This window comes from Rhinopithecus roxellana, chromosome 12 (genome assembly GCF_007565055.1).
Source record: "Rhinopithecus roxellana isolate Shanxi Qingling chromosome 12, ASM756505v1, whole genome shotgun sequence".
Taxonomy (NCBI): domain Eukaryota; kingdom Metazoa; phylum Chordata; class Mammalia; order Primates; family Cercopithecidae; genus Rhinopithecus; species Rhinopithecus roxellana.
Genome location: NC_044560.1, coordinates 121,141,845 through 121,195,431, shown reverse-complemented (window position 1 = coordinate 121,195,431; position 53,587 = coordinate 121,141,845). Strand labels below are relative to the sequence as shown.

The 53,587-nt window shown below is 49.3% G+C and overlaps 1 protein-coding gene across 4 annotated transcripts; it reads left to right on the top strand.

The window, feature by feature from the left end:
* The first annotated feature begins 32,732 nt into the window (after positions 1-32,732).
* ZSCAN18 (zinc finger and SCAN domain containing 18) lies at positions 32,733-48,322 on the top strand. 4 transcript variants are annotated; one of them, XM_030912670.1, is made up of 7 exons: positions 32,733-32,915; positions 41,983-42,506; positions 43,207-43,356; positions 44,645-44,733; positions 45,044-45,146; positions 45,786-45,878; positions 46,674-48,322. In XM_030912670.1, exons 2-7 carry the CDS (start codon positions 42,104-42,106, stop codon positions 47,483-47,485), a joined length of 1,650 nt encoding a protein of 549 aa, XP_030768530.1. In that variant the 5' UTR covers positions 32,733-32,915; positions 41,983-42,103; the 3' UTR covers positions 47,486-48,322. The 4 variants fall into 4 exon arrangements, with proteins under 4 accessions (XP_030768530.1, XP_010385270.1, XP_010385271.1 ...); XM_010386968.2 differs by having other exon boundaries at positions 46,671-48,322; XM_010386969.2 differs by having other exon boundaries at positions 32,804-32,974; positions 46,671-48,322.
* The last annotated feature ends 5,265 nt before the right edge of the window (positions 48,323-53,587 follow it).

Sequence of the window (53,587 nt, the reverse complement as noted above, 5' to 3'; positions counted from 1 at the left end):
TGTGTCTGCATTATACTTCTGCAATAATGCTGAGGACTTGTTGCAGGAGGGTAAACTAGGTGAATAAATTACCTGTGAATGAACAATGAAGTCATTCCTCTTAAGACTGAAACAAGCAGGCCGGGTGTGGTGGCTCCTGCCTGTAATCCCAGCACTTTGGGAGGCTGAGGTGGCTGGATCACGAGGTTAGGAGTTGAAGACCAGCCTGGCCAGCGTAGTGAAACCCCATCTCTACCAAAAATACAGAAAATTAGCTGGGCATAGTGATGTGTGCCTGTAATCCCAGCTACTTGGGAAGCTGAGGCAGGAGAATTGCTTGAACCTGGGAGGCGGAGGTTGCAGTGAGTTAAGCACACCACTACACTCCAGCCTGGGTGACAGAGCGAGACTCCATCTCAAGAAAAAAAAAAAAAAAAAGACTGAAACAAGCTTTTGCTAAGATGGAAAGCACTGCTTCCAACAGATGTGGTTTGTTGCTTTAGTTGTTGAAGCAAAAATACTGAGTTGTTATGTTTATGTTATCACCCCACCACTACCTCCATGGTTGTTCATTTAGGATGCTTCTAATTCAGCCACTGTAAACCATTATAAAGGTTTTATTGCCATGTTGAAAATGTTTGTAATATGGCAAAAAGGGGCATCACATAAAAGATTTACTATTATTACCGCCATGTAAAGATATCTGCACATATGGATGTGGGTTGAAAGTGGATGATGGAGAAATAAAATGTGGTTTTCTTTGGGGACTGGAATTTTGTATCATGTTTTTTATCTGTTACAGATACTTGTTGGCATAATAATTTGGTAATAAGTTAAAAAGTGAAGCCAAAAGGAGGTTAATTTGGGGTTTCTCTGGACCTTTAGTAGTAAGGACTGGATCAGGGCAGCAGGGAAGCTGTAAGTGTGGATGGAGGGGCATTGGGCAGTAGCGTCTCTGGAATCAGCATCCCAAAGCCCAGGGCATGAGAGTAACTTCCTTCTTTGGGACTTGGGTTATAAGGGGGTATCAGTGTAGAAGAGAGAGTGAGTCCCAGAGAATGGAGAACAGGAAGCCTGTAGGAAAATTTGGGATGACTTTGGAGTGGCCCTTCCGAGGCAGTGCAGTGCTGGCTGAGTGAAAGCCAGTCAATGTGGATGACACAGCCTTGAAGCCCCATGAGGGGCTCCCCTTGGGATTTTGCCTCTAGACAATTTCCTGTCCTGGGGGAAGGGACAGGTGTGATGATAGTGAAGATTAGTGAGGAGTCAGTCCAGGACTGGTGTCTGCCAGGCCCATTGTATTAGCTAGATCAAGGTTCATGTGTGTGTGACGTGGTGTCTCCACGGTGCTGGTATTCTGAGGTCTGGACCCTCAGGCCAACCACTGTGGGGCTTCAAGCACCCATGCCTCCTTCCATGTGTGTCTTCTCTTTTGTCCGGCATCAGCTGTGGCCTCCGTGCCACTTGCTCTCTCCTATGAGGCAGCCAACCTTGGTAGGCCTCTGTTAGCTGTGTCATGGGGAGGGTGGGCAGCCAGTCCTGAGAGAGGAATGAGTAGGTAGGTAATGGAGGCATAGAGTAGAGAAGGGAAGAGTGGCCCTGAAAGAGCATTTAGAGCAATAAAGGACCCCACACACATTCGGATGTGGTGATCTCATGGTGAGACGTGCATGAGCATGGAGGACCAGCAGGGACACTTGTTGAACCCTCTGGAGTCAGGATGGGGTGGTGCTGTGTCCCAGGGTGTGCTGATGGATGAAAGGGGACCAGGCTGACTTGTGTTCTCCAGAGAGTTGCATTTGAGTATAGCCCACATACAGAAAAGTGCACTGCAGACTCCTTGACCCAACTTAAATCAGGATCCCCTGAGCCTTCTGACCTTGGGCTTCTCCCTTTCCTTGTAGGATCCAGGAATATGTTTGAATGGGCACAGTGGCTCACACCTGTAATTTCACCACTTTGGGAGGCTAAAGCAGGAGGATTGCTTGAGCCTAGGAGTTCAAGACCAGCCTGGGCAACATAGCAAGATCCCCATCTCTGCAAATAATAATGTAAAAATTAGCCAGGTGTGATGGCATGTGCCTTAAGTTACAGCTTCTCAGGAGGGAGAGTAAGGAAGAAGGCAGAAGAATCTCTTAAGCCTGGGAGTTGGAGCTACAGTGAGCTGTGATCACACCACTGTACTGTGGACGGGATAATGGAGTAAGACCCTGTCTCAAAACAGAATCTGATATGGTTTGGCTCTGTGTCCCCACCCAAATCTCATGTCGAATTGTAATTCCCACTGTTAGGGGAGGGACCTGGTAGGAGATGAATGGATCATGGGGGCAGATTTCCTCCTTGCTGTTTTCATGATAGTGAGTTCCCATGAGACCTGCTTGTTTAAAAGTGTGTAGCACTTCCTTCTTCATTCACCCTCTTTCCTGCTTTGCCATGGTAAGACATGCTTCTTCACCTTCTGCCTTCTTCACCTTCTGCCAAGTTTCCTGAGGCCTCCCAGCCATGCTTCATGTACAGCCTGTGGAATTGTGAGTCAATGAAACCTATTTTCTTCATAAATTACCCAGTCTTAGGTAGTTCCTTACAGCAGTGTGAGAATGGACTAATACAGAAAGTTGGTAACAGGAGTGGGGCACTGCTATAAAGATACCTGAAGCTACTTTGGAGTTGGGTAATGGGCAGAGGTTGGAACAGTTTGAAGGAATCAGAAGACAGGAAGTTGAGGGAAAGTGTGGAACTTCCTAGAGACTTAAATGGTTGTGACCAAAATGCTAATAATATGGACAGGGAAGTCTGGGCTGCAGTAGTCTCAGATGGAGATGACGAACTTATTGGTAACTGGAGTAAAGGTCACTCTCACTGTGCTTTAGCAAAAAGACTGGCAGCATTGTCCTCCTGCTCTAGAGATCTGTGAGAGACAAAACTTGAGCTTGAGAGATTATTTACAGTGTCTGGCAGAATAAATTTCTAAGCAGCACAGTGTTGGAGAGGTCACCTGGCTGCTTCTAAAAGTCTGCACTCAATTGCATAATCAAATAAATGATCTAAAACTATAATTTATATTAACTGGAAGCAGAGCATGAACGTTTTAAAAATTTGCTGCCCATTTTCTGGCAGGAATCAAAGGCTGCAGAAATGTACATAAGTAAAGAAGAGCTAAATGTTAATAGCCAAGACAATGAGGAAAATGCCTGCAGGGCATTTCAGAGACTTTCACAGCAGCCCCTCCCATCACAACCCTAGAGACCTAGGAGAGAAAAATGGTTTTGTGGACCAGGGTCCAGGGCCCCACTGCTCTGTGCATCCTCAAGACTTGGCACCCTGCATCTCAGCTGCTTCAGTTCTAACTGTGGCTAAAAGGGGCCAATGTACAGCTTGGTTCATTGCTTCAGAGGGTGCAAGTCCCAAGCCTTGGCAGCTTCCACGTGGTGTTGGATCTGTGGGTGCACAGAAGGCAAGAGTTGAAGTTTGGGAGCCTCTGCCTAGATTTCAGAGAATGTATGGAAACACCCGGACGTCCAGGCAGAAGTCTGCTGCATGGGTGGAGCCCTCGTGGAAAACCTCTACTAAGGCAGTGTGATGGGGAAATGTGGGGTTGGAACCCCCACACAGAGTGCCCCCATTGGGGCACTACCTAGTGGAGCTGTGAGAAGAGGGTCATCATCCTCCAGACTCCGGAATGGTAGGTCCACCGTTAGTTTGCACCATGTGCCTGGAAAAGCCACAGGCACTCAATGCCAGCCTGTGAAAGCAGCCATGGGCTGTACCCTGCATTGCCACAGGAGTGGAGTGCCCAAGGCCTTGGGAGCCCACCCCTTGCATCAGTGTAACCTGGATGTGAGACATGGAGTCAAAGAAAATTATTTTGGAGCTTTAAGATTTAATGACTGCCCTGCTGGTATTCAGACTTGCATAGGACCTGAAGCCCCTTTGTTTTGACCAATTTCTCCCTTTTGGAATAGGGGAATTTACCCAATGCATGTACTCTCCATTGTACCTCAGAAGTAACTCAGTTGCTTTTGATTTTACAGACTCATAGGTGAAAGGGACTTGCCTTGTCTCAGATGAGTCTTTGGACTTGCACTTTTGAGTTAATGCTGGACTGAGTTAAAACTTTGGGGGACTCTTGGGAAGGCATGATTGCATTTTGCAATATGAGAAGAATATGAGATTTGGGGGTGGGACAGGGATAGAATGATATGGGTTAGCTCTGTGTTTCTGCCAAAATCTCATGTCGAATTGTAATTTCCAGTGTTGGGGGACAGACCTGGTGAGAGGTGATTGGATCATGGGGGTGGATTTCCCCTTTTGCTGTTCTCATGATACTGAGTGAGTTTTCATGAAACCTGGTTGTTTAAAAGTGTGTAGCACTCCCCACTCCACTCGCTCTGCCGCAGTAAGGCGTGCTTCCTTCCCCACCCTCTGTCATGATTGTAAGTTTCTTGAGGCTTTCCTGCCATGCTTCCTGTACAGCCTGTGGAACTGAGTCAATGAAACCTCTTTTCTTCATGAATTACCCAGTCTCAGGTAGTCCTTTATAGCAATGTGAGAATGGACTAATACATAATCCTACTAAGTCATGTTAGCAAAAAATCTTCCCCTTCCTCTTGATATCTGATCAAATTCCTTGTCCCCCACCTTCAATGTCTTCTTCCCTTGGCCTGCCTTCAGGAAAACTTCTCTTGAGTTGGTCTGGCAAGAATTCACCCCTTATCTATGAGGTTTGCACTTGATAATTTTTCATCCTCCAGACACCCTGCTGTTTCTCGGCTTTAAGCCTTCACTTGTTCTTGTCCAAGCTGGAGTTGAGTCTGGCCTCCCAAGCCCCTCTGTAGTAGCTTACGGAATAAAGCCTGCCTCACCATGTGTTTGTATGAATGGAATTAGATGCCTGCCTGTTGCACAACATTGTGTAGGTTAGACTCATCCATGTTGCTGCAGGCAGCTGTGGTTCCTTCTCAGTGCTGTGTAATATTCCATGGTGTGGGTAGACTTGAACATGTAGATCTATTCACTGTGAGCAGTGGTTCTCATCCAGGGGCAATTTTGCCCCCAGGGGACATACGGAGACATCTGGGCGGTCATAAGGGTGGTGTCTGGCAGGTGGAGGCTGGGGCTGCTGCTAAACATCCTACAAGGCTCACAATGGCCCCCACAGCAGAGTTATCCAGCCCAGGTGTGAGCTGTGCCAAGGCTAAAGTGTATATGTTTCTTGTTCATACTTTCAAAAGAATGAACCCCATTATTGGGGGGGGGGGTCTCACATTCCCAGGATATGTACAGTTATAAGTTACAGATTTGTGTCTCTGTAGAAATGTGTGTATCATAAGACACAAGTCCCTAATGGACTGTCAGGAACACCCGGGCTGGGCACTCCACTTTGGTGTCTGCAGCTCTCAAGTAAAATATGCAGGGATGGCAGTGTTAGTGTCAGCAGCATCTCCACCTCTTGGTTCCACCTTTCAGATTCTGGGATGGACTCATCCCCTGACCAGTTGTGGTCAGAGAGTAAGCATCCTGAAGAAGTGGTGTCAACTATGATATTGGTATGAGCCTCATGGTTTTGTGTGAATTGTATTCCTCTTGATCTTTATTGAAAAAAATTTCCTAGGCTGGGCACTGTGGCTCACACTGTGGCCCAGCACTTCAGGAGGCTGAGGTGGGAGGATCACTTGAGTCCAGGAGTTCAGGACCAGCCTGGGCAACAGACAGAGACCCTGTCTCTACAAAATGAAATGAAATAATAAAAAATAAAATTTTCTTAAATTAGCAGGAATCACTGCTATAATGAACATATAGTAGTCCTCCCCACCAAATCCAAGGGGGATACATTCCAGTACCATGGTGGATGCCTAAAACCTCATATGACACCAAACCGTATATACAGTTGTCCCTCCATATTTGTGGGGGATTGATTCCAAAACTGCCCTCAGACACCAAATCAGATGATGCTCAAGTCCCTGATATAAGATGGTGTATACTTGCATATAACCTACATACATCTTCCAGTGTACTTTAAGTAATGTCTAGGCCAGGCACAGTGGCTCATGCCTGTAATCCCAGCACTCTGGAAGGCCAAGGCAGGCAGATCACCTGAGGTCAGGAGTTCGAGACTAGCCTGGCCAACATGGCAAAACCCCATCTCTACTGAAAATACAAAAATTAGCTGGGTGTGGTAGTGTGCGCCTGTAATCCCAGCTACTAGAGAGGCTGAGGGAGGAGAATCACTTGAACATGGGAGATGGAGGTTGCAGTAAGCCAAGATCACGCCACTGCACTCCATTCTGGGAAACAGAGTGAGACTCTGTCTCAAAAAAAAAAAAAAAAAAAAAAAATAGTAATGTCTAGATTACTTGTGTTCCCTAATACAATGTAAATACTTTGTAATTTTTATACTGTATTGTTTAGGAGGTGATGATGAGGAAAAAAGTCTGCACATGCTCAGTGCAGATGCAGTGTTTTTTCAAATACTTTCAATCCAAAGTTGGTTGAATATACAAATGTGAAACCCATGCATATGGAGGGCTAACTGTATACTGTTTTTTCTTATACTTACCTGTGATGAGGTTTAATTTATAAAATAATTTTTAAAGTAAGGGTTACTTAACACAAGTACTGTGATACCATGATGGTTGATCTAATAACCAAGGTGGCTCCTAAAAGTGACTGATGGCGGGTAAACAGTGTGGACACACTAGACAAATGCCTGGTTCCCATCCTGGGCGGGATGGTGTGGTACAGCCTGGAATCTCATCATGCTAACTCAGAACAGTGTGCAATGTGAAACTTACAAATTATTTATTTCTGGATTTTCCATTTAATATTTTCAGTCCACAGTTGACCTCGGGTAACAAAGGTGGAGAACCGAAACTGCCAATCAGGAGAGGCTACTGTAATTCAATTATAGAGGATAGAAACTCCTGACCAAAGAGGATATGAGATGTGGACTAGGTGAGTTCCAGATGGATTCTGGGGTAGCCTGGGCCATTACAAGTGTGGCTGAAATGAGTGGGACACAGGATAGAGAAGAAGGTATCCTGGATTTATCTGGATGGTCCCAATCTAGCGCACATGCCCTTAAAAGCAGAGATTGCAGGCTGGAGTCAGATGCTGAGGAAGGAGCAAGTAGAGACCTGAAGTGTGAGGACTCTACTCCCTGTTCCTGGCTTTAAAACTGGAAAGGGGCTGCGCACAGTGGCTCACAACTGTAATCCCAGCACTTTGGGAGGCCGAGGTGGATGGATCATGTGAGGTCAGGAGTTTGAGACCAGCCTGGCCAACATGGCAAAACCCATTTCTACTAAAAATATAAAAATTAACTGGGCATGATGTCATGCACCTATAATCCCAATTGCTTGGGAGGCTGAGGCAGGTGAATTGCTTGAACCTGGGAGGCAGAGGTTGCAGTGAGCCAAGATCATACCACTGCACTCCAGCCTGGGCAAACAGAGCAAGACTCTGTCTCAAAAAACAAACAAACAAACAAAAACAACTTGTGTTCATCAGAAAGCAATATTATGCAAATGAAATAAGGGCAAGTAACAGAGTGGGAGAAGACCGTTGTAGAGCCAACAAAGGACTGGCCTCCAAATATATAAAGAACTCAGCATCTCAATAAGAATGAAACTTAATAGAAAAGTTGGCAAATGACTTGAACCAGCCCCCTCATAAACAAGGAAAAGTCCAAATGGCCAATAAGTGCATGAAAATGTGCCCAACTTTACCACTCATCAGAGAAACCAAAATGAGATGCTACTTCACACCACTCTAATGGCTAAAATGAAAATAACAGTACCAAGTGTTGACAAGAATGTGCAGCAACTGGGAATCTTATACACCACTGCAGGGGGCACTGTAAACTAGTGTTATCTCCTAACCAGAACATGTGTACCCATGAAGAGACAGCTGCAGTCCTAGGCATTCACCCAACAGAAATACAAACCTGCTTACCAAAGATACATACACAATGTTCATAGCAGATTCCTTTGTAGTAACTCCCAACTGGAAACAGCCCAAATATCCATTGACAGGAAGGAAAATGAGCAAATGGTGTATTCACAGTGGAACATTTTATACGATCACATAAAATGATTATTGTGCCCTGGAGGATTACACAACCAAGTGAAGTGGTTATTGCACCATGGAAGATTACACAACCACATGAAAGGGTTATTGTGCCACGGAGTATGACACAGCCTTGTAAAGTGGATATTGTGCCATAGAGTGTTATGCAATGGCGTAAAGTGGTTGTTCTGGCACGGAACATTATGCATGGCAATGGGTTATTGTGCCATGGAGAGTTACACAACCGCATGAAGAGGTTATTGTGCCATGGAGTCTTACATAACCGCGTAGAGGGGCTATTGTGTCGTGGAGTCTTATACAACGTGTAAATGGGTTATTTTCGATGCAGCATCACACAACCGAGTAAAATGGTTATTGTGCACGGAGCGTTAAACGACCGCATGAAGGTGTCAATGTCCATTGGGTCGTTCCACACCCCAGTAGAGAAGTGACTCCAGGCCCCAGTCCCCTACGCCGTGAGAGGAAGAAGACACAGCAGCCTACGAATGGGACCCGTGTGAACGACATTCTGCCGCGACCACCCGCGTCCAGGGTGGTGCAGGCTCGCAAGGGGATGCAGGGATGGTCAATCTGAGAGACAAGGTGCTCGTCCGCGGCGGCTGAAGGGCAGCCCACGTGCGCTCCCGGCGTTTTTTCGTCTGTTAAACCTCACCTGCCAGCAGAGGCGAAGGGCAAAGGAACCTGAAAGGTAACACTGCGCGCGCTCCCAGGTTCTGGCTGCCAGGAAGCTACGGACACGGCCCTGCCCCCGACACACTAGGCTTCGCCCCCAGCGTCCGGTGTCGCCGGAAATATCGCATCCGGGAACTCTGCGCGCCCATGCGCAGAGCCGGAGATCGCGCGTAGGTGGACGCTGCAGCCGCGGGACGTGAGTTCTGTCCTCTCGCGGCGTGTCGGGTCTCAGTTTCCTCCCTTCCTGCCCACCGGTCGCGGAGCCGAGACCTAGTGAGGGTGGCGTCAAGGACTCCAGAGCGGCTGGGACTGAGCGGTGGCTGCGTGGCTGCTCTTTCTGTCTGGGAGGGTACGCGGCAGCCCTGCTCTGGGCAGGGACTTGTGAGGGGCGCTGGCTTGTGGTTCCGGGCGGGGCGGGCGTGAGGAACTGTCTCCGTCAGGCGCGGACCCTCCCGCGTGTCTTCTCCCCTTGGGGCGCGGGCGTTCTACGCGCATCTCCTCGCCGGGCGCGAACCCCTTAACGCCTCTCCCCGCGGGGCGCGAGCCCCCTACTCTCCTCTCCTGGTGGGGCGTGGACCCCTACTCCCTCCTCTTCATGGAGCGTGGGCCCCCTATCCCCTTCTCCCCAGTGGGATGCCAACCCCGAATCTCCTCCCCTCTCCGCGTGGAGCGTGGACCCTCTAATTCCCTCTCCTGGTGGGCGCAGACCGCCTATTCTCTCCCTTTGGGGCGGAGACTCATTTCTCTTCCTCTCCCCTCCCACTGGGGCGGATCCCTTTTTTTTTCTCCCTTCCCTTTACCCCAGACTCCCCAGTATTCTTCCCCCGCCCCGCCCCCGGAAGGCACAGATGGCCTTTTCTAACCTTCCCAGGGTGTGGACCCCTCCTCTCTTCCTGCACAGGTGCGGACGCCCCTCCCTTCTCCCTCTCCTCTCCTCACAAGATTTGGACTTGAACAACCTGTTCTGCTTCCCGTGTCTTACTCCCTAGGACGCTTTCCCCATTTTTCATCCTACTGTCCCTGACAACCCTGTTCTTCCTCCTTTTCCTTCCCCCAAGAGATGGTTTCCTCCTCTGCCCCTTTAGGGTTGGTGCGGATGCTTCCTTCCCCTTTCTACCCACTGTGAACGTTCCGTGCCAGGCTTCCTCCCATTCCTGCTGGGTTCTGACTCCACTGACTTGCCCTTCCTCGCTTCCCTGCGGTTGTATATTGAGCTGCCGTCTCCACAAACCTCTGATGCCCGAATGCTGACCCCCAGGGACAGGCCTCTCAGACTTTAGTATCCTCAGCTGAGCATCTGCTCTCCCTCAAACTCAGTCTTTCTAGTCTCTGTAAGGAGTGACTCCTTCCACCCACAATCCTCTTCGTCTACCTGGATGTTTCTCTTTTCCCCAATCCCCACATCGTCTCTGTCCAAAATCCCATGCCTTAACCTTTAAGATATTTCCAGAATTCAGTTAGCTGGGCGTTTTACAATGACATAAATAAAAATTCAAAAGTAGTATCAGAGGATCTCACATTTAGTAAGCATGGTTTCATCAAACTTTTGTTCCAGTTAGATATGTATGCAAGTCATCATGTACATGTGTTTCTCTCAACGCTTGTGTGAAAATTTTGAAAACCTCCAGGCTGGAGAAACCCGTACAAGAAGACACATTCAACATGTCTCCTAAAGCACGCACTTATAATCCCAGCTGCTCGGGAGGCTGAGGCAGGAGGATCGCTTGAACCTGGGAGGTGGAGGTTGCAGTGAGCCAAGATCGTGCCATTGCACTCCAGCACTGACAGAGCGAGACTCTGTCTCTAAATAAATAAATAAATAAGATAAATAAATAAATGAAAAACATAATTCCAGAATTTAGCCACATCACCACACCTCTTCTCCCTGGTACAGGTATCTCCTTGCTCCCGTGCCTCTGGCCTCCTCACTATTCAGTGGAAGCCTGTCAGGTCATATCTGTCCTCTAAACACTCTCCTTACTCAGTAACAGAATCCTCACATGCCCTAGGACTGGGGCTGCCGGGCTAAGGACTGTTTGCGGCTGGATTGTAGGTGATGATAGAGCTTGCATCAGAGTGAAATTCCGTGCCCTAGCTTCTTCCTTGGGCAGTTCCTTCTCTGAGGTTGCTTGGCTTTTGAGTTGTGGGCAGTGGATAGAGATTGGGACGGTCTGGGAAAGGAGCTGTAACTCAGAAACTGGATTGCCAGTCTGTGTGCTTCCCCAGTTTGCAGAGAGTGAGCATTTGATAGTGACAAGATTCTGCGGTTCTTTGCCTATTCCCATACTAGAGAATGCCTACTCTGTGAGGTTGAGGTCTTCATCTGTCTGATCCACTGCTGAATTATCGGTGCCTAGAACAGGGCCTGGCATACAGTACGTGTTCAGTAAATATTTGCAGAATGAAAGAAAAAGGGCCATCCCTGTGACTACAGGAAGCTGGCCCTTTTCCCACATACTTAAGATCACAGAGGGGGTGTGTGATGCATCCACTGCACATCCATCTAGTGTGCACAGGCCGTTTTTTTGTTTTTTTAGAGCATTTTCCTTTGTAATACCAGTGCCTCAGGCAATATGGAGTATGGGGTGTTTGTGTGTGCTTGCGTGCATGTGTTTGAAGTTGGCATGCTTTATGTGCTATGAAACTGCAACCTGCTTCTCTCCCCGACCTTGTACTAGGTGAAGCTTTCAGCACACCGGCTTTCACTGCTCTATAGTATCCTACCTTGTGAAAATGCCACAGTGTTTTTTGTTTTGCCTTTCCTGTTAATGAACATCTTGGAAATTTCCAGGTTTTCAGCGTTTCCACCAGTGCTTTAGGGGACATGTTGAATGTGTATCCTTGTACGGGTTTCTCTAGCCTGGAGGTTTTCAAAATTTTCACACAAGTGTTGAGAGAAACACATGTACATGATGACTTGCATACATATCTAACTGGAACAAAAGTTTAATGAAACCATGCTTACTAAATGTGAGATCCTCTGATACTACTTTTGAATTTTTATTTATGTCATTGTAAAAAGGATGCCAGTGTTGATCCACCACATCTCTTAGCATTTAGAATTTTTTATTTCAACCTAGTTCTTCTGAATTGTTCATAGAGGCTGTGGTATGTCTTATACTAATAAAGACATGTTAACGTTGTGGAAACTACCCATAATATAATGTTAACTAGGAAAAACAAAAAAGGACCCAAGTTATATATACAGGTTGACTCCACCTGTTTGAAAATGATTCTCTGGGAAGAAAACAGGAAGTAAAGCACCCAAGGCTCAACAGTGAGATTATAGATTATTATCGTTGTACTTATTTATTTATGTTTTCCAGATTTTCTGCAATGAACATGCATTAATTTTGCAGTGATATCTTTAATATAAAATATGTAAATGGAATTTGAAGTTTTATTTAAATAGTAAGCTCCCTGCTGGATCCAGAATAGAATTATATTTGCCGTATTTTCACTTAACTTGTCTTCTCAGAAACATACTTAGCTCGCAAAGAGATTAAACAGGATTGAACTTGTATCAGCTGCCAACCACTGGGAGCAGCTAGAGGGCCAGTTGATTCCAGGGTTTGCCACAGGAACCTGTGAGTGCTCTGGACAGCTCTGGCTTGCCCTGACTCCAGTTCTTAGAGGCTGACACTTCTGGCCTTCCTTTACTGTCCTGCAACAAAACCTATTGACTGGAAAGGGCCTTACAAGCTAGCATTTTCCCAGGTGGTAACTCTATAGTTGTTTTTTAACAGCTTCTAGCTAGCATCATATTTTCCCCCCTTGAACACTTAACAACCATCTCTTGAATGCCTTTTGAGAAACCTGTTACAAGTTCACCTCACCAAGGTGTTAATGAATGATGATCCTGGAATATCTCTCCAGGAAACATTTGTATTTCCCTTGCCTACTTTATGTTTTGACAAGTTTCTAAAATATTCTAACAGAAAAGTTGAAAAAAAAGAGTATCGTGAATGCCTATCACCCACTCCAAGATTCACCAATTAATATTTTGCCATATTTGTTTTACATGCCTGTAATATATAACACAATTATATATTATGTATTAATAATGTGTATTTGTGCATATGTGTATACATATTTGTGTATGTATATATTTGTGTGGGGGCATATATGTGTATATATGTATTTTTATATGCATATATATGTGTATATTGTGTGTATATGAGTATGTACATTTGTATCTATATCTGTGCATATATGTATTTTTGTGTGCACATGTTTATGTATGTGTATGTCTACATGTATATATATTTATTACAAGTATGACACTTTACTCATAAATATGTTGGGTCATATATTCTAATAATAAAGACACTGTTTTGCATAACCATACTACCATATCACACCTAAGAAAATGAGCAATAATTTCCTGTTATCATGTGATAACCCATCCTTTTCAAAATTTCCCAATTCCTAATTATATTATGGCATTATTATTATCATCTTTTTTTTGAGACAGAGTCTCAGCCTGTTGCCCAGGCTGGAGTGCAATGGCACGATCTTGGCTCACTGCAAACTCTGCCTCCTGGGTTCAAGTGATTCTCCTGCCTCAGCCTCCCGAGTAGCTGGGATTACAAGCGCATGCCACCATGCCTGGCTAATTTTGTATTTTTAGTAGAGACAGGGTTTCACCGTGTTCCCTAGGCTGGTCTCGAACTCCTGACCTCAAGTGATCCACCCACCTCAGTCTCCCAAAGTCCTGGGATTATAGTCATGAGCCACTGCACCCAGCCATTATGGTATTACTTTTGAGCCAAGTCTTACCACGGTTGTGAAAAGAAATTAAATGTTGGGACTCCAAACTCATTTAGCCAAAGAGAAAAGCCAAGTTGGGAACTGGGTCAAACAAACCTGCCTCCCCTGTTCCTAAGTAAGATGGCTACAAGACGAAATGCTACACGCCTCCCCCATATTTTGCCCACAAGGAAATTCCAGGTGAGCTGTTGTTAAAACTTAACCATGGTAATGCGCATTGATAGCTTATCTTTACAAGTGCAGTCACCCCGGCCTGCCAGACACAAACACAAATGCGTATCTGATTGTTCCCCTACCCCATTTTGTCTATATGTTACCGTAATGCACATTCCCCACATTTTTCCTCTGCCCGTTTTTTTTTTTTGAGGCAGAGTGTCACCCAGGTTGGAGTGCAGTGGCATGATTTCCGCTCATGCAAGCTCCACTTCCTGGGTTTACACCATTCTCCTGCCTCAGCCTCCCGAATAGCTGGGACCCGCCACCACGCCCGGCTAATTCTTTGTGTTTTTAGTAGAGATGGGGTTTCACCGTGTTAGCAAGGGTGATCTCGATCCGAACTCGTGATCCACCTGCCTTGGCCTCCCAAAGTGCTGGGATTACACGTGTGAGCCACCGTGCCCGGCCCCTGACCCTTTTGTTTACGTGAAAATTGTGTTTCTCAATATCCTGTCCTCTCCCCTTTAAATTCTTTTTTTTTTTTTGAGATGGAGCCTCGCATCATCACCCAGGCTGGAGTGCAGTGGTACGATCTTGGCTCACTGCAACACCTCTGCCTCCTGGGTTCAAGTGATTCCCCTGCCTCAGCCTCCCAAGTAGCTGGAATTACAGGTGCCCGCCACCATGTCTGGCTAATTTTTGTGTTTTAGTAGAGATGGGATTTCACCATGTTGGCCAGGCTGGTCTCGAACTCCAGACCTCAGGTGATCTGCCCCTGTCGGCCTCCTCAAGTGCTGGGATTACAGGTGTGAGCTACCGCATCTGGTCTAAACTTTTTTTTTTTTTTTGAGAAGGAGTCTCACTCTGTCACCCAGGCTGGAGTGCAGTGGCACAGTCTCTGCTCACTGCAATCTCCCTCTCCTGAGTTCGAGCATTTCTGCCTCAGCCTCCCCAGTAACTGGGATTACAGGCATGTGCCATCATGCCCGGCTAATTTTTTTGTATTCTTAGTGGAGACGGAGTTTCACCATGTTGGCCAGGCTGATCTCAAATTCCTGACGTCAAGTTATCCACCTGCCTTGGATAACCCAGCCCCCTTTAAATTGGGAGCCCTTGGCCGGGCACAGTGCCTCATGCCTATAACCCCAGCACTTCAGGAGGCCAAGGCGGGCAGATCACGAGGTCAGGAGATCGAGACCATCCTGGTCAACATGGTGAAACCCTGTCTACTAAAAATACAAAAATTAACCGGGCGTGGTGGTGGGTGCCTGTAATCCCAGCTACTCCGGAGGCTGAGGCAGGAGAATTGCTTGAACCCGGGAGACGAAGATTGCAGTGAGCCGAGATTGCGCCACTGCCCTCCAGCCTGGCAACAGAGTGAGACTCCATGTCAAAAAATAAATAGATGAATTAATTAAATAATTTGAAGCCCTGAAAATCACTTTTGGAGAAAGCCATAGACCTGTCTACTGGGCGTGTAGACAGGTCCTTAACTTTAGCAAATAAATTTCCTGAGATGATTGAGACTTGTCTCATTATTTTCCTCTATTGACAAAGTTTTTGCACTGTTGTGGTTTTTTGCTTTTTATTTTGAAATAATTAGGATTCACAGGAGGGTACAAAGAAACAGAGAGAGGTACTGTACACCTTTCAACTAGCCTCTCCCAGTGTTAAGATTTTGCATATGGGATGCAGTGATTTGTTGTATCAAAACCAGGAAATTGACATTGGAACAACCTACAGAGCTTATCAGGTTTCACTAATTATATATGCACTCATTTGTGTATGTTGTCATTGTGTGAAATTTTATGCTGTGAAGCTTTGTGTAACCACCATGATCAAGATTCTTGACAGTAGCTCACTGCAGCACCCCCTTGTGCTCCTCTTGGGTAGCCATCCTCATACTCCCATCCCCAACCCCTAACCTCTGTCAGCTGCTTTTTTTTTGTTTTTGTTTTTTTGTTTTTGTTTTTGTTTTTGTGACAGAATCTTGCTCTGTTGCCCAGGCTGGAGTACAGTGGTGTGATCTTGGCTCACTGCAACCTCCACTTCCTGGCCTCAAGCGATTCTCCTGCCTCAGCCTCCCGAATAGCTGGGATTACAGGCATTTGCCGCCACACCCAGCTAATTTTTTTGTATTTTTACTAGAGACGGGGTTTCACCCTGTTGGCCAGGCTGGTCTCGAACTCCTAACCTCAAATGATCTACCCACCTTGGCCTCTGAAAGTGCTGGGATTACAGGCATAAGCGCCTGGCCCTGTCGACTATTAGTCTATGCTCCGTCTCTGTAATTACGTTATTTGGTAAATGCTAGGAAAGTGGAATCATGAAGTATATATATTTTTGAGATTGGCTTCTTAGTTTTACTCAGTAGAATTTCCTTGAGGTCCATCCAAGTTACTGTAGCAGTAGTTCCTTTTTACTGACAAGTATTCTATGGTATCTTAGTTTATTTTTTACTGCTATAACAATACCTGAAACTGAGTAATTTACAAAGAACAGAAATTTGTTTTTTGTAGTTCTGGAGGCTGAAAGTGCAAGATCAAGGCATAGGTATTTGGTCTGGTGAAGGTCTGCTTGCTGTGTCCTCACATGGCAGAAGGAAGAAAGACAGCAAACTCCTTCTGCAAGCCCTTTTTATAATTGCATTAATCCATTCATGAGAGCAGACATCTGAGACCCCTCATGACCTAAACACTTCCCAGAAGGCCACACCTCCCAACACTGTTGCATTGGGAATTTAATTTTCCAACACATGGAGCCAGGTGTGGTGGCTCATGCCCACAATCCCAGCACTTTGGGAGGTCGAGGTAGGAACATCACTTGAGCGCAGGAGTTGAAACCAGACTGGGCAACATAGGGAGACGCAGTCTCTAACAGTAACAACAAAACATCTACCTATCTATCTATATTTATATATACATACACACACACATATGTGTATATTTTTCCCAACTTTGGAGGGCATGCATTCAAATCATCGCACATGGTATGAGTGTACCAAGGTTTGTTTAACCATTCATTCATTGGAAAACATCAGGATAGTTTCTAGTTACTGGCCATTGTGAATAAAGTGACTGTAACTTTAGTGGACAGGTGTTTGCATGAGCCTTTGTAAGTCTTCTATGAACGTGTGATGTCTTTTCATTTATTTGTATCATTTTAACTTCATTGAGCAGTGTTTTGTAGTTTCCAGTGTATCAGTTTTTTGTCTCTTTAGTTAAGATACTATTCTAAATGCAATTTTTTCTTAATTTTCTTTTTGGATTGTTCATTGTTAGTATATAGAAATGCAACAGAGTTTTCTGTGTTGGTTTTCTTTTTTTTTTTTTTGAGACAGAGTCTTGCTCTGTCGCCCAGGCTGGAGTGCAGTGGCCAGATCTCAGCTCACTGCAAGCTCCCCTACCGGGTTCACGCCATTCTCCTGCCTCAGCCTCCCGAGTAGCTGGGACTACAGGCGCCCGCCACCACGCCAGGCTAGTTTTTTGTATTTTTTAGTAGAGACGGGGTTTCACCGTGTTAACCAGGATGGTCTCGATCTCCTGACCTCGTGATCCACCCGTCTCGGCCTCCCAAAGTGCTGGGATTACAGGCTTGAGCCACCGCGCCTGTCCTCTGTGTTGGTTTTCTATTCTGCAACATTGCTGAATTTGTTAGTTTCAACAGGTTTCTGCGTGTTGTAATCATCAGTGTTTCCCTGTGTAAAACCACGTTATCTGTGAATTGAGAGAATTTTACTTCCTCTGTTCCTTTTGTAGATGTCTTTTATTTGTTTTTCTTGCCTAATTGTTCTGGCCAGAACTTCCAATAAATACTACGTTGAATAGAAGTGGTGAAGGCGGCCATAATTCTCTTGTTTCCGATCTTAGAAGAAAGTTTTATTTATTTTGTGTTTTAGACAGGGTGTCACTGTGTCCAGACTGGAGTGCACAGGTGCCATCATGGCTCACGATAGCCTCGAACTCAGGCTCAAGTGATCCTCCTACCTTGGCCTCCTGAACAGCTGCCACTACAGATGCATGCCACCATGTCCAGCTAATTTTTTTACTTTTTGTAGAGACAGGGTCTCACTCTGTTGCCCACATTAGTCTCAGACTCCTGGGCTCAAGCATTCCTCTCACCTCAGCCTCTCAAAGCACTGGGGTTACAGGCATGAGTCACTGCACCCAGCCAAATTTTATTAATGTCTTTCACCGTTGAACATGATGTAAGATGTGAATTTTTCATATGTGTCTTTTATTATTTTGAGGTAGTTTCCTTCCACACCTAGTTTATTGAGTGTTTTTTTTTAAATCATGCCAGGGTGTTGGGGCTGGGCGCAATGGCTCACACCTGTAATCTGGGCATTTTGGGAGGCCGAGATGGGCATATCGCTTAAGCGCAGGAATTTGAGACCAGACTAAGCAAGGTGGCAAAACCCCATCTGTGCAAAAAATAAAAAATTAACCGGGAGTCATGACTTGTGCATGTAGTCCCAGCTGTGGGGAGACTGAGGTGGGAGGATCACCTTACCCCAGGGCAGTCGAGGCTTCAGGGAGCCATGATTGCACCACTGCACTCCAGCCTGGGTCACAGAGTAAGACTGGTCTCAAAAAAATGAAATAAAAAGTAAAGAAAGGCAGGGGTCGGGTGCTGAATTTTGTCCAGTGCTTTTAATGCATCCTTTGAGATGGTTGTGTTGTTTTCTTTCTCCTGTTACTGTGATGTATTACATTAATTAATTTTCGTATGTTGAAATATCCTTGCATTCCATGAATAAGTCCTACTTGGTCATGGTGTGTAATCCTCGTAATACACTGATGAATTCGGTTTCCTAGTATTTTGATGAAGATTTTCCATGAACATTTAAGGGATATGGTTTCTAGGTTTCTTGTAGTGTGCTTGCCTGGCTTTGGTATCAAGGTAATGCTAGGCCTCATAGGATGAGTTAGGAAGTGTTCCCTCCTCATGTTTTGGAAGAGTCTGAGAGGAATTGATATTCTTCTTTAATTGTTTGGTACATGCTGGTCATGGTGGCTCATGCCAGTAATCCCAGGACTTCGGGAGGCCAAGGTGGGAGGATTGCTTGAGGCCAGGAGTTCAGGACCAGCCTGGACAACATAGTGAGACCATGTCTCTATTTAAAAAAAAAAAAATTGGCCTGGCACGGTGGCTCAAGCCTGTAATCCCAGCACTTTGGGAGGCTGAGGCGGGCGGATCACGAGGTCAGGAGATCGAGACCATCCTGGCTAACATGGTGAAACCCCGTCTCTACTAAAAAAATACAAAAAACTAGCTGGGCGAGGTGGCGGGCGCCTGTAGTCCCAGCTACTCGGGAGGCTGAGGCAGGAGAATGGTGTAAACCCGGGAGGCGGAGCTTGCAGTGAGCTGACATCCGGCCACTGCACTCCAGCCTGGGCGACAGAGCGAGACTCCGTCTCAAAAAAAAAAAAAAAACTTTATAAGTAGCTGCACATGGTGGCACATACCTGTAGTCCCAGCTACTCTGGAGACTGAGGCAGGAGGATTGATTGAGCCCAGGAGTTGGAGGCCATTGTGAGCTGTGATCACACCACTGCACCCCTGCTGGGGTAGCAGAATGAGACCCTGTCTTAAAAAATTTTTTTTTCGGGGGGTTCAGTTTTAACCATGCAAACAACCCTGAGAGCTACTGTTGAATGCCACAAGTCCAAGACAAGAGCATGTGGATGGTGCAGTCTTGCTCACGTGGAGTTCAGGGCCAATCAAAGCAGTCTGTAGTAATGGAGGTTAGAGCAGTGATTACCTCCAGAAAATGGGTTTTTTTTTTTTTTTTTTTTTTTTGAGACAGAGTCTCGCTCTGTCCCCCAGGCTGGAGTGCACTGGCGCGATCTTGGCTCACCGCAAGCTCCACCTTACGGGTTCACCCCATTCTCCTGCCTCAGCCACCCGAGTAGCCGGGACTACAGGTATGTGCCACCATGTGGTAGCCCGCCACCACGCCTGGCTAATATTTTGTATTTTTAGTAGAGACAGGGTTTCACCGTGTTGGCCAGGATGGTCTCAATCTCCTGACCTCGTGATCCACCCGCCTTGGCGTCCCAAAGTGCTGGGATTGCAGGTGTGAGCCACCGCGCCCGGCCTAAAAATGGGAATGTTTTATGTCATGGATTGTCCTGGTTGACCAGCTGCGTACACATATGAAAACTCATGAAAATACATCTAAAGACTCAGTGAGTCGTCCACTTTGAATTTATTCTGTTTAAATTATGCTTCAGTTTGTAATAAAAAGGTGGTTACAGCTTGGACCACAGTGGTGGAGGAAGTGTAAATTGGTAGGATACTGGGTGTATTTGAAAGTCAGAGCTGACAGCATAGGTGTGACTTTTGAGAAGAGGGAGAGTGGAGAATGGAGGATGTCCATCCCAGTGGAGTAGGTTTCTGGTCCCTTCCACTGAGAAAATGGGGTGGCTGTGTACTGGGATTGGGAAGACTCAGGGAGAAGCAGCCTGGGCCATGCCACAGCCTTTGGTGTCTTCAGGGTGTAATGACGGGCAGAGTTCTAAGGGTTGGGAGGCCTAGACAGTCCAGTATGCATATCTGGATTCAGAGGAGGCAAGTAGATGGGACAGGTGAAGTGAGAATGGTAATGGGAGTGGAGAGGAGAGTGGAAGATGATTTGTGTTTGGATAGACAGAAAAGCAAAGCATCAGGAGACACTGAAGAAACATCTTGGGGACAGTTGGAGATCAAGTTCTCTTCAGTGAAGGGACTTCAGAAATACAGCTAGAGGATGGGCATGGTGGCTCACGCCTATACTCGCAGAACTCTGGAAGGCTGAAGCCAGAGGTTCACTTGAGACCAGGAGTTTGAGACCAACCTGGGCAAAATAGTGAGACCTATCTCTACAAAAAATAATTTTTAAAAAAATTAGCTGGGAGTGGCCGGGCGCGGTGGCTCCTGCCTGTAGTCCCAGCACTTTGAGAGGCCAAGGCGGGCGGATCACGAGGTCAGGAGATTGAGACCATCCTGACTAACACGGTGAAACCCCGTCTCTACTAAAAATACAAAAATATTAGCCGGGCTTGGTGGCAGGTGCCTGTAGTCCCAGCTACTCGGGAGGCTGAGGCAGGAGAATGGCATGAACCCAGGAGGTGGAGCTTGCAGTGAGCCGAGACTGCGCCACTGCACTCCAGCCTGGGTGACAGAGTGAGACTCTGTCTCAAAAAAAAAAAAAATTAGCTGGGAGTGCTAACATGCACCTGTGGTCTCAGTTACTTAGGAGGCTGAGGTGGGAGGAGCCTAGGAGATTGAGTTCAGGCTGGGCAACATAGCTAGACCCTGTCCCTTTTTAAAAATCATAATATCTAAAGTGATATTTATTCGGTATCCTTCATCCATCTTCATATTCTTTTCCTACCATGCAAGTGTATAACTGAAAATCTGTATATACCTGGTTAATTTATTTTGGTAGGATGTGTGTGTGTGCACATATGATTTTATAAAAGCTTTTTGTGGAAATACGATATACATGCTAAAAAAAATACATAAACGTAAAACTAAAAGTTTTCAGAAAGTAAATATACTGTGCACTTTCAGTAAATATACTTCCTCTTTCATATGCCTAAGAAATGTACCCATATTTTTGTGTACTCTTAGTTTATTCACTTTTGTAAATGTGTGGTATTTTACCATTCCCCAGTTGGTGACATTTGGATAGTGTCTAGTCTCAGGCTATTATGAAGAGAGTTTCTATGAACATACACGTTTCTCTTGGTTGTACACTTGCAAGTGGAATTGCTGTGTCACAGAATGGGCACAACATCAGATATAGTAGATACTGGCTTGGCTGATGTTAATATTTACACACTACCATTCTAACTCTAGCAGCTTCTTCTCTAAGGATTCACAAATTTTCCCCTTTTCCTCTTCAGCCTGGGAAACAAAAGTCAAATGGAAGCATCAACTCGGGATATTGTTGGGAAAGAACCATCCAATTTTGTGAACATGAAAAGGTTATTCGGGGATGATTTGTGTTTATCTGCATTAGGAGAAGTCTGGGAACGTGAGGACCAGGTGGAAATGCTCCGTAGAAATCCAGAGGTGCATTTGAGGCAAACGGCATCCACACACAAGGGCCCAGAACATCTGCGAGGGGCTGTGGTCACCGTGAGCATTGTGGTCGTCTGCTCAGTCCTAGCTGCATGTCAGAGAGGTCCTCAAACAACAGGTTTCTGTGAACGTGATTCAAAGGTTAAACATATTAGTTACATACATAATTGTCAGAAAGGCTCTAAAGGTCAACTTCTTGAGGAAAATGATGACTGTAGAGCAGCCATCAGCCAGGGTGGACAACCTAGGCACCTGGATGAAGATCTAACAAGGAGATGAGCCTTCAAAATGTAACGAAAGTGGTAACTCCTTCAGCCTTTCTGCACACCTTAGTGAACAACATGTAGTTGCCAGGGAACGACACAAAGGAGGACATGAGGTGGTGTTTGATAAGGACACATGTCCTTATGAACACAGTGGAAGTATCTCTGAAAATGAATACAGTGACTGCAGTGAATGTGGACTATCCATTAGAAATCTCATTTCATCAGTCACCAGAGGACTCATACTGAAGAGAGCCCTTATACCTGTAATGACTGCAGAAAATCCCTCTCTAAGAATTACAGCTTGATTGTACATCAAAAAATCCACACAGGAGAGAAATCCCATAAATGCAATCAGTGGGAAGGCCTTCAGTGCTGGTCCACCTTTACCAAGCATGAGAAGACCCACATAGGAGAGAAGCCCTGTGAAAGGAATCCCAGCTGTGGGAAGGCCTTCAGCTGCCACTCTTCCCTGGTTTTGCATCTCAGAAGTCATACTGGGGAAAAACTATTCAAATATAATGAATGTGAAAAATCCTTTTCTTATGTCTCCCACCTTATTGTCCATCTGAGAATTCACACGTGAGGAGATCCCTGTGTATGCACTGGGTGGAGAAAGGCCTTCACTGATCACACATAGCTTATTAAACATGGGAGAATTCACACTGGAAAGAAACCATCTGTGTGTATGGAGTGTGGAAAATTCTCCAACCACAACAGTCACCTCTTTTGCATCAAAAAAATCATTCTGGAAAGAAATCTCGTGAGTTAAACAACGTGAAAAAACTTTCATCGGGATTATGTACCTCATAAGGCACAAGAGGATTCATACTGGTGAGACGGTCTGTGGCTGTAACCGGTGTCAAACTTTTCAGGAACATCGTGGGCCTCATCTGGCACCGGAGGACTCATACTGGTGAGAAGCCCTACAAGTGTAATCAGTGTGGCAAAGCCTTCAGGGACAGCTTCTGTCTGACCAAGTACAGGAAGGCACGTGCTCAGGCAACCTTGTACCAGTGTGTCTAGTGTGGGAAAGTTCCCAAGTATCTGTGCTCTTGCTGGACACCAGAGTTGACACATTGGACTGACACCTATGGGGATTCAGTGAGCATGTGTGACAGTGACTGATCTAATTCTCTTTACTTAGGCATTGTCAAAGACTTCATGTTGAAGAGTTTATGTTGTTTGAAAATAACGAATCTGTTTTTCCATGTATAAATGGAAGAACAAAGCCTGGGTGTCAGCACGTGTTTACAGCATGGTGCACTCAATGTTTTATTTTATTTATTTTTGAGATGGAGTTTCACCCTTGTCACCCAGGCTGCAGTGCAATGGTGCGATCTCAGCTCCCTGCAGCCTCTGCCTCTTGGGTTCAAGCGATTCTCCTGCCTCAGACTCCTGAGCAAGTAGCTGGGATTACAGGTACCCACCATCACACTAATTTTTTTGTATTTTTTTAAGTAGAGACAGAGTTTCACCATGTTGGTCAGGCTGGTCTTGAACTCCTGACCTGAAGTGATCTGCCCACCTTGACCTCCGAAAGTGATGGGATTACAGGTGTGAGCCACTGTGCCCGGCCTGTACTGAATATTTTAAACCTGCTGTTGAGACTTCCTCAGAATAAAGATTCCTTTCTTTTTTTGTAGGGGGACGGAGTCTCACTCTGTTGCCCTAGCTGGAGTCCAGTGGCACAATCTTGGCTCACTGCAAGCTCCGCCTCCCAGGTTCATGCCATTCTCCTGCCTCAGCCTCCCGAGTAGCTGCAACTATAGGTGCCCGCCACCACGCCCGGCTAATTTTTTTGTATTTTTAGTAGAGACGGGGTTTCACCGTGTTAGCCAGGATGGTCGCGATCTCCTGACCTCGTAATCCACCTGCCTCGGCCTCCCAAAGTGCTGGGATTACAGGTATGAGCTGCCACTCCCGGCCTGATACCTTTCAAAATATGGCTGCTCATTGACAAGAGCTGTGATGAAGATTTACAAGGAGATGAATGTTGTTCTCATGCCTGCTAACACAACATGTATTCTGCAGCCCATCATAGATCAGGAGTAATTTTGACTTTCCAGTCTTACTATTTAAGAACAGATGTCTTGGCCAGGCATGGTGGCTCACGACTATAATCCCACCACCTTGGGAGGCCAAGGTGGGCAGATCACGAGGTCAGGTGTTCGAGACCCGCCTGACCAATATGCTGAAACTCCGTCTCTACTAAAAATACAAAAGAACTCAGCTGGGCATGATGGCGCACACCTGTGATCCCAGTGTGGAGCATGCCACAGTGGAGCATGCCACAGTGGAGCATGCCTGTAGTTCCAGCTACTCAGGAGGCTGAGGCAGGAGAATCGCCTGAACCCAGGAGGCAGAGGTTGCAGTGAGCAGAGATTAAGCCACTGCACTCCAGCCTGGGCGACAGAATGAGACCATGTCTCATGCCTCAGTCTCCAGGTAGCTGGGACTACAGATGCCCGCCACCACGTCCAGTGAATTTTTTGTATTTTTAGTAGAGATGGGGTTTCACTACATAGCCAAGATGGTTTTTTTTTTTTTTGAGACAGAGTCTCCCTCTGTCACCCAGGCTGGAGTGCAGTGCTGCAACCATGGCTTGCTGCAGCCTCGACCTCTAGGCCCAAGTTGTCCTCTCACCTCAACCTCCTACCTAGCTGGAACTACCAGCATGTACCACCTCGCCTGGCTAATTTTTTTTATGTTTTGTAGAGACAGCGTCTCACCATGTTGCTCAAGTTGGTCTTGAACTCCTGGGCTGAAGTGATCCTCTTGCCTCATCCTCACAAAGTGCTGGTATTACAGGTGTGAGCCGTTGTGCCTGGCCTAGAATGTTCTTAATGGCATCTAGCATAGTGAATCATTTCCAGAAGGTTTTTAATTTACTTTCCCTGGATCCATCCAAGGAATCACTACTATCTGTGGCAGCTATAGCCTTACAAAATACATACTTTTTTTTTTTTTTTTCTGATAAGGAGTCTCACTCTCTTGCCCTGGCTAGAGTGCAGTGGTGTGATCTCAGCTCACTGCAACCTCTGCCACCTGGATTCAGGCGATCCTAATGCCTCAGCCTCTTGAGTAGCTGGGACTACAGGCATGCTCCACTGTGGCCGGCTAATTTTTTATTTATAGTAGAGACAGGGATTCATCATGTTGGCCAGCCTGGTCTCAAACTCCTAAGCTCAAGTAATCTACCCACCTCAACCTCCCGAAGTGCTGGGATTACAGGCGTGAGCCACTGCGCCTAGCTGCAAACTACATTCTTTTTTTTTTCTGAGACAGAGTCTCGCTCTGTTACCCAGGCCGAAGTGCGGTGGCGCGATCTGGGTTCCCTGCCAACTCAGCCTTCGGGGTTCACGCCATTCTCCTGCCTCAGTCTCCAGGTAGCTGGGACTACAGATGCCCGCTACCACGTCCGGCGAATTTTTTGTATTTTTAGTAGAGATGGTGTTTCACTACATAGCCAAGATGGTCTCAATCTTCTGACCTTGTGATCCACCCGCCTCAGCCTCCCAAAGTGCTGGGATTTCAGGTGTGGGCCATTGCACCTGGTCCAAACTGCATTTGTACATAAGAAGACTGGAAAGGCAAAATTATTACTCCGTGATCCATGGGCTGCAGAATACATGTTGTGTTGGCAGGTGCAAGAACAACATTAATTTCCTTGTGTATCTTCATCAGAGCTCTTGTCAATGAGCAGCCATGATTTGAAAGGAATCTTTTTTTCTGAGGAAGAAGTCTCAACAGTGGGTTTAAAATATTCAGTACACCAAATTGTAAACACGTGCTGTCATCAGGCTGTGTTTACATTTATAGACAATGCTCAGAGTAGATTTAACATAAATCTTAAGGCCGTAGGGTTTTCAGAATGGTAAATGAGCTTTGGTTTCAACTTAAAGTCACCAGTTGTATTAGCCCTTAACAAGAGTCGGCCTGTTGTTCTTTAAAGCTTTGAAGCCAGGCATTGACTTCCTTCTAGCTGTGAAAACACTGCCGGGCATCTTCCAACAGAAGGCGGTTTTCTCTACATTTAAACAGTTGTCTACTGTAGCCACCTTCATCAATGATCCTAGCTAAATCTGGAGAACTTGCTGCAGTTTCTACATTAGCACTTGCTGCTTCACCTTGCACTTTTATGTTATGGAGATGACTTAAACTTCATGAACCAACCTCTGCTAGCTTCAGACTTTTCTTATTTTATTTTATTGAGACAGAGTCTCACTCTTTTGCCTAGGCTACAGTGCAGTGGCGTGATCTCGGCTCACTGCCAACCTCTGCCACCTGGGTTCAAGCGATTTTCATGCCTCAGCCTCCTGAGTAGCTGGGATTACAGGCACCCGTCACCACGCCTGGCTAATTTTTTTGTATTTTTAGTAGACATGGGGTTTTGCCATGTTGACCAAGCTGTTCTCAAACTCCTGACCTCAGTGATCTACCCACCTCTGTCTCCCAAAGTGCTGGTATTACAGGCGTGAGCCACCACACCCGGCCCAGAATTTTTTTTTTTTTTTTTTTGAAAGAGTCTTGCTCTGTTGCCCAGGCTGGAGTGCAGTGGCACAATCTCAGCTCACAGCATCCTTCGTCTCACCTCCCAGGTTGAAGCAATTCTCCTGCCTCAGTCTCCTGAGTAGCTGGGACTACAGGCGCCCGCCACCATGCCCAGCTAATTTTTGTATTTTTAGTAGAGGCGAGGTTTCACCATGTTGGCTAAGCTGGTCTCGAACTCCTGACCTCAGGTGATCCACCCGCCTGCCTCCCAAAGTGTTGGGATTACAGGTATGAGCCACCGCGCCTGGCTGGCCCAGACTTTTCTTCTGCATCTTCCTCGCCTCTCTCAGCCTTCACAGAAATGAAGAGAGTCAGGACCTTGCTCTGGATTAGGCTTTGGCTTAAGAGAATGTTAGCTCTCTTTGGGTAGTTTGATCTCCTATCCAGACCATTAAAGCTTTCTCCCTATTGGCAACAAAGCCGTTTCAGTTTCTTGTCATTCATATATTCACTGGAGTCACACTTTTCATTTCTCTCAAGTTTTTCTCTTGCCATCACGATTTGGCTGTTTGGCACAAGAGGGCTAAATTTGGGCCTGTCTTTCATTTGACACACCTTCCTCACTAAGTTTAATCATTTCTAGCTTTTGATTTGAAGTTAGAGGTTTGGCTCTTCCTTTCACTTGAACACTTAGTGGCCATTGTAGGGTTATTAACTGGCCTAATTTCAATATTGTTTTGTCTCAGGGACTAGGGAGGCCTGAGGAAAGAGAGAGAGACAAAGAGTGTGTATGAGTGAGCAATAGCAGGTTGAGGGGGGTTCAGGACACACAACAATTATCTGCTAAGTTCATTGTCTTACATACGTGTGGTTCCTTTCACTCCAGGACAATTACAATAGTTACAACAAAAATTACCACAGATCACCATAACAGATAATAATAATGCAATAGTTTGAAGTATTTTGAGAATTACCAAAATGTGACACAGAGACACAAAGAGAGCATACGCTGTTTGATAAATGATGACAGTAGACTTAATTGACACAGATTGCCACAAACCTTCAACTTGTAAAAAATGCAGCATCTGCATAGGATAATTAAGCAAAGTGCAAGAAAACAAGGTAACGCCTATACCTGCAAGTTAGTCCTGACACAGAACCCTAAAGACTTACTGTATTTCCTTTATTCTGTGATACGTATCTTGCCATATTTTAACATCTGAAATCAAATCATGTTAATCAGTGATGTAGTTTAATTGGCAGCCTTTTTTTTTTTTTTTTTTTTTTTTTTTTTAAGAGTCTCACTGTGTCATCCAGGCTGGAGTACAGTGGTGCAATCTTGGCTCACTGTAGCTTCCACCTGCCAGGTTCAAGCGATTCTGCTGCCTCAGCCTCTGAAGTAGCTGAGATTAGAGGTGCACGCCACCACACCCAGCTAATTAAGGTATTTTAGTAGAGGCGGGGTTTTGCCAGGCTGGTCTTGAACTCCTGACCTCAGGCCACCTCGGTCTCCCAAAGTGCTGGGATTACAGGTGTGAGGCACCATGCCTCAGGCAGCCTTTTATTGGCACAGAAAATGTACATGTTACCATCTGTTGTCTTGGAATCAATGAAATAAGAGTAATATCAGAAGGAGGAATTGAATGATTAGTGAGATTAGTCCATTTGAGGAGAAATAGAACTCTCAAGGAAAAAATCTGTTGCTGAGATGACAATTAATATTGACATATCCGATGCAGTACAAAATGTCCAGTCTGTGTGCCATTGTAGCCCCTCCTACCTTGCTGAATAATCATTGTTATCCCCCTTCTTTCTTACAGCCTGTGTCAGCCATGATTATTATTTTATTGCAAGATTTTTAAAGTTCATAATGTGGAGGGAAGCCAAACAGCACAGAAGAGTATATGTTGTTTTGTTTTTTTTTGAGACGGAGTCTCGCTCTGTCACCCGGGCTGGAGTGCAGTGGCCGGATCTCAGCTCACCGCAAGCTCCGCCTCTCTGGTTTACGCCATTCTCCTGCCTCAGCCTCCCGAGTAGCTGGGACTACAGGCTCCCGCCACCTCGCCCGGCTAATTTTTTTGTATTTTTTAGTAGAGACGGGGTTTCACCGTGTTAACCAGGATGATCTCGATCTCCTGACCTCGTGATCCTCCCGTCTCGGCCTCCCAAAGTGCTGGGATTACAGGCTTGAGCCACCACTCTTTTTTTCTTTTTTAGATGGAGTTTTGCTCTTTTGCCCAGGCTGGAGTGCAGTAGCGCGATCTCAGCTCACTGCAATCTCCGCCGTCCAGTTTCCAGTGATTCTCCTGCCTCAGCCTCCCAAGTAGCTGGAATTACAGGTGCCTACCACCATGCCTGTTAAATAAGCTGCCTAAACAGGGAAAAGTCACCATCCTTATGGAGCTTCTACTGTAGCTTTTAAACTGAAATACCTTTTGGTATCATGTGTATGTGTATGCATGTGTGTACTTTGAGCCTTTTATTTATAAAAGAAAACATAATATGCCTGGTAGCTAATAGGTGCTCATTTAAGTGTGTGATCGCGGGCTGCTCAGAAGGCCTATATAGGAAACTCAACCCTAATTAAAGAAAAAAAGTATGTGAAATGACATGAACACATTGGTGCAGGGCCATGCAGCCTGGTTAGGAGTGAGACTCCCTCTCAAAAAACAGGAAAAAAAAAAAAAGCCCAGGCGCGGTGGCTCACACCTGTAATCCCAGCACTTTGGGAGGCCGAGGTGGACGAATCACCTGAGGTCAGGAGTTTCAGACCAGCCTGGCTGACATGGTGAAACCCCGTCTCTACTAAAAATGCAAAAATTAGCCGGGCGTGGCAGCGCATGCCTGTAATCCCAGCTACTCAGGAGACTGAGGCAGGAGAATTGCTTGAATTCAGGAGGCAGAGTTTGCAATGAGCTGAAATTGCATCACTGCTCTCCAACCTTGGCAACAGAGCAAGACTCTGTCTCAAAAAAAAAAAAAAAAAAAAAAAGAAGAAGAAGAAAAAGAAAGTGTTTATGGGAAAGCACAAGACTTAGAATAGCTAAAATAACTTTGAAACAGAAAAAAAGTGGGAGGAATAACTGCACCTGATGTTGTTACTCTGTAGCCACGGTAACCCAGTGTGGTGTTGGCTGACACATAGATCAGTGGAACAGAATCGAGAACCCAGAAATAGACCAACAAAGATATTCCTGACTGATTTTTTAAGGAGCAAAAGCTATTCAATGCAGGAAAGATAACCATTTCCAGATGGTGCAAGAGCAGTTGGCCATCTGTGGTGTAATAAAACCTACATTTGATCTTTTTTCTTTTTTTTTTTTCTTTTTTTCTTTCTTTTTTTTTTTTTTTTTTTTTTTGAGACGGAATCTTGCTCTGTCGCCCAGGCTGGAGTGCAGTGGCGCGATCTCGGCTCACTGCAAGCTCCGCCTCCCGGGTTCACGCCATTCTCCTGCCTCAGCCTCCCAAGTAGCTGGGACTACAGGCGCCTGCCACCTCGCCCGGCTAGTTTTTTGTATTTTTAGTAGAGACGGGGTTTCACCGTGTTAGCCAGGATAGTCTCGATCTCCTGACCTCGTGATCCGCCCGTCTCGGCCTCCCAAAGTGCTGGGATTACAGGCTTGAGCCACCGCGCCTGGCAATCTTTTTTCTTTTTTATTTTTATTTTTATTTTTTTTTTTTTGAGGCGGAGTCTCGCTCTGTCGCCCCGACTGGAGTGCAGTGGCCGGATCTCGGCTCACTGCAAGCTCCGCCTCCCGGGTTCACGCCATTCTCCTGCCTCAGCCTCCCGAGTAGCTGGCACTACAGGCGCCCGCCACCTCGCCCGGCTAGTTTTTGTATTTTTAGTAGAGAGGGGGTTTCACTGTGTTAGCCAGGATGGTCTCGATCTCCTGACCTCGTGATCCGCCCATCTCGGCCTCCCAAAGTGCTGGGATTACAGGCTTGAGCCACCGCGCCCGGCTCTTTTTTCTTTTTTAGATGGAGTTTTGCTCTTTTGCCCAGGCTGGAGTGCAGTGGCGTGATCTCACCTCACTGCAACCTCTGCCTTCCAGTTTCCAGCGATTCTCCTGCCTCAGCCTCCTGAGTAGCTGGAATTACAGGCTCCCGCAACCATGCCTGACTAATTTTGGAATTTTGTGAGTAATAGGAATAGGGTTTGCAATTCATAAGGAGCCCCTTTCAACCACACCTGAGTTTATGCTGATGAGGTGACTCCAGCGGGACCCATAGGTATCTTCAGAATGGGGATAGTCACCTTAAAGAAGGTGTGGACCCTCTGCCCCATGATGGAGAGAGCTGGGTTGGTGAACACATCCGAGTGCTGGGAGGCTGGCTCACCCAGAGGGCGCATGGACGCACTGCACCTTCAGTGCCCCCGCCCAGACCCTACCTATGCATCTCTTCCATTTGGCAGTTCTTGAGTTATATCCATTAAAATAAATCGGGAAGACTGGCCATGGGGGCTCATGCCTGTAATCCCAGCACTTTGGAAGGCCAAAGCACTTTGGAGGCTTGCTTGAGCCCAGGAGTCTGAGACCAGCCTTAGCAATATAATGAGACCCTATCTCTTAAAAAAAAAAAAATTACCTGGGCATGGTAGCGCGCACCTGTAGTTCCAGCTACTTAGCAGGCTGAGGTGAGGATCACTTGAGCCTGGAACGTCAAGGCTGCAGTGATCCATGATGGCACCACTGCACTCTAGCCTCAATGACAGAGTGAGACCTTGTCTCAAAAACAAAAGCTTTCAAAACTGAACAATTTTTTTTAAAAAATTAGAAAACAGGCAAAAGATATGAACAGATACTTTAATGAAGAGGGTATACAAATGCCAAAAAAATCATGAGAGTGTGCTCAACCTTGTTAGCAATTAAAGGAAATGCAAATTGAAACCACAATGACCCTATCAGAATGGCCAAAATAAAAAATAGCAAAACACAAATGCTGATAAAAATGTGAAGTGGATTTGCACATTCATTGCGGGTGGGAGTGTAAAATGGTCCAGCTACTCTGGACGAGAGTATGGCAGCTTCTTCCAACGCTCATAAGCACGTGTTCACTTTGTGACCTAGCAATTGCACTCTTGGGCTTTTATCTCAGAAAAGTGAAAACCTACGTTCACAGAAAAATCTGTACGCGAATGTTCATAACAGCATTATTTTTAATAGCAAAATACTGAAAACGATCCTAAAATCTTCAGTGGGAGAATGTTTAAACTGCTGTATACCATAGAATACTACTTATCAATAAAATGGAATGAACTGTTGATACATACTGCTTCAGTGCATCTCAGAGGAATTACGTTCAGTGAAAAAGCCAATCTGAAGAGGCCACATACTGTGTGATCCCACTTATATGACACTGTGAAGGCAAAAATGTAGCAGTGGACTACTTAGATTGGCTGTTTCCTGGGGTTGTGGGTGGGGAGAGAGTGACTACCAGGAGGCAGCAGGAGGATTTTGGGGCAGTGGAGCTATTCTTTGTCCCGAGTTTGTTGGTGGATATGAGTTAAAATTCATAGAACTGAATACCAAAAGGTGCGGTGTATATAAATTTAAAATAAAATATATAAACTGTTCAGATATACATTTTAAAAATCAGTTCACACAAAAACGACCAAAATGGCATCTTCATAAGCGCCCCTATGTGGAAAACTGAAACGGGAAGCAGCTCCTGGCCCTGTCCTGCCTTCCAGGGTGGCTAAATTTATATAGGACTTTGCCAAAGCCCTCACCCCGGCTGCCGCTCACGTTTCCCTCATTTCAGCAGCTCCTGAAGCCCTGGGATGGGTAATCTTTGAGTTCTATCCACTCCCTGAAACTGCAGAACCCATTTTAGCGCATCAGTGCCTCTGGGTCTCCACCTCTTGTCTCCCCAGTACTGGGTCTGCCAGTCCCTGTCTCCGTATCTGTCCAGATCTGTCTAAGCCTCGAGTGCTCCTCTTCTCTGGGTCTCTCTTTTTTTGAGCCTGAGCTGGTCTGTCCTTTTCCGTGTCCGTCTCTGTACATCTCTGTTTCTGGGACCCCAGGGCGTCTTGGTCTGCCCCCGAACGTCTGTGGGTCTTCATGCTTCTCTCCCTCCCGGTCTGCAAGTCTTTTTGTCTCTGTTTCTCTGTTTCTCACCGTCTTTGTTTCTCGGGTCTCTGGTTGTCAGGGGGCTATTATTTACCCGCTTGTTTACCTCGTTGCCATGGTGCCCAAGATGACGCAGGCGCCGGAGTGGGCGGGACGCCAGGAGACCACGCTCGCGTTTGATTGGCCGTGAGCCCTGTCACGGCTCCCTTGCTCGCCCCCCTTCGCCTCACGGTCTCGCGGCATTGTGGGAATCGTAGTCCGCGGTGAGGCCCAGTGCGCAGGCGCAGTTTGCCGGCCGCCATCGCGCACTGGGGCTCCGGGCGGCTGGGACCGGCCTGGGGCAGCTGCGCAGCAGGTGGGTAGGTCCCGGGGCCGCAGCGCGGGGGTCAGGGAGCGACCCCGATGGGGCAGACGGTGAGGACGCCTCTGGGGGCAGCGTTGGCGGAAGGGGCCAGGGTGTTCCCGGGGTTGGGGTGCGAGCCCTCGCTGTGCATCCAGCAGGCCGAGGGTCTGGCAGCCCTCGCGTGGAGTGCGGGGCAGGGGCCAGGTCCCCTCGGGAATGGGGCTGAGATCAGGATCGGTGAGGGGCCCTGCAGGCGGGTAGGGAACTAGTGCAACCCCCACCCAGTGTAGGCTCTGGGAGGGGAGGCGCTTAGGGGACCCTGTGGGTGGGAGACCAGGAAGGGGCGGCTCCTGTTGGGGAAGAGATGGGGGAAGGGGAGGCTCCTGATGAGGGAGAAAGCGGGGAGGGGGAAGCTGCTGAGGGGGAAGAAAGCGGGGAAGGAGAGTCTCCTGAGGGGGGAGAAAAGGGGGACTGGGAGGCTTCTGAGTGGGGAAGAGGAGGGAGGGGGAGGCTCCTGAAGGGAAGAGGGGAGGAAGTGGGGGCTGAGGGTGTGAGGGTGTCCCTGGTTGGGGGAAGCTGGGCAGGCTGTGGCCCCAGGGGCTGGAGCAGGGAAGGGGTGGAGGGCGCGGGGACCAAAGGGGAGCCTAGGATGGGCATTGTCTCTCTTGCCCCCACCCTTGGGAGATCTTGCCTCTCCTCGGTGACCTGGGGGTGGGTTCTGTTTGAGTTAGGTACTGCGCCCACCTCGGAGACCCCTCTCGTGGAAGAGGCAAGAGTGGAGTTACTGGCTTCAGGCCTGACTCGGGGAGTTGGGGTGGGGGCCTGACTCACCCTCCCATCACTCCTTCCCCATCTCCTTTCTCTCACCCTCCCCGGTTCCTCCTTCCTTTTCCCAGTCCCCCCACCCGCTTCCATACTGTCCGGCTTTCCCTGCTCCTGCTCCTTCCTCTCCTTTCTCCTCTCTCCTTGCTTCCTTCCCTCCCCTCTTCCCTCATTTTTGTCTGCCCTCCTTCCACTTTCGCATATATGCACCTGTGTCCTTGCTGACTCCTGGGGGAGGCTGAGTGGCACAGTCACTTGGTTCCATATCACCTCCTCGGTTCCATGTCACCTCTTCCATCCCATCGTGTCCTGCAGATGGTTTCCTGCCCTGGAGTCACAGCAGGGCCACATGTCGAATCGAGTTGCTGTTTTCTCTGCATGATGCTTGAATCTGTGACTTCCTGGGTATTTCTGGCCTTGGGCTTTTGGGGAGCCTAGGCCAGTTGCGCAGGACCTCTCTCTGGTTCTGTGTGTCCTGGTGAGTGGATCAGGGACCACAAAAGGCAGCTGAGATGTGAACGACGACCCTCACTCCATGTTTTTTCGTTCTTTTGAAAGCACCTTTACCCCCCCCCTTTTTTTTTTTTTTTGAGGCAGAGTCTCACTCTGTCGCCGGGGCTGGAGTGCAGTGGCCGGATCTCAGCTCACTGCAAGCTCCGCCTCCCAGGTTTACGCCATTCTCCTGCCTCAGCCTCCCGAGTAGCTGGGACTACAGGCGCCCGCCACTTCGCCCGGCTAGTTTTTTTGTATTTTTAGTAGAGACGGGGTTTCACCGTGTTAGCCAGGATGGTCTCGATCTCCTGACCTCGTGATCCGCCCGTCTCGGCCTCCCAAAGTGCTGGGATTACAGGCTTGAGCCACCGCGCCCGGCCCTTTACCCCCTTTTATAATGAGTGAGTGATCTGTGGATGAAGCCAGGGCAGACCCTGCGAATATCCGGCGACCCATCGAGAACCATGCCCCATGCATTGAGCTTCCCTGGCTGATCCTCAGGCCCGTGGCTGTGGGGTGGTTTGCTAGACCCTGCCGATGAGTGGGGTGGGATGGAGAGCTGTGACAAATATTCCTCAGGTGGCCAGGGCTGGGCCCACGGAGGGCCAGACCAGGCTTGAGCTCTGCTCAGCCTGGGATGAAGGGGATTTGCCACAGGACTCTGGAGACCCACCAGGCTTGGGGCCCCTCAGCTCAGCCACCCCTCACCCACCGTGGCTCCCTCTGCCTCAGCTTCTGTATTCCAGGCCTCTGGGTGCGGCAAAGCCTACAGGACTGGCTCAAGACTTGTGCAGACTGGCCGGGCGCGGTGGTTCGCGCCTGTCATCCCAGCACTTTGGGAGGCCGAGGCAGGCGGATCACGAGGTCAGGAGATAGAGGCCATCCTGGCTAACACAGTGAAACCCCGTCTCTACTAAAAATACAAAAAAATTAGCCGGCCGTGGTGGTGGGCGCCTGTGGTCCCACTTACTCAGGAGGCTGAGGCAGGAGAATGGTGTGAACCCAGAGGCGGAGCTTGCAGTGAGCCGAGATTGCACCACTGCACTCCAGCCAGGGTGACAGAGCGAGACAAAAAAAAAAAAAACTTGTGCAGACTGCTTCATTTGCTGAGACTGGGGGGCTGGGCTCCAGGAAAATCGTATCTGAGGCAAATCCTGGACGGTCCCAAGATTTGGGGGATGGAGGTTTGCCCAGTGACCAAGCCAGACTCCAGAAAGGTGTGGCCTCATTCAAGCAGGCTGTGGCAGGAAAGGGTCCCAGTGGTATCTCTTTTTTGTTTGTTTTTGAGACACAGGCTCATTCTCTCCCCCAGGCTGGAGTGCAGTAGCCAATCATATATCACTACAGCCTCCAACCCCTGGGCTCAAGCAATCCTCCTGCCTAACACTCCCCAGGCTGTGGGATTATAGATGTTCGCTGCCGCACCTGCCCCGGTGAGATCTCTAAGAGAAGAGTCCTTCTGACAGTGTGACCAGGGATGGTGCTGAAGGAGGCAAGAAGACACAAGGCCAGAGATTTCTGGAGGCTCCTCAGATGGCCTCATCCTCCTGGCTGTGGGCATCAGGGTCCCAGTAGGAAGGGAGATGAACATGGAGAGGCTGTTTTCACAGGACGCAGCAGCTTCCTTGCAGTTGGGCATTTTAGGAGACCCCTGGTTCCATGGAAGCCTCTGCTTTGCAGGTGAATGGAGGGAGGGGAGGCAGAGGTGGCTTCCCAGAGAGGCTCACAGGGGAAGGGCACAGAGGAGAGGAGCTCCCGTGCCTGTCCCCAGCGGCTGACGTGTCCCCCACTGTCTTGGCCAGTGACCCAGCCAGAGGATGTCCCATCCTCCCCACCTCATCCCACCCCTGCCAATGGCTGAGGACCCTTGCTCATTCTACCTAGACCCCGATGCCTCCACCATGCTCAGAGCTGGGAAGCTGGAGCAGGAGGAGAGGGGCTGGGGGGAGCTGGCTGGGACCTGCCCACTGTGGAGGCCATGAGGGCTAGAGGGGAGGGCTGGCAGGAAGCCTCTTAAAGGGTGGGCTTATGGGCCTGGTGGGGGAATGACAAGTGGCAGCATCACTTTGCAGGTGGGGTTCCAGCCTTAGTGCTTGCCTGCCTCATGCCTCTGTTTCCCCACCTGCACCTTGGGGCTGCTTCTGGTTCCTACCCCTCTGGGATTGTGAGGTTCTGATGAGGGAAGGTTCTGTGCACACACATTATGGAGCTCACAATTTGTTTTGTGGAGACAGGTTCTCTGCAAGGTGAACGTGCCTCTGGCGTGCTAAGAAAGCCAAAATTACATGCCCTCAGGACCACACCTCTGTCCATGCACCAAGTAGAGCTCTGTGCCTCCATTGCCAGGGGGTTAGAGCTGGCATCACGCTTCCCATCAGGAGAGGCTCCAGAACAGGGGTTAGCATACCCACCTGCAGGCTAGCAGTGACCTGTTTTCTTTGTATTTATTAGAGACAGGGTCTTGCTGTGTTGCTCATGCTGGAATACAGTGGCACAAACTGTGGCTCACTGCAGCCTCCAACTCCTGGGATTAAGGGGTCCTCCCTCCTTAGCCTCCCACACAGCTGGGACCACAGGTGTGAGCCACCATGCCTGGCTATTTTTTTTTTTTTTTTTTTTTTTGCAACAGGGTCTCACTCTGTCACCCAGGCTGCAGTGCAGTGTTGTGATCACAGCTCACTGCAGCCTTCACCTCCTGAGTTCAGGTAATCCTCCAACCTCAGTCTCCAGAGTAGCCGGGACTACAGGCATGCAGCACCGTGCCCAGCTAATTTTTCTGTTTGTTGTAGAAACGAGGTGTTGGCATGTTGCCCAGGCTGTTCTCAAGCTCCTGGGCTCAAGCTGTCCACCCCCCTTGGCCTCCCAAAGTACTGGAATTACAGGTGTGAGCCACCATGCCTGGCCACCTGTTTTTGTAAATGAGGGTGTGTAAGAACATGCCAAACCTGTGGGTACACACAGGGCTCTGGCTCCTTACTTGCCACAAGGGAGAGTTGAGTAGTTGAAACTGAGACTGACTGGCCCTTTATATCTGCTACTCTCTGTTCTTGGAAGATGAATAAGAGGATGTATTTCTTTTCTTTTTGGCGGGGGGGATGGTGTCTCGCTCTGTCGCCCAGGCTGGAGTGCAGTGGCGCAGTCTCGGCTCACTGCAAGCTCCACCTCCTGGGTTCACGCCATTCTCCTGCCTCAGCTTCCTGAGTAGCTGGGACTACAGGCGCCTGCCACTATGCCTGGCTAATTTATTTATTTTTTTGTATTTGTAGTAGAGACAGGATTTCACTGTGTTAGCCAGGATGGTCTCGATCTCCTGACCTCGTGATCTGCCTGCCTCAGCCTCCCAAAAGAGAGGATGTATTTCTAGTCCCAAGGGAAAGAAACCGTTTTTAAGTGGGTTTCTGAACTCAGAAGTCCAATTTAAAAAATGGTTGAAGGCTGGGTGCAGTGGCTCATGCCTGTAATCCTGGCACTTTGGGAGGCCGAGGCGGGTGGATCACTTGAGGTCAGCAGTTAGAGACCAACCTGGCCAACATGGTGAAACCCCATCTGTACTAAAAATACAAAAATTAGCTGGATGTGTTGGCGAATGCCTATAACCCCCGTGACTCAGGAGGCTGAGGGAGGAGAATTGCTTGAACCCAGGAGGTGGAAGTTGCGATGAGCTGACGTTGCCGCAGCGCTCCACCCTGGGCGACAGGGCGAGACTCTGTCTCCAAAAATAAAAGAGATCGCATTAGATGTAAGAAACATTAGAGCATTACCTGTGACCAAAAGACAGCATGGAGTGAAAAGACAAGCCACAGATGGGGACAGTGGCAAGATGGAGCCAGACAGGGAACTCGTTAACTAGTTCATAGAGCTGTAAAGAAAAAGTCACGGGAAAGTGGGCAGTTTACCCACCTTCAGAGATTAAATCATGAGAAAGCGCTCAGTCACAGAGCAGGTGCTCGGGTCTGAGGGTCCTCTGGCAGGGGGTGGAGTGTGTGAGGAGAGGGCACCCTGGCGGGGGCTGCCGTAAGTAGGTGACGGTCGTGAGGTTGTCCCCCGTGCCCTAGCTATCCTGCTTCTCCATATTTCCTTTAAATAGATCAGAAAGGACCCCACAGAGATGGACATGAGGGTCCACAACGGCCAAAAACAAATGAGGCACAGGCTGCGTACCCCTCAGCAGAACTGCACTGTTTGTGCAGTCCGCACGCACTGAGCCAGCTCTGCCCAGGCCTAGGGACCTGCCTGTGAAGAACCCTTAGTCTCCTGGGTACCATTCCAGTCTGGGAGGCGGTCAGTAGGGAGGTAAAAGGCGGAGGCAGTGAGCAGTGAGCAGGTGTCGGGTGGGGGCGTGCAAGGAGTGCAGAGGAAAGGTCTCCCAAAGGGGCCAGCTGAGAGCTCAGACCTATGAAGTAACAAAAGGGTGGGGCTGGGTGCGGTGACTCACGTCTGTAATCGCATCGCTTTGGGAGGCCCAGGCAGGCATATCCCTTGAGTCCAGAAGTTACACACCAGCCTGAGCAACATAGTGAGATCCCTGTCTCTCCAAAAAAAAAAAAATTAAAAATCAGCCAGGTGTGGGTAATGTACACCTTTAGTCCAAGCTACTCGAGAGGCTGCGGTGGGAGGATCACTTGAGCTCAGGAGGTTGAGGCTGCAGTAAGCTATGATCATACCACTGCACTCCACCCTGTGTTTAAAAAAAAAAAAAAGCGTGGGGAGCCGGGCGTGGTGGCTCATGCCTGTAATCCCAGCACTTTGGGAGGCCAAGATGGGTGGATCATGAGGTCAGGAGATCGAGACCATCCTGGCTAACACGGTGAAACCCTGTCTCTACTAAAAAATACAAAAAAAAAAAGGGCGGGGGGGTCCGGGCGTGGTGGTGGGTGCCTGTAGTCCTAGCTACTCGGGAGGTTGAGGCAGGAGAATGTCATGAACCCGGGAGGTGGAGCTTGCAGTGAACCGAGATCGTGCCACTGCGCTCCAGCCTGGGCAACAGAAAAGGTAGAGGTATCGTGGTGGTGGTGATGGCATGACATGGGTCTGTTTTGCTTAAGTGGAAGCTTGTGTAAAATGTCTTCCAACAGCACTTAGAGTTCTGCAGTTCCCTTTAAACTCTGCTAGCCACAGAGAGAGAGGTTGACAGTTGATTCTCTGCAAACTTCTGGTTTTTTCTCTTTCTTTTTTTTTTTTTTTTTTGACAGAGTCTTGCTCTGTCACCCAGGCTGGAGTGCAGTGACACGATCTCAGCTCACTACAGCCTCCAGCTCCCAGGTTCAAGAGATCCTCCTGCCTCAGGCCTCCTGAGTAGCTGGAATTACAGGTGCCCACCACCACACCTGGCTAATTTTTTTTTTTATTTTTAGTAGAGAGGGAGTTTTACCATGTTGACTAGGCTGGTCTTGAACTCCTGACCTCAGGTGATCTGCCTGCCTCGGCCTCCCAAAGTGCCGGGATTACAGGCATGAGCCACTGTGCCCAGCCCTGTTTCTTTGTTTTGTTTTGTTTTTTAAACAGCTTATTAATTTATATACCATGAAGTTTACCTATTTAAAGTGGACAGTTCATTGGTTTTTAATATACAGTACTCACCATTGAGCATTTTCACCACCCAAAGAAGAAATCCTGTACCCATTAGCAGTCCCTCCTCATTCCCCCAAATCGCAGCCCCTGGCAACAGCTGGTCTACATTTTGTCTCTATAGATTTGCCTCTTCTAGGTGTTTCATTTCTGTGGAATCACACACCCTGCCCCACCCCACAGCAGCGAGGTCTTTGCGCCCCATATCCTGTTGGAGCAGAACCTGACAACCTGAGGGCTCACAGCACCTGGCCTGGTGCGGTTGACTCTGGTTTTCCCTGTAAAACTAGGCTTCCTGCAGCTGTGGGAAGTCCCCTCCCAGCTGGCTCTGTGGACCTTCAGACCCAGGCGGGTCCTGGGAGAAGCTGGACAGCTGCAGTTCACACCCTTGTGTGTCCGTAGCCAGTGACATGAGAGCCTGAGGCCGACGGGAGGCCTGGGCAGCTCTGACCCGCTGGGTTCTGTTTAGTGAGCTCATTGTTGGTGCACAGTTAAAATCAAGGGAGCTCATCCTGAATACCGGCTCCACTTGAATGATGGGGCCGCCCTGTGTGCGGGGATTCAACTGAGGTTGGGGCACGGATTGGCAGGACCTGAACTCTCCCAGTCATTGTGGTCTCCCCCACCCCCCACCCCCCGTTGTCACTGCTCCTGGGTACTTCCTGCCCCTCCTGCCTGGTTCTGTGGATGCTTTGGTAGAGGCCTACATTCTGCACCATTTCCAGAAACGGGGGTTGTTCAGTGGCCTCCAGAGGGGGCCCCCCACTCCCTACGCTTTTTTCTAAATAATTTCATTTCAGATTTGTGGTGGTTTTAACTGCACGAACAGTCTTCACACAGCTCCTTCATGTTATTAGAAATTGACATCCCCCTAATATATCTTTTTTTTGGGGGGGGGAGGGGACAGAGTCTCACCGTCGCCCAGGCTGGAGTGCAGTGGCACAATCTCTGCTCAATGCAACCTCTGCCTCAGGGTTCAAGCAGTCCTCCTGCCTCAGCCTCCCAAGTAGCTGGGAATACAGGCGCCTACCACCACGCCCAGCTCATTTTTGTATTTTTAGTAGAGATGGGGTTTCGCCAGGTTGGTCAGGCTGGTCTCAAACTCCTGACCTCAAGTGATCCACCTGCCTCGGCCTCCCAAAGTGCTGGGATTACAGGCGTGAGCCATCGCACCTGGCCCACATAATATATCTTTTAAATGTAAACAGACCTTGCATTTCTGGTATAAACACAAATCTAGAATGAAGCATAAAGCATGCATGGTTACGATGGGTTTACTAATATTTTAAGGGTTTTTTGTTTTTTGTTTTTTTTTGAGATGGAGCTTCGCTCTTGTTGCCCAGGCTGGAGTGGAATGGCACGATCTCGGCTCACTGCAACCTCCGCCTCACGGGTTCAAGCAATTCTCCTACCTCAGCCTCCCAAGTACCTGGGATTAGAGGCATGCGCCACCACGCCCAACTAATTTTATATTTTTAGTACAGATGGGGTTTTTCCATGTTGGTCAGGCTGGTCTTGAACTCCTGACCTCAGGTTGTCCACCTGTCTCGGCCTTCCAAAGTGCTGGGATTATGGGCGTGAGCCACCGCGCCAGGCCTATTTCAAGGTTTTTACATGTAGGTTTACATAGAGATTGTCAAGTAATTTTTCATTTTCATCCTATTCATGACTGATTTTTTTAAAATTGTGGTAATGAGGCTGGGTGCAGTGGCTCACACCTGTAATCCCAGCACCTTGGGAGGCTGAGGCAGGTGGATCATTTGAGGTCAGGAGTTTGAGACCAGCCTGGCCAACATGGTGACACCCCATCTCTACTAAAAATACAAAAAGTAGCTGGATGTGGTAGTGCATGCTTGTAATTCCAGCTACTGGGGAGACTGAGGCAGCAGAATCGCTTGAACCTGGGAGGTGGAGGTTGCATTGAGCTGAGATTGCGCCACTGCACTCCAGCTTGGGTGACAGAGGGAGACTCAGTCTCAAAGAAAAAAAAATATCTGGTAAAGCACAGAATGAGTTACCCTCCACTTAGATGCTACTTTTTATCTACACAAGTACAACACTGAGGTTCGGATGCCTAACAAGCAGGTTTCTTGGAAGTCTGCATGAACTCTGGGTATGGTGTCTTTGTTCTCTGGCAGCTGGGGTGGCTGTGCCCTGGCCTTATGCAAGGCCATTGTCTTGTCCGTGTCCTCTGCAGGTCTGTGGGTTCTGGCACCATCTGAGTCCCCTGGCCATCTAGTCATCCCTGGCACCTCTGCTTTGGAGCCACTTTGTCCCCGATTAGACACAGTCACATTTTCCAGTGCCGTTTTGGAAAGATGCTGCCTTTGGAGAAGGCGTTTGCCTCCCCCAGGAGCTCCCCAACCCCCCTGGATCTGCCCACGCCAGGGTCAGCAGCCGGAGTCCAGCAGGAAGAACCCGAGACCATCCCTGAGAGGACCCCTGCTGACCTGGAGTTCTCCCGCCTGCGTTTCCGAGAATTTGTCTACCAGGAGGCTGCCGGGCCCCACCAGACTCTGGCCCGCCTGCATGAGCTGTGCCGCCAGTGGCTGATGCCTGAGGCGCGCTCCAAGGAGCAGATGCTGGAGCTGCTGGTGCTGGAGCAGTTCCTGGGCATCCTGCCTGATAAGGTCCGGCCCTGGGTGGTGGCACAGTACCCTGAGAGCTGCAAGAAGGCAGCCTCCCTGGTGGAGGGCCTCGCTGATGTCCTGGAAGAGCCAGGTGGGCTGCCCCAGAGGAGAAGCATGGCTCAGAGGAGATGGGGAAGGGGTCCTGGAAGGCCCTAAAAGCCAAGCCATGGCTTGCCTGAGATAATTAAGTTTCCCACGCTGGTGAAGCAGCTCCTTGGTCCTCAGGGGCCAGGACAGTTGCTTGGGCTCCTGCCTTCACATCTGCCTTCTGGATGTAAGGAAGCCAGAAGAATGAGGGAAAGGGACCAGCCTCTTTTTTATTTTTTTGAGGCAGAGTCTTCGCTCTGTCACCAGGCTGGAGTTCAGTGGCGCAATCTCAGCTCACTGCAACCTCTACCTCCTGGGTTCAAGCAATTCTCCTGCCTCAGCCTCTCAAGTAGCTGGGATTACAGGTGCCCACCATGACGCCCAGCTAATGTTTGTATTTTTAGTAAAGATGGGGTTTCACCATGTTGGCCAGGATGGTATCGATCTCCTGACCTTGTGATCTGCCCACCTCGGCCTCCCAAAGTGCTGGGATTACAGTTGTGAGCCACTGCACCCAGCCCAGCCTCTTAACAGTAAATATTCTGGGTGCTTTGCAGGCCAGAGGTCTCCTGGTCCAAGGATGAGGGTGCAGGATGGGTCGTGATGGGGCCCTGGAGCCTTCAGGTCCCTGTGGTTTAACTGTGTGATTGTTGTTGGCGCGTGTCCTGACCTCTTGGGGTCACAGGTCCCTCCACTGTTGACAGGGATGCTGCTGGGCTCCCCTGCGGGCTCATCCTCAATTCTTAGCGATGGAGTGTACGAGAGGCACATGGACCCTCTGCTGCTACCAGGCGAACTCGAGAGCGCCAGCCAGGCCCCCGGAGCTGGGGAGATCCCAGCACCTTCTGAGACACGTGAGTGCCCAGTCAGCCTGGCAGCCTCTGCTGGGCCTTAGGTGGTGGGCAGAGGCCTGTGGTTGGGAGAGGGCAGGAGGGCAGCCAGGGAGTCAGGGGCCCCATGGTCCACGCTATCCTTGGGACTTCCTCCTATAGTTCCTCTGAATGTTAGACATTGTTTATTAAATTAGTCTTCAGAGATTATGCAGATAATCCATACTTGCCACAAATAGTGAAAAAGCATCAATACATAAAGAAAAGAGTCTCCCAACCCCCCACCATGCACCCTCTGAAAATAAAGGGTCTCGAGTGTCCTGATGCACGTCCCTCATGTCTCCCTGCACATCACACATGCACATTCAGGGCCTGGGGTCGGGCTCCCTGTGTATGGTGTGCTGTGTCTGAGTGCTTGCTGTTCAGATGGGGTGGGTCCTCCAGGCTGTGGTTGGGTCTGGTTCTTTAGTTGCCCAGCATCACGTGCTTAGCCCATCTCCATCCTAGAGGTGGACTCTCTGCCCCTTGGAGTGAAGCTGCCATGACACCTCCTGACTTGTGTGCCCCATATGTGAGGCTCTGGGCACTGTGGGTGGGCTCCTCAGGACCGCTGGGCAAATGGTGTGTGAGTTCAACATTTCACATAAAATAGAAACTTCCATGTGGTTTTCCAGAGGTTTTGTGGCTGTTCATCACCAGCATGGGAGGCGCCCACTGGCCTGGATGCAGCCCAGCACTATGTGGTGTTGCTTTTTAGGATTTGCACGAAGGCCAGGCACGGCGCCTCATGCCTGTAATCACAGCACTTTGGGAGGCCAAGGCAGGCAGATCACTTGAGCCCAGGCATTCGAGACCAGCCTGGGCAACATAGGGAGACCCCATCTCTACAAAAAATACCAAAATTAGCTGGGTGTGCACTTGTAGTCCCACCTACTGGGGAGGCTGAGGTGCGAGGATCACTTGAGTCCAGGAGGTGGAGGGTGCAGTGAGCCAAGATCGTGCCACTGCACTCCAGCCTGGGTGACAGAGCAAGACCCTGTCTTTAAAAAACAAACAAACCAAAAAAAAAAAAAAAAAAAAGATTTCCACGAATCTACTGGACTTGAATGGGCATCCCTGGGGCCACCCAAGCCCTGTGGCCACCGCCCTGCTTTGTAAATCAGGGACAGATGTGGTGTCCATTGAGCCTTGGGTGCTGCTGTCATATAAGCACACTGGGGCCTGTGTGGGAGTCAGTGGGGACTCCTTGACCCTTGGGGGAACCTAGCCACAGGGAGCTCGTTACCTCAGCTCTGCCTCCCCCTCTCCCCAGCCTGGCTTTCTCCAGACTCCCTGTTTCTGGAACAGAGGAGGGTCAGAGAAGCAAGGACCGAAGAGGCCAGCCCTGCCAACACCGAGCAGGTGGGTGGGCATGAGTCCCAGGGTGAGGGGCCTGGCCTCAGCTTAGAGGCATTCCCCTCCCCATCACCAGTGCTCAGCAGAGGGCTGTGGCCCCAATGTCCACAGCGCGGAGGCCTAGAACCCAACCTGGTGGGAGCATGAGGGCGGAATCTTTGTGGTGCGAAGGGGGCTGCCTCCTGCAGTGCACCTGGGTTGGAGCCCCTGACCGGGGCTGACTCCTAGCCGGCTCCTGTGGCTGTGGGGCTGTGGCGGGTCCTCCCTTCTCTAGGGCAGGTGGAAGGTCTCAGCCATGGCTGTACGGCTATTTCAGAAGCTGAAGTCCTTTCCAGAGGAGCCTCAGCACCTGGAGGAGTGGGGCCACCTGGACCCTGCCGAGGAGAACCTGAAGAGCTACCGGAAGCTGCTCCTGTGGGGTGAGACTCACCTGCCTCGGGCTCACACCTCACTCCCCAACCCCTCTCGCAGGGGTTGGTGCAGGAAACTGTGACCCCAGGGGCTTTGGCTGGGACACTGTAATGTCTTACATGGATTTGAACTTGCACGTGTTTGAGCTTGAATGTATTTGCCGAAGCCCCCACCCTTTCTGATCTAAACATCTGAGTTCTGCCCAGGCCCTGCCTGTAGAACTGAAGCCTCGGAATTTGGAAAGGCCTCCTGGCCCCAAGGCGCCGACATTGCCACCCTCCTTGCCCAGAGATGGGGCCTCACCTGCATGGCCTGGTCAAGGGTCTCCTCTTTTGTAGACATTCTTGCCCCAGAAACCCTCCTTTTAGGGAGGTCCCCCCACTCAGACTCCTGAGCATTTTTTTGTCTTAATGTCTTTAACTTTGTTTTCCCTGAGTTCTGCCTCTGCCTGCCCTGTCGCCCTTCCAGCCTTTCCTTCTTTGCTTCACTGTCCAGGGGCCTGACAGGGAGGTGGCCTTGGTGGGGGTCCCAGTGCAGAGAAGAGGAGGTGGGCTGCAGCCTGCCCTGGCTGGTCCACAACACACGACGCCCATCAGCTATTCTGTGTTGATGCCTCTTTCATTTCTTTGTTTTTTATCCCCACTCAGGGTATCAGCTTTCTCAGCCTGATGCTGCCTCCAGGCTGGACACTGAGGAACTCCGGTTGGTGGAAAGAGATCCACAAGGAAGCGGTGTCCCAGGTGAGGTTGGGTTGAATTGGTGTTAGGACCGGGTGGGGTTTGCTTTTTCTTCAGAGGCTGAGGGGTCCCCTCCCAGTGCCATCAGCCCCAGCAAAGACCTCAGCATTGACTGCTTCACCATTTTCCCACCACCATGTCAGAGTGGGGCAGAAATCCAGTTACATCCATGGTCTCTTGCTGCATGACAGATCACTCCAAGACTTGGTCAGTGGAAACGGCAGTGGTGTTAGTTGCCAGGATCTGTGTATGGGTCCCAGGGGGTGGCCGTTCTGCCGCATTGGAGGTTCTGTGTCAGCACACCAACGAGAACACGTAGAGGTGGACTTGGGGTGGAGGGCCCCGGGTGCCTGTCACCAGGGAGCTTGTCGCTGGGGGACTTGGCCATAGCTATTGACACCGCTCTCTTCGCTGGCAGCTGGGCCCCTCCCTCCAGGAGGGTGCGCTCTGAGCAGGCTCTGCTTGCATCGTGCATCTCGTGGCCAAGCTAGTGGACGGGTGGAGACCTCCAAAGGCGCGGTTTCCAGAGCCCTGGCTCAGTGGGGCTGTCCTTCCTGTCCTGTCGGTGGCCTCCATTGTTGGAGGCCTCCAGGTCCCACATCTGCAGCAGCAGGCGTGGGGCACGTGCTGCAGGGCAGCCTGGGAGGGACAGCGCTGCTTCCAAACAGCTGTGAGCCCCGCGGGGATACAGAGCCCGGAGCCCTGTGTCCTGTTCCGGCAACGGAGGCTCGGCTGGGTCCTCCGCTCCCTGGCCCTGGGCGGGGCGCTCACTCTAGGGCTCTGACCTTGTTCCAGAAGGCGGGAGGCAGCAGGAGACCGCTGGGTGCGCCTGCGAGGAGGCCGCCCCTGCGCGGGTGCTGCCTGAGCTGCCAACGGAGGTGCCCCCAGGGGACGCCCTTGCCGATCCCCCGTCGGGCACCACTGAGGAGGAGGTAGAGCAGCCTGGGAAGGCCCCGGACCCGCAGGACCCGCAGGGCCCCCAGGACCCGCAGGACCCGCAGGACCCCCAGGATCCGCAAGAACCCCAGGACCCGCAGGACCCGCAGGACCCCCAGGACCCCCAGGACGCGGAGTCCGGCTCTTCCTCCGAATCGCAGAGGCAGTCCGTCATCCAGCAGCCTGCCCCGGACAGGGGCGCGGCGAGGCTGGGAACCAAGAGGCCGCACCCTGAGGATGGCGATGGGCAGAGCCTCGAGGGCGTCTCCGGCGACGGGCAGAGCCTCGAGGGCGTCTCCGGCGCTGGCCACAGCACAGGGCTCGCGGCTGGGCAGGGCCCTGGGGCTGACGAGCCGGGCTTGTCCCGCGGGAAGCCCTACGCCTGCGGGGAGTGCGGGGAGGCCTTCGCGTGGCTCTCGCACCTCATGGAGCACCACAGCAGCCATGGCGGCCGGAAGCGCTACGCCTGTCAAGGCTGCTGGAAGACCTTCCACTTCAGCCTGGCCCTAGCCGAGCACCAGAAGACCCACGAGAAGGAGAAAAGCTACGCGCTGGGGGGCGCCCGGGGTCCCCAACCGTCCACCCGCGAAGCCCAGGCAGGGGCTAGGGCGGGCGGGCCCCCGGAGAGCGGGGAGGGCGAGGCTCTCCCCGCACCCCCAGAGGCGCAGAGGTGAGCCGCTGTGCTGTCGGGAGGGGCCGCCTTGCCGGCCGGGAATCCCAGACGAGGCATCGGGCCCTTCCACGCCCCTGGGTGGCGGCTTCCTGTGGTGTCTGTGGACGTCATCTGCCTGTGCCCCGAATCCGCCCCTGAGGCTAAGCGCTCCCAACGAGAAGGGTCCACGGGAAGCCCTCACCTCTGTAAACACACCCTGGCAGCGCTCGCATCCGAGGGGAGCCGCCGGATGTGGAAGAAGACTCGGCTTTCCTGCAGCCATTTAGTGCCGCCCCACGCTAGGTTATTTGATTGTGCAGTGTAGAGTTGCCTTAAAGTGCGTGATCTGCCAGTGCTTTCTTCAAGTCACCCTTGCCCCGATTCCTCCTGTTTGCGCTCCCCAGGGTTGCTCAAGTGGAAATTTTGTCAACTGTTTAGCCTTTTCGTACTTCCGTGACGTCAACTTCACTTCTAATCTGCAAAAGCAGAAGCTGTTTCCTAGTTTACCTCACGTGTCTTTCTTTACCTGTATGGAGTAGCTCTCAGAGATCACAGAAATGCTTGCAGCATAAGGCAGGGTTTTCAGACCGTGGGTCCCAGCCCATTAGTTAAAATGGGAAATCAATTAGCAAGTGGCCACCAGCATTACACAGCAATGAATCGGAATAAAGAATGCATCATGTAGTAAAGGCAAATACTGTTTTGTGAAACTTTTCACCCATACATCTAAATGTGAGAACTGGTTGCAATGTAAGAGACGTAGTTCTTGCTGGGAAGTTGTGATCAAAATAAGTTGAAAATGCCAATAAAGATCTGTCTGTCTGAGCAAAGGAGAGTAAACTCCTTGGGCTACATAAGGTGATCTTTTGATTGATTGTATTTATTCTCAGATTACAGCATTATTCCCATTGCCTGCGCATAAACTTAATTGCTCCCTGCTCATAAACTTAACTGCTCCCTGTAGATACAGAAACTGGTGCCTCTTTTCCTGTCACTGTGTTTGAGCAGGCAGTCTGTTGTAATGACCCCCAAATCACAGAGGCTTAACATAATATTTATTCATGGGCTGAGCGTGGTGGCTCACACCTGTAATCCCAGCACTTTGGGAGGCCGAGGCAGGTGGATCATGAGGTCAGAAGTTTGAGACCAGCCTGGCCAAATGGTGAAACCCCGTCTCTACTAAAAATACAAAAAATGAGCTGGGCATGGTGGCAGGCACCTGTAATCCCAGCTACTCAGGAGGCTGAGGCAGGGAGGCAGAGGTTGCAGTGAGCCAAGATCGCACCACTGCACTCCTGCCTGGGGGACAGAGCGAGAATCCATCTCATAAAAAAAAAAAGAAAAAGGCTAAAATGTAGCCTCTCATTTCTCAGCCGAACCTGTGAATTAACCTTCTTGCACTGCCACAGGGAGCATCCCCTGAGATGTGTCCCACTCAGCTCTCAGGCTGTGGGTGATTGTCATTTGTTATTATAGGGCCCCACCCTCTATCTTCAGTTTCCCATCTCTTGTCTCATTTAGTGCACAGCCAGATGTCTATGCCTTTTTTTTTTTTTTTTAAGTTTTTTATTTGGAAATAATTACAAACATATTTTTAAAAGGCACAAGAATTAAAATAGTGCACAGATCATTCACACACCCTCACCCAGACCCACCTATTAACATTCGACCCTGCTTACCTATGGCCTGCTTGTGTGCGCCTTCCACCACCCCATCCAGGGTGTACGGTGTCCACATTCCTCCTGTCAGTGATGTTCTCTTTGCTCACCTGGTTAGAGTGCAATTTTCCCACTGTATAGCTAACTGGGGCCAAATGCAGAGGCTTACACCTGTAATCTCAGCACTTGGAAGGCTGAAGCTGGGCGTAGTTGTGCATACCTGCAGTCCCAGCTACTTGGGAGGCTGAGGTGGGAGGATGGCTTGAACCTAGGAGGTCGAGGTTGCAGTGAACTGAGATCGAGCCACTGCACTCCAGCCTGGGTGACAGAGCAAGACCCTGTCTCAAAAAAAGAATATAGTTAACTTTTTCTCCTTTTAATGAATAAGAATCGGTGGGAAGAGACTTTAAGATCATGTAAATATCAATGATCTTCAGTTGTCACAAAAAGATTAAAGATAAGGCAAATATCCTGCTCCTCATCAAAACTTCCCCCTAAATTTGGCTTTCATTTCTCATTCTTGCCTGAATCCATCATTACCAGGGTGGTGATTTTCCAACACCAGCCCTCCCTCCATGCTGACCAGCTGGCCCTCAGCATCCTACTGCCAGCCAGCACTCTTCTTCTCCCCAAGAATTTGTCTTTATTATTGGAATGGACTCGAGGATTTCTGTTTATTCAGTGTTTTATAACTAGCTGCTGATCTTATTTTGGTGCTCAAGTTGCCCTAGATGAGGCCAGTGAGACTCCCTTCAGTTGACTCCTGTATCCTCGTGACATGCCCCCCCACTTTTTTTTTTTTAAGTGCTTATTTGCTTTTTGGTGTAGTAGGATGTTCTAAGCCCATCTCCTTTCTACCCTTCCTCAGCCCTGAAATTGGCCATGTCTTCGAAGAACTGGTTCCTTTTAGTGGGTAATGGCATTAGAGACCAAGATAGGGAGCCAGTTGAGGTGTCTCCTGCTGAGCTATGAAATATATGACTGCACATAGGTCCCACACAAAGGTGTGTCTGTGCACATGCACATACGTATCCAGTAAGACCTCCAACTCAATCTGTGACTCCCTCCAGCCCATATTTGTATGTGTCTTCTTTAACACTAAGAACGCTGACACCCCAAAATTCAGCATTTTACTAATTCGATGAATCCTTTTTTTTCTTTTTTTTTTGAGACGGAGTCTCGCTCTGTCGCCCAGGTTGGAGTGCAGTGGCCGGATCTCAGCTCACTGCAAGCTCCGCCTCCCGGGTTCAGGCCATTCTCCTGCCTCAGCCTCCCGAGTAGCTGGGACTACAGGTGCCCACCACCTCACCCGGCTAGTTTTTTGTATTTTTTTAGTAGAGACGGGGTTTCACCGTGTTAGCCAAGATGGTCTCGATCTCCTGACCTCGTGATCCGCCCGTCTTGGCCTCCCAAAGTGCTGGGGTTACAGGCTTGAGCCACCGTGCCCGGCCTCAATGAATCTTAAAATAACTCTAATATAGTTTCAGAATTTCTTTTCCCAAACCACTACCAAAAGCAAACCGATTGAGATTTTGGGATTTGTTTGCTGTTCCCCTACCACTACCACCCTGCCCAGGATGTAAGGAGCACAAATGGATGTTTTATTAAGCTAGATATTTCCACTTGTTAACCTCAGGGGCAACTGGGCTGGTTCAGGCATTTGGGGCAGTGGGTCTCAGCTCCCATACAAAAGCGCAGCAACATGGACCAGCAAGAAAGACAGGTGGGGTGAGGCAGGAGAGGGTGGCTCAGGTCTGTCCAGTGGAGTTGGCAGGGATGGGATGTGTGCAAAAGGACACAGACTCTCTGGGGGGCAAGGGAAAGCCCCAGGCAGGCTGGCAGTGAAGAGGGGTAGAGTTCAGGGTGGGTTTATACAGGGTGTTGGAAGGTAGCTGTGTTCTCAATAAGTAGAAAAAGCAAATGAGAGATGGAAACCTGGAAAGGTGGGAATACATTTCAATGGGAAAATGCTTAAACACCCTCTGGTACGAGCTGAATTGTGTCCCCCACTAAATGTCGTATGTTGAAGCCTTAGCCCACAATCTGGTATGTGGAGACAAGGCCTTTAGGGAGGTAAATAGGCTAAATGAGGTCACTGGAGTGGGGCCTGCATCCAATAGGACTAGTGTCCTTATAAGAAAAGCAAGAGGCTGGGCGAGGTGACTCACACTTATAACCCCAGCACTTTAGGAGGCTGAGGTGGGAGGATCCCTTGAACCCAGGAGCCAGCCTGGGCAACACAGCTAGACCTCATCTCTACAAACTTAAAAATGAGGTGGGTGTAGTGGTATGTGTCTGTAGTCTCAGCTGTGTGGGGGGCTGAGGTGGGAGGATGGCATGAGCCCTGGAGGTCAAAGCTGCAATGAGCTATGATACACCATGCACTCCAACCTGGGTGACAGAGCAAGACACTCTCAAAAAAGGAGAGGGAGGACCAGGCGCAGTGGCTCACACCTATACCAGAACTTTGGGAGACCGAGGCAGGTAGATTACCTGAGGTCAGGAGTTCGAGACCAGTCTGGCCAATATGGCAAAACCCTGTCTCTACTAAAAATACAAAAAATTGGCTGGGTGCGGTGGCTCACGCCTATAATCTCAGCACTTTGGGAGGCCGAGGCGGGTGGATCACAAGGTCAGAAGATCGAGACCAACCTGGTTAACACGGTGAAACCGTCTCTACTAAAAATACAACAACAACAACAACAAATTAGCCGGGCCTGTAGTCCCAGCTACTCAGGAGGCTGAGGCAGGAGAATGGCACAAACCCGGGGGGTGGAGCTTGCAGTGAGCTGAGATCCGGCCACTGCACTCCAGCCTGGGCGACAGAGCAAGACTCCGTCTCAAAAAAAAAAAAAAAAAAAAAAAAAGAACCTTGTTCTGTCACCCAGGCTGGAGTACAGTGGTGCAATGTTAGCTTACTGGAACCTCTGCCTCCTGGGTTCAAGCAATTCTTTCACCATGGTGTCCTGAATAGCTGGTATTACAGGCCCCTGCCACCGTGTCCGGCTAATTTTTGTATTTTTAGTAGAGATGGGGTTTCACCATGTTGGCCAGACTGGTCTCAAACCCCTGGCCTCAAGTGATCTGCCTGCCTCGGCCTCCCAAAGTGCTAGGATTACAGGTGTGAGCCAGTGTGCCCGGCCATGGGCTTTTATAATAAAGTTCATTTTTCACCTTTTTGAAAAGAATTATCCCAATTATGTAAAAGTTAAAAACACACAGATGTGGCCGGGCGCTGTGGCTCACGCCTGTAATCCCAGCACTTTGACAGGCCCAGCTGGGAGGATCACCTGAGGTCAGGAGTTCAAGACCAGCTTGGCCACCACGGTGAAACCCTGACTCTAGTATAAATACAAAAAAATTACCCAGGCATGGTGGTGTGTGCCTGTAGTCCCAGCTACTCAAGAGGCTGAGGCACAAGAATTGCTTGAACCCAGAGGTAGAGGTTGCACTGAGCCGAGATCGTGCCACTGCACTCCAGCCTAGGCAACAGAATATTCCTTTTGACATCTCAGTGTATTTATGTCTCCCAGTCATTTTTCAGGGTATGAGATGTGAGTATAATGTGTTTGGTATGTATATAGTCCGCGCACATTCTCATTGTAAGCATGTCTCTTGGGTGCCATGAAGAAATGAGTGAGGTGTTTGATGGGTCTTGGGAATACCCTGTGGACTTCCTTCAGGCAGATGCAGAACAGGACAGGGTGCTGTGCTTTTGATGCAAAGAAAGGCAGATACTCCATTCTGCCTACCCTGAGCCCAGTGAAAAGTCAGTGATTTATTAATAGCTGTTCCTTCAACCTGAGAGGCTCCTGGGATGGGGCCACACTTGGGAACTATGGGCTTCGCAAAGGAACCGCTTCAGGAAGTTTGGGCACAATTCTCACTTGAGGCTTCCAGGTCTGTTTCAGAATCACCCAGTGCCTTGGCGTACAGATTACCAACCCAAGCAAGCTCCCAGGTTTCACACCCTCCACCTTCAGGTGGTTTTCACTCACATCAAAATGGGAGATCCACCACCCTTGGCAGTGCTGGGTTCTGTCTTCCCAGTGTCCATACAGAAGTCTCCAAGACAAGGGTTGCTGGAACCAGGGGTCAATCCAGATTTGTTGGGCCTGAGGCTCACACATCTGCAGGGTCCCTCTTCAGAAGAATAATTCAAAATTACAAAGATAAAATTAGGTGCTTGTTCTTGAAGGGAGCCCTGAAAAGTGAGGGAACTAGAGTTTCAGCTTACTTTCATGGCAAATCCACAAAGCCAGAGCCTCAAAACATAGTGCAGGCCAGCCTTCCCTCAACCCGAAAGAACCTGAATTTGTGGAAAGGTTTCCAGATGTCTCAATGAAATGAACAGCTTTCCAAAGCCCAGCCTCCGGCTGACCAGGTAGCTCCTGAGAGACGGGCTCCTGAGGGACCAATCACATGCAATGGGGGCAACTGCCAGGGAAATCTGCTCAGTGAGAGGG

What these genes read in the sequence shown, in the direction of transcription:
- ZSCAN18 (XM_010386968.2), top strand. Translation starts at nt 42,104, where the DNA reads ATGCTGCCTTTGGAGAAGGCGTTTGCCTCCCCCAGGAGCTCCCCAACC. An exon ending in CCCAGCACCTTCTGAGACAC is followed by an intron (nt 43,357 to 44,644) that starts GTGAGTGCCCAG and finishes CCCTCTCCCCAG; the next exon opens with CCTGGCTTTCTCCAGACTCC. An exon ending in ACAAGGAAGCGGTGTCCCAG is followed by an intron (nt 45,879 to 46,670) that starts GTGAGGTTGGGT and finishes ACCTTGTTCCAG; the next exon opens with AAGGCGGGAGGCAGCAGGAG.